At 37.7% G+C, this 64873-nt stretch overlaps 1 protein-coding gene across 1 annotated transcript; it reads left to right on the top strand.

Moving 5' to 3' along the window:
• The first annotated feature begins 9949 nt into the window (after positions 1-9949).
• Positions 9950-53203, top strand: LOC149799633 (uncharacterized). Its single transcript, XM_089958228.1, has 3 exons — positions 9950-12392; positions 39829-39941; positions 50643-53203. Exons 1-3 carry the CDS (start codon positions 10445-10447, stop codon positions 52599-52601), a joined length of 4020 nt encoding a protein of 1339 aa, XP_089814354.1. The 5' UTR covers positions 9950-10444; the 3' UTR covers positions 52602-53203.
• Positions 53204-64873: the final 11670 nt, after the last annotated feature.

Below are 64873 nucleotides of genomic sequence, written 5' to 3'. Positions count from 1 at the left end.
CAAACTTTGCTGATGGCTTGCATTTTGAGATAAGAAAGAAGCGTCTGGGTTTTGAGGTCAAAAGTTCACTGTAACTGATAGAATCAAGATGGTTTCTGCAGAATAAATTAAGTTTTCCACTTTCTACAGTTAGCAGACTTTGTGAATGTTGGAAGAAGAATAGTTTCTGCACAGTAACACTCATTCTAGATCATGTACCTTCACAAAATTTTTTAAAGGACTTGCACTAAGGGTATGGAAGAGGCCTGTTGATTTTGGGGTCAAAGGATGACAATTACTGTGTCTCAGAGAGAAATGGGTTTTGCAAAATAACTGCTGTTTTGAGTATGTTTCTTATCCATGCTTTGTTGGTACACTTACACTTAAGATATTAATGAAACCTAATGATTTTATGGTCAAAATGTAATAGGCCATGGTTGGAATATGTCTGATAGGAAAATAATGGTTTCTACACTGCAATTTCAGTTTAAGACTGCATACCTTGACCAAAGGTCCAGATCATTGAGACCTATGGGTCCATGCTCGTTAGAATCTAGCATGCTGTCGTAAAGCCTATGTAGAGTACTACTAAATTTCACCCACTGGCCAAGGAAGGAGACATTTTTGTTTGTGCTGTCTGCCTGTCCATCCATTACACTTTCTTGTAACCAACATAAAAAGCAATTGAGCCAAAATCAGACCAAATAGGATATTTCTATTCTTATTGGGTCCCAAGACCCGATTCGTTTCTGGAAACTAACCTTATTTTATGACACGCCTTTAAACTCTACAATTACTACCATCAGTTTCTTCTCCAAATAGATTAAGAGTACGTCTACTAACAAATCCAGTGATTCCTAGTGAAAACAAGATACAAGACAAAAGTGATCCAAATCGGAAGAGGGATTATTGCCAAGTCCTGTCTATATTAAGTTACTACTTACTTTTATGGTTAGAAGCATTTACTTTATCAAGGTCTTGCAAATACAGATTACTCTTGGGCTGTTCCATTAAAATCAAGGCAGTTTTGTATCTGGATAACAATACAGGGATGCAGTTATAGTCCTTTCTGGATCCACACATAGGATTTATTTGAGGTGAAAGTGACTCACTGATAATATTTTTATACCGGGCCATATATACCAAAACATTGCATTTGTTGGAATAACGGACATTTACATCCCATTGCTAACTTGATATTTCACATACAAGATGTCTATGATTATCCATTGCAGTTGTTTGATTTCAGGAGATACATATGTTTCCATCAAAAGGAAATAAGGTTTGTCAAGTTTCCTTTTAAAGAAATATGTAAACACCTAGTGGTATATCAAAGATGAAACATTTTATATATATATTAAAACACAAATTCAGATATAAAACAATCATGGCGTGGCTCCTGAAATTTCACATGCATGTATTTTTCTCTTATGCAAAAAAATATTTTTTCTTCTTAAAGTACAAAAAATAATGTGTAAAAGTTTACTATCATTTTGGAGAAGAGATTATGTATGAATCCTAATATAAGACAATTGTGTCATGGCTCCTGAAATTTTGTATACATGTATTTTACATATTTTTCTTGTACATGAAAAAATAGTTTTTTTTTAATTCTTAAAAGTATGAATAATTACATGTAAAATGTTTATTCAGGGATTGCACTGGGCTTTGCCAGTGTCGCAAATTGCAATTTGTTTCTCTTACTGGTGACAAAATATACCATCTGGCGATTTCTTTTCCAACAACATTGTTAGCTGTTTAAACTTATATATAGTCTTGGGTTTGGAGTGGAGAAATTCATATGTAGCGTGAAAGGTAGCCACAAACTTGGATATAAAATGCACTGGAATCTATTATTAATAAACAAATCCATTGTTGATATTGACAACCCATCTTAACAGCGCATTGTTATATCATAATCTGCTTATGCTGACAAAAGGCCTGAGTACTGTATGTTGTGATACACTCAAATAGTCATGCTACCAGACTAGCTACAATCAACCAACCTTTGAGGGCAGGAACAGGAATGGCTACAATCCACAAAATGATGGCTTAATGTTTTTTTTAAAAGTACTCAGAAAAATAGTTTTGCTGAAATTAGTTAGAAAATTGATTACCTTTGAAACACCAGTGGTTCTGTACAAATGCTAAGCATAAGAAAAACAAAATTTCAGTCTCAGTTTCTCTTTGACATCTATTTGATATTGCCTCCAGAAAAACAAACAGGCATTTGTTTGGTCTTCCAAAGTTGTTCTTTAGCAGCGATTTCTATAACACATGCACTTTTCTTCAAAGCAAGCTGACTACAGTCTTCAATAAAAAATAAAGCAGCTTTCATTAAATGACATCAGCACCAAATTTAAATAAATGCAATGGAATCTGATGGATTGTTGCATTTTCCAATGTGGCCAGAAGACGTTTATTGTGCAGCTGAAGTTTCCTTTTTGCAGGAAAAACATGCTTACGATTGCAACAGCGGCATAAAACGCAAATTAAATTTCCAGTCTTTAGAAACCATAAATATCTGGTGTCAAGTTACTTTTTAATTTGTTCACATTTCCATTTCTCTAACAATATCCACATCCTCTGGGTAATCTCACCAAGATGATAGCTGTCACCAGCTGACCAAAATCTAGGCCAGTACATGTAGTTTGTAAACAACTATGGCCAAGTGCTTCTGGCAACAATATCATAGTGAATTGTTTAGTGATGTGTGTTTGTTTACAGTGGAATATAGATGAAATGAGGACTATGTTATTTTTGTTTTCTAACTTGATGCAACTGTACATGAATTTTATAACACACGATCTGTGCTCGAATTTATGGATTTTACATACACATCTATGGTAATGAATGCATTGTGGACTGTACTACAGATTTATAATTTGTGAAAATGGAATTGTGTTTCAGACTAGTTTTGTCTTCATTTAATCAAAAGCACATAATTTTGCACCCACTTTTATTACCCCTTCCCCACCATTTTCTTTTGGGAACATGCATCATTTTTTTAAGCTAACTGGCTTGGTTGATTATGGCTCAGTCTGTAACATGGTCGGGTTCTATGGATTACACAACATACTAACATTTCCAATGGAGTTGAGGTTGATTACATAACACTATTAACAAAGGGCATGTACTCTTCACATACCATCCCAGTGTGTCTACTCCAATATGTAGTTTTGCAGCTATTCATAATCCTTTTTGGAAATTGTAATTTGCTCATTTTCTGAGTTTTTATTTTGATTAATATTGATTAAATGAATAAGAGATGCTCAGCAAATAAACATGAAAGTTGGTTTAAATGCAGAAGGTTGAGCACTACAACAATTGCATCAACAGCATGCTGAGCAGTGAAAGCATGTCTATTCAGTCACCAACAGGTTAAGCAAAATGATGCACCAACAAGATGCAATTCAAACATGTAAAGTTATATACAATTGACCTAAGTCATTAATAGTTGATCCAAGTGACTAATATACTTTATGGAGGCCAGCATGGTCAAAGGGTCTAAAGTGCTTGCCTTTCCCGATCACAGCCATCTCTCCTCAGTCCGATTGGGTTAGAATCTCATGATTGGCCAATGCATGTGTGAGAGAAAACTTACCAGTAGCTTTCTATTGGTTGGTGGTTTTTACTGAGGGTTTTGCGGGGGATCTTCTTCCACCAGTTATATTGGCCAACATGTTTAACCTGTCATGCACTAAGAAATGGCATTGTTCCCAATACAACAACTAATATGTTTTACTTACCATTACTAGTGACCATAAAATTGTTTTTATTCTCCATTGCTATGTTGGTCAGTTTGACTGCCAGATTTACCATTATAAACCCAGAGATATTGTCACATACCATGGGTGAAAACCCACTGTGCTTCTTTTTCATAGATTGTTACCAGTGGCTTGTGATGATGGCCCACAGAGAGAAAGAGAGAGATCTGCATCATGCTGGCTTTGCAACCAATAGAGAGGGAGAGTATAATGTGGAACTGACCATAAGATTGTTTTTTTCCTTACCCATGAGACTGCTCTGGTGGCCTAGTCGTTCGAGTGCCTACCTCGGATGCGGGAGGTCATGGGTTTGAACCCTGGCTGAGTCATACCAAAGGCCTATAAAAATGATACTAACAGCTGCCTCACTAGGCGCTCAGCATTAAGAGGTTAGTATTAAGACTGGTTAGCCTAGTGCTAGGATAATGTGACTGTGTGGGACATGATGCCACATGTATGAGGCATGATGCCCCAGTGCTAGACATCACTATAAGCTGTCCACACTATAGACATTGTAGTCATATGACTAAAAAAATTTAAAGCTATGTTAAAAATCCAGATCCCACACACACACACACTTATCCATATGACAGTGAAATCTATCAGTTGTGCTAACCTTTTCCTATCTCATTCTGGTTATGTCAGACCAGTCATCTTGGTCATGGTGTCCAAGTGCTAGGAACTACTTATGAAAAGAAGCTCTTGATATCTTCTATGCCTGATGGAGTTGTTATAAAATCTAACAACAACAAGAACAACAACAACAGATATATAACGAAAAGAAATTCACTCATAAAGCAACTTAAGGTCTCCAACTTTGATAACATCATGCAAAATATTTTGAGACACACACACAAGAGTTGAGCTATTTGATTCAGCTCCAGACACACTGGCAATACACATCAATGGCTACACATAACCCAACTCTCTCAAGTGCTACTGCAAAGGTGGCAAAAAAAACATAAATGTGTTATGTCAAACTGGTTTCTTCTAACTTTGTCAAACACCCACAATCTGTCCCAGTTGAATCAAATGCAATAATGTGACTGCAAATGAAAACTCTTGCACTTACCAACCAGAGTGGTTCATTCACCCCAGTCTACGTTATTCCACAAAAAGATTTCCATGTAGCATATCATTGCAGTAGTGATATCAACACTTGCCATATTTCCAGGACACAAAATATAAATTTCTAAGAAAGTCATGAATTAGAAATTTCCTGTTGTCACTACACACTTTGTTAGAACTGTACCCAGTTGGTATGTTGTAGTGCACAGTATTGTACTGTTGCCTACCATAGAACGTTTTCCAAATTAGAACTGATGAAAGTTAAAACTGAACAGTTTAAAAGATATTAATTATCGTCAATTTCATATGACTTCCATTTATTAAATGTGATAATACAGTAATATCAAATGATGTTTCTATTTTCTCATGTGTAGAACTTGTGTACTGAGGGTCGACAGGTCACCCCATTGCCTTAATTAGCATTCATCTTAATGCGTAGTTTGGAATAACAAAAGCAGGTGGCTGGAGATGCTCATTGCACAATACTTCCAACCCATAACAGTTGTTACTTTTTCTTGAGGTTTTTTCTTTCCTAAGAGCGACATATTTAGCTAGATTCTACTTAGCTCATTATTCAGATTTTTATAAAAGCATACAGAACCTGATGACCTTTATTGAATGAGAAGCAATAATAGTACCAGACAAATAATGTGTTTTGAATCTGCTAACTAAATTGCAAGGATGCAGGGTTATTTTAAGTATTAGTTGGAAAAGATTGGGTGAGAAAATCTGTGTCAGTGTTTGTACGAAGACAAGGAAATCCCAGTTGTGGGGTTACAGTATATATTATATTACTTAACATAATGACAAATAATACAACCCTTTCACTAGGATTTCCTTGTCTTGGTCCAAACCCCAGCATAGATTTTATGATTATTGTCCAATTCTGTTTCACTGTTGTTGAATTAGTCTGTAAGTATGACCAGCCTAGATCCAGAGAGAACATGATCAGTATCAGTTGAGGTAAAATTGACATGCTGACTGACCAACCAAAACAGTGACAGAGAAAGAGAGTGAAGCCTTCAGACATTTTAATATTTTAAAGTGATCTGTTTTAGAATCTCATTATTGGGAAGAATACAAAAATAAAATAAAGCATCAAGTACAGTGCAGTATGTGAGTATATTCTAGCCAAGGAATGTTCAGTACAGCCTTCACGTCTTGACAGACTATTGCACCTTTGTATTCTTGGTATTGTATAACACTAGAAAAATCCAGTGGAAAGTGTAAACATACTATTATAATCACTCTGACTTTCTCTAGGGTATTTTGTATTATTTCAGGTGCAAGGTTTTCATCTAGTTCAAATATTTTCATTTCTCTCTCACTTCAGATTCCCACATCTATTTTTTGTTTCTTGTGTCATGAGAGAGAGATAAAGGAATAGTGGAGGAGATTTCAGTGACATTTTGTAATATATTAAATTCATTTAGAAAATTGGTGATATTAATATTTTTTGTTATTTTCTTTTTTTATTCTTGATTAATTAAGTAGAAATTCACCATTGATCCAGAGATCAAAGAAGCATACGGGTGTCTGTTAGTGCCAAAACGAGATAGTTTATAAACATAAGATCAAGAATATTAGCACTAGCTAATTGAGTTTACTAAAGAAGTTTATTATTCAAAAGAAGTTTGGCAATCCAAGCAATCATGAACTTCTCACACAGCGCCAGGCCTGCCATTGCCCACATAAAGAATAGTTCTTCATTGCACCCTTGGCCAGTATCAACGTGGTACAGTGGCCCAACTACATCAAGGTGGATATATTGACAAAACAGACATGCCCACTTACTGGCTTTAATGATAAATTTCCAGGATGGCCAGTACCAGTCATCGGCAACATCCATGAACTGGCTACAGATCATACAAGACCTAGCACAACCTCAACCTGTAACTTATGTTTCCTGGACTAGTGATCAATTTTCCTGGCATATAGAGTCCTTGTTTCTTGACACAGCACCCAACATCTAGCCAAGACCATTCCGTTCTGAGCTCATATTAAAACCTCTAATATAACAGGAACAAGGATTTATGAAAAATCTCATGTTACTCAGTATCAGACCTGAGAAATATTAACCAGCATTGGACAGGTCTATCACTTGCCCTAGTTCCATCACAGCCTTGAACTAGCTATGGCAACACCCCATTCTCAGCAACTAGCAACTTGTGACAATTCATTAATCAAACAACGAGACAAATTACTTGAGCATGATCTAGTTATACATTTTTATTACCCTGTTTATGGAAGTAGGGTGATTTTATATTGCTAGCAGTGGCATGTTTCTGTCTATAGATGTTTTCTCTGGGAAGATAAGTACAACAATGTAATGATACTATAATGCCACATTCATGTTCTCTACATGTAATGGTATTTGCTAATTGTAATTTACGTGTTTGTTACCTGTCAATGTATTTTCCCTATATTTTTCTATCTATCCATCCTTTTTATTATGTTACTGAGTATTCTTTTAATCCATTTTTATGGTTAATTTAAAAGTAAAACATCCAATACCATCAAAACATGTGTGTTTTATTGTACCTGTGAACATTTTCCTATCCCAAATCACATGCTGTAGTATAGGACACATTCTGCTGCATGTTTACTTAACAACATAACATGAGGAAAATCTTGTTTTGAGTTATATGGCCCAAAGAATTAGTGTAGTATGAGACGTCCATTTGTCATAGATATTGTATTTGTCATCCGACACCAAGTCTTGAGGCTGAACAGAAGTGTGGCCGTAGTTTTGCTAAACATAATGCAGAATTCTGAAGTTGAGGTTTTTGAATATTTTTCGTATTGTTTTGTTGGTAAAAATGATTCTTTCATAGATGATTCATCAGACACCAGGGATCAGTTGAAACATAATTATTTGTCACTATGTATTGCAATATATATATATAGAGAGAGAGAGAGGAATCGTAATTTGTTTAATGAATTGAATTTGTCCGGTATCATTTATATATATTTGCACAAATGTTGTCAAATTCTATATTTTTCATTTGCTTGCACTTTCACCCAAAGCAATAAATCTAATCACCGGAGTCTGACGTTTTATAAATAAAGTACGATGAAATCTCTGACAACAAGAAACCACTTTATTGGTACTAATCTAACTGTAGGATATGGGATTAATCATCAGTTTTTTTTATCCCAACTTGTTGCTGACTATACTTGGGAGAGAACATGGAGAAATGTTGGGTGGTTTCCATGCTACCGCATAAGCAAATAGGGGTGTCAATGAGTTTATGTTTAAAATACAGTAATAAAATCTTGGATTTTCTTTCAAAGAATTTCTCTTATCTATGAGGAAATTTTAAGGATTTCCTCAAATATGAGTAATTCCTCAACTGTATTTTTCAACAATAAAAAGGTTTCTGTGTATTAGACTTTAATTAAAAAAAAAGTGTTTTGTATCCTTTCCACTATTTCTGTATTAAACACAAATACTCAGTTTACGCCAAAGATGCCATGATTCTGCAGTATTGGTCTCGCGATTTGTTTCTTATGGTGCAGCTGCCATTTTGGTTTGTAGCGATAGCGTAAACCTACTACACATATGTGTACTCTTAGAACAAAGTAACAAAGAGAAAAGTTATGAATTCGTTTATGACTGTAACGTTTGGAAGCCCAGAAACACTATTTAGAGGCTTCTTCAAATGAATAAGAAAAGCCTATAATTGAATTAAAGAGGTCTATACGATTCCTGTACGGTCTTCTTAAATTAATGCCAAATTAGAGAGGTCTCTAATTATATTAGAGAGCTCTGCAATTGAATTAAAGAGCTATCTTATTTATTTGTCAAGGTCTCCAACTGAATTAAAGAGGTGTGCAATTAAATTGTATATGTCAATAATTATTAATTAAGGTCTCTAATTGAATTAGAGACATCTCCAATTCAGTTAGGAAGGCCTATAATTGATATATAGTGCACTCTAATTAAATTGTAGAAGTCTCTAATTCAATCAGACTTCTCTTAAGGATCAGAGAGGTCTGTATTGAACTGAATATATGTAAAAACGTCCGCCCATACTGGAATGAATCAGCGAAAATTCATTATCGTTTTTAATTTTCACCACTATTCTAAATTATGGAAGACACAGATGAACATCGAATACAGCATTAATATCTAAGAAATTCTATGTGACCTACCTTATTATTATTATTAAGTCTCTTTTCAACATACATTTGAAATCTCTCTCACGGCACATTTAAAGTGAATCTCAATCCAGAATCAATATGCAACGAACGAATCGCAGTAATACATACACAGAATGGAAGTGAAAAGAATCAAAAGTATTTGCCGACATTATATTGTATATTTGCTTTAGTCTTTAATGATACAGTTTTTGATAAATAAATACGAATTAAACTGACTTACACTCTCTGTTCCGGAGATCACCTCCGTTCCGGAACGATCAGTCTTTAGGACACACGGTACTAATTATACGGAAGAACTGTGAACCAGTCTAGAAATGGGTTACAAATAATAGAGTATATATGGGTTTGGTGGTCCATAATTGGTTAATAATGAAAATTAAAATTTTAGTAAAAAATATCTTTTGAGAGCTTATCCTATATGTAATTTTAAAAAATTATAGACAAAATTCTACTGATGCAATTTTAATATTTTTACGGGCTTGACTCAGGAGTACTCAATAATGAAAGTAGCACTTGATTTATTTGGTGCAGAATCAATAACATGTGTTTCATGCACATATAGATAAACAAAATGCTGCGGCTCATATGGTGTTTTCCACACATAAGCTTGCACCAAGGTTAGTTGTGCATGGGGAATTATAGGTCTCATCAAAGCACCCAGAAATTTTAAGTTAATTTTGAATATGATAGTGTTTCCATATGTTTACTATTGGAGTTGAATTAGTACCGTGAGTCCTTTATCATACCACCTCCTTTCCTGAATGGTCAGCCGTTTATGATAACTGTCCAATAAAGTACGACCGATTGACGAGGCAAAAAGTAAATAATTCGTATCAAAATCGTTCCAAGCATATTTTATTTTGTTTTATATTATTATTCAAACAAAAACAAATAATTCCTGTGTGTACAACCATATATACACCGAAAAAATGTAAATACGTGTATCTTGGTGTTTCTAGTAACCTTTAATTTTTCTTTCCTTGTATCGTTACTTAACAGAAGAGAAAGAAGAAGAAAAAAACAATAAGCAGCATTCAGTTGTAGTGCTAAGGTCATATTCCAATAAAACGCTTTAACCGTAGGCAGTGAACTATAAGAACATTTCTGTTTAAAGTGTCGTATTACTGCGCTGCGATATCAATATTCCAGACCACGTGATTTTGTTTTGTACAGGGAACCATTCACTCGGTTTTATTTATTACCGTATCATTGAACTATGGACCTGTCTTTGTGACGGCAGATAGTCAGTACGTAAAAGACGGGGAGTATCAGAATATGAAGCAATGAGAAGACTTGTAGTAGACGGCTAATAATTGTCATTGGAATGTGCTGTTGAGCGTCTTTCAACATAGCAACAAGGAAGTGTTTTTAATTTCTACGTTTGCTTCCACATATACTTTGCTAGTAGACGTCCCGTCACACAAGCAGATTATGCGTGTAATAGCCGCCCGTATGTACATGTAACAATGGCAGAAACCCGGGAGGCTACATATAGACAGTTGAATTGCCCAATATGTTTGGAAATATTCGAATCACCAAAAGTTCTAACGTGCTTACATACGTTTTGTGAGAAGTGTATCTGCAGACATGCCCGAAGTCTCAAAGAGGCGGGGACACAGTCAGATTTAATTACATGTCCCATCTGCAGAAATCCCACCCCTGCACCAGCTAATGACCAGACAGAGGATGAGTGGGCTGCTAAACTTGCTACCAATTCCATCGTTTTGTTGCTTTTAGCGTCAACTCAGTCCGGCAAGGAAGAATCTGTTTATTGCCAGCCATGTTTAACACTTGGAAAACAGAATATGTCTGTGGCATATTGTGTCACGTGTTCGGAGTACCTCTGTAATCATTGTTATACTTGTCACAAAAGTTTTAAAATAAGCAAGGATCATTCAATCACCGTACATTCGGTGTCTGCACAGCAAAATTGGAATTCATCTCAGGACATGTATCGCTGTTCTGTGCATAGGAAGCAATACAAATATTTTTGTTCCAGTCACAATGAACTTTGCTGCAGTGACTGCGCCTTCAAAGATCACAGAAAATGCGATGAAGTGTTAATTGTAAAGGATTTATCTGAAAGAACCAAAGAAAGACAAGATTTCAAAGAAGTATCGGAACAATTAGATGAAGTGAAAAAAATGTTTATAACGTTGCTTGAAAGTACATCCAAAATTATTGATTCCATTGAGCAGCAAAAGATTGCAATAACCAAGTCAGTTCAAGATTGGACTATCACCATTAAAGAACTTATTGATAGACTAGAGACTGCAGCTCTTGAAGAATTGAACCAGATGTGTAAACAAGAAAGTATAAAAGCATCAGATCTAATTGTGGAATGTAAGAGTGCAATAGCTGCCATTGAAACTTCTGAAGAAATGCTAATGGGAAGTAAAAAATCAGAGGATAAAACGAAAATATTTATCACAACAACCAAAGTGTCGAGACAAGTTCTTAAGTACTTGGAAAAATGCAAGACAATGGAAAATAATACGGAAATTGTTGAATTAGAATTCCATTTTGACAACACTTGTGAAGGAATAATTCAAACCTTGTCATCCTTCGGTAAACTGACAAGAAGGGCGATCAAGGTTCCTAAACTATCGGCTGACTCGTCATTTGCAAAGACGAAAATACCAACAATTCAACCCAATTCAAAAATGGTCACATTTAGTGCCAAGATTCCCGATGATAAACAAATATGCAGTATATATTCGGGTGTGTTCCTGTTTGATGACCGACTTGTGCTTTGTGATGGGGCAAATTACAAATTAAAATTGTTTGATAGGTATTTTCAGTTTGTGTCACATCTTAAAGTGGAATTTTACCTTTGGTATATCTGTCTTGTTGATGAAAGTACTGTGGCTGTAACTGTATATAAAAATATTAAGCTTGTGTCTGTTACTAATAAACTGTCACCACTGAGGAATATATCCGTCAACGAATTGTGTTGTGGAATAGCTTCCTACCAACAGAACATTATTGTAGACGTTAGTGGAGATTCGTTGCTTACATATGATACTTCCGACAAAATCATCAGTAAGATTGAGTCATATGACACATTGGGGTTTCATAATACACACTGTGTCAGCCAGGATGGACAAAGAATATATTACACTAAAAAGAATGTTGTAGTAACTATGGATATGAAAGGAAATAAACTAAATACGTTTGAAAGCAATGATTTGAAAGGTGTTTCAGGGATCACTATAGACAAACAAGGCATCATTTACTGCTGTGGAACGGAGTCTAAAACTGTGATAATGGTTACTCCAGAAGGGAGACAACTCGGTGTACTACTATCACAGAATCATAGACTTGAGACACCTAGTTTCATATGTTTGAATGACAAGAACGACACGATTCTTGCATTTGAAGAAAAGACGGATGACGTGAAAGTGTTCAAAATATGTTAATGGAAAATGGGGATTTCCCAATTTCGGAAATTTCTGCAAATACCACCTTCCATTATTGCTAAAGTTAAATGTGATATTTTTTCTGATCCATTAGACGATATAACACCATCAACAGACGTGTTAAAACATCATTGAAATAGTCGTGCGTTTTCATTTCTTTAATGAATTGTTCTACGTATTTCTTTGAGAGTAGGCCAAAGCTATTGTTAGAGATGATGTCTTAAGGATTTTTCGCTCTTATGAAATTAGGAAAGTTTCAATCATTTTCAGTCCTTGTTTTGTCTTTATTCTTATATTCACATGTCTTAATTGATATACATCCGCGAATTGCACAATTAACGACTTGCCATCAATTTATTTCCACAGAGAGTAGGTAATTGAATTTATTTCCAAATGAGTAAATATTCTTAGATAACTGCTGTTTATTCTTCTGTTGGAATTCATCACGTGTTTCAAATAACACATATTGTAGATCTTACTAAACAAGGAAATTAAAATACCAAAAAGAAAATATATTTTTAAATCAATCAATTGATGTTGTCATTTAACATTATGTATTGGGAGACATAATGTTAGCTTTTATCCTTTTTAAATGCTTTAGCCAATGTCAACTGTGGGATAAAGTTTATTTTCGCTTGCTATATAATGAAAGCTGTTACTATCCCGAAATAAAGATTTGGATTTTTACCGTAGTTTTAACAATTATTCAGTCATATTGCTACGAAGTCTGCAGTGTGAAGTTTATACTGATGTCTAGCATTGGAGCATCATGATGCAGACATATAGCATCATGTCCCATCCAGTCACATTATCCTGACACCGGGCCGACCAGTTATCACATTAACCTCTTAATGCTGAGCGCCTAGCGAGACAGCTGTTAGTACCATTTTTATGTCTTTGGTATGAGTCGGCCGGGATTCGATCGATCGAGAGAGAAAGAGAGTCTAATTAAATGAGAGGAAATGAATTCATTGCTTACTAACGATACTTCAGACAAAATCATAAATAGAATTAAGTCAAATGACAATTTGGGCTGGCGTAACAAACACGGGATCAGTCAGGATGGACAACGGATATATTACACTGCATGAAATTCCATGGTAACCGTGGATATTAAGGGGAATAAATTGAATATTTCGGAAAGGAGCATAAGGGATTACCGTAGACAAACAGAGGATCCTTTATTGCTGTTGGAATGAATCTCAAACTGATACAGGTTACTCCGGCATGGAAACAACTTGGTGTATTACATGATCGTGGACTTCAGATTGTTCACGGTGTCTTTTTTAATGACATAAACACGATTATTGTATTTGAAGAAAGATCGAGTGCCATGAAAATAATCAAAATAATTTAATCCAAATCTTGGGCTGCCTACTTCGGACATTTTGCAAACATAACTTTTAAAACATTTTTATGTGATTCTTAACGTGATGAGTGGTAATGCAGTCTATTTATATCTGATAATTTAGAAAATAGGACATAATAGACAGCTAAATCACGATATTATTGAAGTAATCGTTAATTACTTTAATGAAAAGTTAGTCAGATCCTTTATGAATGTGGCTAATATGTTTTTCAAAATGGAAATTTGGAAAGTAAAGCCTTTTTAACTTGGTGATACTTTTTTGTTGGTACATTTGTTTTGTTCCGAGATGGCAGAAAGAATGAGTTTGTTACATATAAGTATGAGTAATTTTCATTGTGACATCACAGCAAGCGACATCCAACCCGGATTGTACTCGATCATTCCTTTAGGATGATCTCTTCTAAAAATGTCCACATACTTTAACATTGATTTTGCCGTATGTACTTCTGGGGGCGTGTCAATTAATGACCTCCCAAAGGAATATGGATGTATGAGGATCTAAATAATGTGAGTAATAAAGATGGTGATAAAAACTAATTAAACTTAATTTTTTTAAATTGCTCCTGAAGTAAAAGTTGTACTATTTTAAGATACAAAACAAAATGTATGGTAAAATATGAGTCAGTGGATATTTTTACTACCTTTCTCAAACTCGTCCGATATATTCTCTTATAACTTTTAAACAATGGAATGTAGTGTAAAAATTACTTTTTGTTGTTTCCACTGCTTTTTGCAGTTCATATTATAAAGACTCAAAAAGGTACTGTATACAGTGATACAAACTTGACTCTAGTTAATTCTATTTATGCCAGAATCAACAAAATCCTTTCAAATTTATGGTTTATGTAGCGGGGTCATAAATAAGACAATTACTATAATAACGCTTAAATGTATTTAAAATATTACTTACTCTTCGAAGTATTCAATAGATTGATAGCATGAAAGGCGCAATATTCTTTTGAGGCGTAATTAGCTAATATTTTGTAAATAAAATTAAATGATCAAAACCAATACAGCTATTACTTCGTCGATGACCAACGGACATTCTGTCTGACAGCTGAAGAACACAAACAAGTGGAGCTAAAATTTAATTTCCTACAACCTAACTGATTAGTGGCCATTTAAATATCTGTTATATAATAGTTTTTACAGCCGCCATTCTCGTCCAAAAAGTGAACTATTTTCCCTGAAAATCAGTTTTTTCATGGCCAAAAAACATCTGTGTTATTGTTTCCCCCCATCTGTCTATATGTCGATCAATTTCTCCATCTGTCTTCCTTGCATCCTTTGCCACATTTCCTAAACAGCTGAATGAAAATTCAGGAAAGGTTTTACTCATGTTGCCCCAGCCATAACCATCTGCGAGAGGGATGTTATCTTTGACTCAGATAATCTGGGTCTCCAGGGAAGGTGACAAGGGTACACAAATTTCAGTTGCAATGACATTTTCAAATATTTTGAGATCAAAGTTCATATCTATATGCAGTCATAGCTGTAATGGTCAGTCATTGCGGATGATTTAGTTCATGCACATTTGATGACAATAATATTGCTATGTCTAAACAGTGTTCTATATATGTAATCCATCCCATGTCAGTAATCTGTTCTGTGTCTGTATAATGATATGCCTGTTCTGTGATCTATGTCTGTATTTTATTAGTAATACAGTTTGTTAGTGACCATATACGATATTTATGGGGGTAGTGTGCAATTCGTAATGGACGATGCGGTCACGCCGAGTCCACTGCGAATTTCACACAAACCCTGTGAATATCGTATGCAGTCACTAGCAAACTATATAACAATTTAATTCCACCGAAGATGCATTGCACTTGACTGAATAAATGGCGACAAGAACAGTCAATGAAGTCTAAGAATCACAGCATGTCTACTAAAAGTTTTCAAGTCCATTCCATTTTCTTTGCATGACATTTCCGCACGGCATTCATAACATGATTGTCTTATTTAACAGTAATGTCAAAGTTTATTGTCATTTATTTGTCCGCAACTTCTGTCGCTTTTAAGCATCGGGTTTTCTTTCCAAAAAATAAATGAAGCAGAAATCTCAAGTCAATTTAGCAAAACCTGCTATGGCGGACTAGATACGAACTGACGCTGACCGTATGTTTGACGGTCAACTCGTGACCTAGCTCACCGAATGGTATCCAAAAAAAAAAATGTGTGTGAGATAGAATGATGCACTATGCATATTGAACTATCTATAAATACTGTGCTACCCAGTCAATAGTTCATCCTTGCAACAACTTTGCAGCAGCTTTGCACTAAGTTGTGGATACTTTTGAACATATATCGTTGTGGTAACGTGATGTCGTGAATTTGCTTCATATTCTGATACTTCGTTGTTTAACGGCATAATATACTATTCCAACAAGATCCTGGCAACATTTAAAAACTATACTGAAAACTGTGTAGAATGATAGCCACTTGTCTGCTGGCAGGCAATTCGAAACCAAGAATTAAACATTACACAAATCTCAATATGACCATATATATATATATATATATATATATATATATATATATATATATATATATATATATATATATATATATATATATAAATACCATGTTTTATACGTATACTTTGCTATGTCTATATATTTTGTTATGTCAGTAGTAAATGGGGTCACTTTAGCGTCAAGGGGAATTAGCATTAAAAAAGACCCTGGGTCACTTTGGCGTCAATGGGAAATTTAACATTACGAAAACCCCTGGGTCACTTTGGCGTCAAGGGAAATTTAACATGGGAATATATTTTGGGTCTGTTGAGCGACAAGGGGAAATTGAACATGGGAATCAATCGTGGGTCTGTTGAGCGACAAAATGGAACAGGGTCGGGACCCTATTTTAATAAGGTCCCGACCTGAGGGGTCTATGGAAAGGGAACAGGGGAGAGGGATAGAACACACACACACACACACACACACACACACATATTAAATAAAAAAAGGGGTAGGCAATTAAAAGTCGATCTCTTTTCGAGAAATGTGGGTGGCCCTGAAAAGGGCCTTTGGGTTTATATATGCCCTTAACATGAAGGGCATCTGTGACTTCTTCTTGTCCTTAGGCTTCGTCTCACTGTAGGACCGTAAATCAGGACTCTTTTGAGGCATCCTTGCCTCTCCACGTAAATCCTACGTATCCATACGTTGCTGGCGGTCCTATGGACAACTGTCCATTCGGATCGGACATACATCGGTATGTCCGTCCTAAACATCATTGTTGACACAAGGGTGGAAGATTCAACGTCAGTCCACATGCTGAGGCGACGAGAACAGGTAAATCAATGCAGTGAACTGCGCTTATTTATAGGTAGAGGAAGGATTGAAACGGATTGAGTTCATTGACCAATCCAAACACGCGTTACAAATTCAGTCAGCTCGCATCCAATCCGAAGAGAACAGTCTGTGACGTCACGTGGTCTATATAGATTCGCTACCGCCTGTGTGCAGTCAGTCGATGCGAGACAGTGATTCAACATGACGGAAACTCAGAAAACGATCCATTGGGGTGCACCAGCAGTGGAGACTACACAAGGGAACCCGGACTTACTTTCAGAAGAGGTACATTGGGATTTTGTGGATTTTCTTACTTCGCAAGAATTTGTTCCGGAACCTTCGTCACCTTCATTACCACACGTGGAGAATTTTAGACAGAGACAGAAAGAAGAATTGGAGAAATTTATACAACGACAAAAGGAAGCGGAACAAGCTTTTCTTTTACAGCAACACCAGCAAGAAGAGGTAAGAAAACAACAACAACAACAACAAGAAGCAGCAGCAAAGAAACAAGAGGGTGAAAATCAAACGGTCACGGTACTGTTAAATATTTTAGCGGAGTTAAGAAGTCTGAAACAAATGTATCAGATTTCTTTATCACGACCGAAGAGAATACTACCTTCCCGAGCTAAACACACCAACCCTGTGACTAAGCCTACCGTACCACCCTTAGTGATTTCAACCCAATCATCATCATCAGAAGTAGGCCTCGGCCGTGGCAAAGGCTTAAGGCAGTTAAAGTTTATTGCTTAAACTCACCCTTACACCAAAAACCAAAGGCCCTTTTCTGGGCCACCCACGTCTCTCGAAAAGAGATAGACTTTCAATTGCCAATAACTCAACCCCCCCCAAAAAAAACCCATTTTACCCCTATAGTACGTGTATATGAGTGCGTGAGTGTAGCTACTTATTTAAAATCAAAACTCAAAGACACTTACCTTTTTGTAAATAGTTACAATCCAATTCACAATTCACAACAGAGCACTTTAAAAAGTACATTCACTTCTTCTGTCTCACTGTTTAGTCTCTCTGTTTGTTAAATTTCTTCACCGTCACAGTCTTTTCCTCCTCTTCCTCCTCACTTTCTTCCCTTCTTTTCTTCTCCTGTTTCTTTTTCTTCACCTGTCTGCTATCTTCCTCTTCTTCTTCTGAAGAAGAATCCCTCTCTTCTTCTGACTCCTCTTGTTTCTTTTTTGGGCAATCTGGAGACCAATGTCCTTTTTCTTGACAATAATAACAGGTATCTTGACTTTTGTCTCTTTTAACCCCTGTTTTTCTTTTTTGACGGTCTGGACACTCTGAAGACCAATGCCCTTTCTTCTGACAGATATAGCAAGTATCTTCAATTTTATCTCGAAAGGAAGGAGAGTAGTCCGTCGGCTGGTCTGAAGAAAATTTTCTAATGACCCCTCGCAACGCTCTGATGAAACGTTCCATCTGGGTAGTCTCTTCCATCGTTGTGCTCGGTTTGAGAGTGAAATGAATAGTGAAAGGACAAGACACATACCCTTTATATACGCTGGTCTGCTAGGACTATAAATTAGTCCATGGTGTTTAAACTTGAGTCATTTGACGTTTTGCACTCAAGATGAAACGATCCAATTCATTTGAGAAGAAAGAAGAAGAAAGTAAGAGGCAGAAACGTGATCTATCGCCTCGTACCAGGGCTGAAGTCTTGGCACAAATTCATGCCAGTGATTTTGAAGAGGACATGAGTGAACCAGAATCCGAACCCTCTAAACAAAGTTCACCATCCTTAGTCAACCCTGAAAAGTACTATTCCATTCAAGAGACAGAAAAGCGCTCCTCTAGAAAATTTAGAAGCACGCTTACAATACACGGTGAAGTTTAAAGATTTCAAGTCCGAAGTACCGTTAGAGAAAGCAGAAGGGTTCGTCACCGGGGTGTGGGATTCTTTGCTCACCACACTCAAGCGACAATGTCAACCCAAAGAAGACGATCGCTTGAGACTTTCCATACAACACGACGGTTTGAAATCCCCTGTTTGGATCGAGTTTAGCAGCCCTGCAGAATTGACTGCTTCCAAAGTCATGGACAAGATTCAACACGTACAACAATCCAATGACCAGTTTGACATCACCGATGGAAAAGCCACACTGTCCATGACTCACGTCTCTCCTCCTCAAGGGACTGGCCGCAAAAAAGTCTTATTGGTGAACGACCTTCTCAGCACCAAAAAGAGTCTCGTCCGAATTCACAACCCTCAAGACCAGATGTGTTTAGCCAGGGCTATCGTGGTGGCACGAACCTATGCTAACAAGAATGACTCTGTAGAATGGAAAAGAGCCTGGAAAACTATTCAACAATCCGACCGAGCCAAACAACAAAATGAAGCAGAACTCCTGTTACAACAAGCCGGACTGTCCAAAGACTCACCCTGTGGCATTCCTGAGATGCAAAAATTGCAAGATGCCCTAGCTCCACGATACACCTTGAAAGTGCACCCTCAAGAAGTGCGCGGACCTCTGTTGTTTCGAGGGAAAGACTTTAAGGACGGAAAATACATTCATGTCTATTATCACGATGACCATTTCGATACCATTACCAGTATCACCGGATTCCTGGGATATGTTTATTACTGTGAGAAATGTGACCATGGTTATAACAATCGAGAGCAACACAAGCATTGCGGATTGAAATGCTCAGGATGTTTGGCCTCTCCACCCTGTCTGAGCGAAGGACCAGTGCATTGTTCAACTTGTGTGCGCACGTTTGTCAGCCCTACCTGTTACCAACAACATTTGAAGACGCAAGGTTCACAGCAGAAATGTACTTGTCAACTGCTGAGATTGTGCCCTACCTGTGGACAAGGCATACGTACCAACAGTGCCAAGGCACACGTATGTTCAGGAAAGAAAAAATGTCACATTTGTCACCACATCGTGGACTTGGAACATCAATGCTACGTGCAAAAATACCAACCCCAACCAGAGAAAGAGGATGGACACAAGAAGAAAGGCAATTTCATCTTTTTCGATTTCGAATGCATGCAAGAGACTGGCATTCTCGTTCCTAATTTCTGCGTGGCTCACCGAGCGTGCGAGAAGTGCATTCAAGAACCTATTTTCAGTCATTTCCCTCACTGCAGCAAGATTCCTGGAGGACGGGAAAAAATCTTTCGGGGACCGAACACGCTAGCTGATTTTGCCCAATGGGTCTTAGACCCCATCGACAAGACGTGGAGTCAAGAGGACATCGAACGTTACGGAGATTGTCATCGTCATGCCACGGTGATGGCTCACAATTTCTCCGGATACGATGGACAGTTTCTTCTCAGATACTATACGGAACAAGGCACCGAGCGTCCTAAAGTGACTTTGAACGGAGCCAAAATCATTTTCATGCAAGTGGGACAAGTACAGTTTAAAGATTCGATGAGTTACTTGGCCATGCCTTTGAGCCGAATGCCTAAAACGTTTGGAATGACAGAAATGGCTAAAGGGTACTTTCCACACTTTTTCAATACGGAAGCCAATCAACACGCCGTTCTACCCCATTTACCTGAGGCTCACTATTACGACCCTGACAACATGCGTACCGATCAACGAGAAGCTTTCTACGCTTGGTACCAGGCTCACGCCTCCGACCCTTTCGACTTTCAGGAAGAAATGTTAAAGTATTGTCGTTCCGACGTGGACATTTTACGATGTTCCTGTGGAAAATTTCGAGAACTGTTCATGGAACATGGAGGGGTCGATCCTTTGAAAGAAGCTTGCACCATTGCCAAAACGTGTTCCTTAGTGTACCGGCAACGATTCATGCCTGAAAACACCGTGGCTGTCATCAGTCCTCAAAAGACCAACTATGTCAAACGTCAATACTCGGTCAAAGCCCTACGCTGGTTACGTTACTTGTGCGAGAAGGAAGACAAATGGATTCAGCATGTCCGCAACGGAGGAGGCGAAAAGACCATCGGAACGCATTCGGTCGATGGCTGGGACTTAGAAAACCCAAAGATCGTGTACGAGTTTAACGGTTGCTTATTTCACGGATGTCCCGTCTGTTACCCTGACCGTGGCACTAAAAATCAGGTTTTACAACGAACCATGGAAGACTTGTACCAGGCCACTTGTCAGCGACGCCTAAAGTTAGAACAGGAAGGATACAAAGTCGTGGAAATGTGGGAACACGAGTACGATCACCGTTTGAAAACCGATCCCGAATTTAAACGCCTCGTGGAAAGTTACCAGTTCATGGCCCCCCTGAACCCGAGGGATAGTTTGTACGGAGGAAGGACCAATGCCACCAGTTTGCTGTACCAAGCCGACGAAGAGAAAGGAGAAGAAATCAAATACTTGGACGTGTGTTCGCTGTATCCTACGTGTGCAAATATTGTCGCTTTCCTGCAGGCCACCCGCAATTGTTCACGGAACACATCGACCTGAAAAACATTCGACAATACGAAGGCTTGATCAAGTGCAAAGTTTTGCCTCTCACTGACTTGTACCATCCCATCATACCTCACCATTGTCAAGGCAAACCGATGTTTCCTTTGTGTCGTACTTGTGCCGAAACGTGCAACCAAGATCAACCTTGCCAGCACACCCAGGAAGAACGCGCCTTGACGGGGACGTGGGTCAGCGTAGAATTGTTCAAAGCTCTGGACAGGGGATATCAACTGTTAGAAGTGTACGAAATTTGTCACTTTCCCAAGACACAACAATACCACAAGGGTGACCCCACGCAGAAAGGCATTTTCGCAGACTACGTGGATGCCTTTTTGAAACTGAAACAAAGCCAGTGGCTATCCTTCCTGGTGTCACACTCCCGACGACCAAAAGACATTCAAAGAGAAATACTGGGCACAAGAAAGCATTACTTTAGATCACATCGAGAAAAACGAAGGCAGGCGATCGTTTGCCAAAGTGATGTTAAATTGCATGTGGGGTAAAATGGCACAACGTCCGTGTTTACCCAAGACTGAGTATTTGACAGAACCTTCCCCCTACTTTCAGATGATTCACGAAAAAACCAAATTCGTGAAACACGTGGACGTCGTTCACGAGGATTTGATCTTGGTCAATTACGAAGAAGATCTGGACTTTGTACAAGACGACCCTTTTGGAAATGTCATCATTGCGGCTTACGTGACAGCTCATGCTCGCTTAAAATTGTACGAAGCTTTAGAACTGTTAGGGGAACGCGTCCTGTACTTTGACACGGACAGTTGCATTTAGATCCATCACCCGAGTCAACAGCACCCTGACATCAAAGGAGACCGTTTAGGAGCCTGGACAGACGAGCATCCCGACGACAAGATTCTAAGTTTCGCCAGTGGCGGTCCTAAAAATTACGGCTACGAATACCGGGACCCACAAGGAGAAGTGCACACGAAGTGTAAAGTGAAAGGATTGATTCTGAATTATCGTACCAGTCGTGTGGCGAACTTTGGGGTATTGAAAGAAGCCTTGCAATCTGGAGAAGATGAACACTTTAAAGTGACCACCTATCAACCGAACAAGATTGTACGTTTACCCACTCACCACATCGTCAGTCGACCCTTGGAAAAAGTCTATCAAATCGTGTACCAGAAGCGAGTGCGACTTCCCAATCATTTCACCTTTCCGTATGGGCACGTCGATATTGGTCTGTATATAAAAAGGAACCCAAGGCAAGATCGATAGTTCATGGTGACTACCAAGACCAAGCGAACAAGATGAATACTTTCAGAGAAACACAAAACAAGTTTAGGGCTTCTGAAGTGGAATGCGATTGTGAGCCTTGCGACTTTTCAACCTGTGTTAGTTATAGTACCAGAAGAACCCGTCACCCAGGACAGGGCTGTCGTGGACATCCCTGAAAGACCCTTTCGGGAGGACACTTGTGTGACATTACCCCCTATAGAACTGGTCTGAACATTACCCAAAACATGTTGTACAGACACTTGTGTTTATTCCACGTTGATGGTTATCATATGCCTTTTATCGTTGTACTTAAGCCTTTGGCTTTTATGCATTTTTGTCTTTCGTATTCGTGTTTAAAGCATTCAATAAACGTGTCCTGAAAAAAGTATATAAACTCTCGTCTTGTTCGTTTTCGTGTCACAAGTGACATTCCTCACACTATGGCTACTTCTGCTGTCTCTGCTCCCTCTTCCTCCACTGTCAAAGTCATCGACGAACACTTAGATCGTGCCAGTTGGGAGGCTTTGTATCTTCGCCATCCCTTTAACATGCTCATTGCTGGACCTAGCGGTTCAGGCAAAACCGAATTCGTCAAACGTTTGATCGAACATAAACATCATTTGATCGATCGTCCACCTCAACGCAACGTGTGGCGTTACAAAGAGTGGCAATCGGCGTACAGCCTCTTGCGAGAAAGTCAAGGCGATTCCATCGTGTTTGTGGAAGGCATTCCTAAAGAAGACGACGGCATCGTCTCTGACTCCCGTCAAACCCATTTGGTCATTTTTGACGACATGTTAGGAGAAGACGAAGAAGAAATTAAACTGTGGTTCACGCGCAAAGGGCATCATCGTAATGCCAGTGTCGTTTACATCACTCAAAATTTGTTTCAATAAAGTAAAGCCCGTCGCACCATCATTCTCAATGCGCATTACGTGGTCTTGTTTAAAAGCCCTCGAGATAAATCGCAAGTGCAAGTCTTAGCCAAACAGTTAGGGACACCTTGGCTGACTCAGGAGTACGACGATGCCACTCAAACTCCACACGCCTATTTACGCGTCGATTTGAAACCGACGACCCCCGATGATTTGCGATTTCGTACCCACTTGTTTCACCACTGGTGCCAAGAGGGAGGGCCTATCCTGTACACGTCTCCGTCCTCGACTTAACTTCATTCCACAAAAAAATCTATAAAAACCTCAGACCCTTTTTCGTCTGTCTCACACACATTTTGAACATGACGTCTCTTCAGTCGCATCTTCCCGTCAAATTGATTCGTGCCTTGCATGGCATCAGTCGAGAAAAAAATCCACAAACACGAGCTCGTGTCTTAGAAGCTAGTCTCAAAGAAGTCTTACGATGGTTCACGGTGACGGCATGTCAATTACTCCAAGGGATCATTCAGATTCCTCATCAAACCAAACGCTTTTTTGATCGAAACAAATTCGCTTTGACCCAACTGGCTGATCCCCGCATCGACACTCAAACCAAAAACCAAATCATTTTGACACCTGGAGGGAGCGGTACTCTAGGAGGGGTCATCATTCGCTCTCTCTTAAGATGGGATCCTAATGCCCACAAAGTTCTCCCCAAGAAAAAAGTCCAACGAAGCTCCAAGAAGAAGAAAAAGACCAGGTCCCCAAGGAGAACTTCTCCAGTGGCGGGACCCTCCTCTTACCAGACACCACCCCGGAAAAAGAAAAGAAGCCCCCAGAAAAAGAAACAGAGAAAAAGTCCCCAGAAAAAGAAAAGTCCACAGAAGAAAACTAGTCGCAAGAGAGGCATTTAGGCCAGGACGCAACCTTACACTCGCAAACCACGACCTGCCACGGCGGTGACCGCGTCTCCGGCAGCCTCAAGTTCATCCACTTCTCCGTTGATGACAACAAGAACTGAAGAGTACTTGGAGACGTTGATCACACCAAGAACTTCTCCGTTGATGACCCCAAGAACTTCCCCTGTGGCAGGACCCTCCAATTTAGCGGCAGTGGCTGCTGCTCACAAAGTACCTTCTCCCAAAATCAAAGTCTAAGAAAGATCGGGCATGTTACAAAGTTTACTGGATTTGTCCAAGCAAGAACTGGCTCGATTTAGTCCGTTGCGTACCCCTGCACGACGTGTCATGCCTGTCCTGAAGTTGATACGACGTAGAGACAATCAGTGGCGACGCGTTCCAGTATAAAAAAGGTGTGTGACCAAGTCGGGGTATCAGTGTTGTGGTGCTCCTGAAGATTCAAAGATGTCACCTTCCAAAAAACATCCCTCTTCTAAACAACCCCGAGGAAAGAAAATGAAAGGACTGCCACCACTTTTAGTCAAACATGGGGACATGTTATCTGTCCTGTCCAAAGCTTCTCCACCCCTACGAAAAAAACTCATTCAATCAGCTTCCAAAGAGGTCATCGATACCGTGTGCGAATGTTGTTTGAACGTCTTGAAAGGTACGATCCCTTTGTCCAAACACCAGAAACAATGCTTAGGCAAACATCGTCACGTTCTTCGCCAAATGGTTCCAAAGAAAATCCCCCTTCGTCAAAAGAAGAAGATGTTGGTCCAACGTGGAGGCATTTTATCGCTCTTGTTAGGCCCCTTGCTGAAAGGAGTCTTGGGAACCATGTTGGGATGACTGATGGGAGCAAGATAAAAAGGCCCTCGGAAGTCCCAAGATCTGAGAATCGACCCTTGACAACCCCATGGAAGGACGAAAACTAGCTTTAGTGCCTTACAAACGATGGATGGAATACCATCGTTGGCAAGAACAACGCACCCCGCATTTACCTCCTAGTCCCAATTTGAGCGAAATGTCCCAGTTACAACACGAATTGCAGTCCTTGATGGATCGCCAAGATTTGTCCGAAACAGAAAAATCGCAAAAGTATGGTCAACTCTTGCAACGACTACAACTCTTTCACCAGAAAGCTTTAGACGAAGCAGCTCTACCCACTCTGAAAGATTTTAAGATCTTGATGAAAGGTCCAGCACCATCACCAGTACCACCACCACCACTACCAGTGACCAAGACAGAAAAAGAGGAAGAAGAAGAAGGGTTTCAAACTCCACCAGAAAAAGTACGCAAGTTAACAACACCACCTACCTCCAGAATTGGATGGATTAAAAAGATGATGACCACCCCTTCTTCATCACATGAGAAAAAGAAAGTGAAGACAGAAGTGAAGACAGAAGTGAAACAAGAACCGATATCCCCTGTTCCGACATCCTCCTCTGCGACACCTATTGCTGGTCGCACACGCAAAGCATTGCAATCCAAGAAAGTACCCCAAGAGAAAAAGAGTAGCATCTTCCAAGAGTGGGTGCCTTATTAACACACAAACACAAAATGGAAAAAGTGTTAGCCAGCATTTAGTACGATCCCTCTCATCCTGCAGGTTATGCAGGTGTTCAAACATTGTATCGTGCTGCCAAAATGCGACTGAAAAGTCTCCGTTTACCTCAAGTGCAACGATGGTTACAAGAACAAGCTACCTACACTTTACACAAACCCATTCGACGCAAGTTTGCCAGAAGTCGCACCCGAGTGGAAGGCATCGATCATCAATGGCAAGCCGATTTAGCCGATGTCTCTCATTTGACCAGCTACAATCGTGGCTACAAATATTTGTTTTGTGTCATCGACGTCTTCTCCAAATTTGACTGGGTCGTACCCTTGACTTCCAAATCGAGCAGCGAGTTAGTGCGAGCCCTGCAACGAGTGTTGAAACAAAGCGGTCGTCACCCTCTTCGATGGCAAACGGACAAAGGCACCGAATTTCTGAACCAAGCTTTCCAAAAAGAATTAAAGAAACGTGACATTCATTTTTTTACCACCGAGAATCCCGAAACCAAAGCCAGCATCGTAGAACGTTTTCAACGCACTTTGAAAGAACGTATGTGGAAATATTTTACGCATCACCACACTCTGAAGTACATCGACATCTTACCGCACCTGGTGCAAGCGTACAACCAATCTTACCATCGAAGCATCGGACGTGCCCCGCAAGAAGTGACTCCCGAGAACGAAGTGCTGGTGTTTGAGCGTCTGTTTGGTACGTCCCCGACGAGGGCTGCCCCCAAGAAAAGTGGAGTGTTGACAGTAGGAGATTGGGTACGCATTGGCAAAACCAAACGCACTTTCGACAAAGGTTACTTACCTAACTGGACGACCGAATTGTTTCGTGTCACTGAACGAGTGCATGGCCGTCATCCTGCCGTCTATAAATTGGAAGACATGAACGGAGAAGTGCTCAAAGGAACGTTTTACTTACCCGAGTTACAACGTGTCACCAAAAAAGAAAACGACGTGTACGACATCGAAAGCATTCTCGAACGCAGAACCTGTAAAGTGGGCAAACGACGTGTCAAAGAAGTCAAAGTACGTTGGAAAGAATATCCACCCAGTTTTGACTCTTGGATCGACGCTTAGCAAGTCATCGACTATAAAAAGAAGTGACCATCATGCCCTTTCACACAGTCGCAGCTACGTCGACCACTCCTTCACCTAGTTCTTCTCTTCAAGATTTACAAAAGCAACCCTTGTGGGTGTGGTGTGGAGAACGTGTACCTAAAACGCAAATCGTCTTTTTCTGCCAAATCTTCGTGGTGTATTGTGTGATCGGGGCAGCCATCGCCAATTTGAGTTTGCAACAAGGAGACAAACAATTGTGGACCATTTTATTGAGCAGTTGCATCGGTTACCTGCTTCCCAATCCCTCCCTGAAATTCTCTTCCAACGGGAAACATGGGGAACCATGTGTCCAGTGCCAGTGTCAGTCACCACTCTAATAACAACAACAACAACCCTATTTTGGGCGGAGACACCCCTCTGACGTCCAGTAAACCCTCGGACAGCCACAGAACTCTGGAATTATGAGTCACCAAAACCAATTTTACTTAACCTTACCCAGTGACAGTTCCATGGAGGTGTTTCCCAAGAACACGTTGTGCTGTTACACGGCCAAATTACCTCAGACCATCCTATTAGATCACGAAGCCCATTGGGAAGTGGCTTTAGTAGAAATCATTCACCCGACCCAGGTCCTCAATGTCCTTCCCAATCAAAACTTTTTTGATGTGGAAGTTTCTGACGAACAATTGCAACAGTACTTGGATACCCATGGCAAATATGACAAGAAAACCCCTGGCACAAAAAATCAAAAGTACACTACCTATCACTTGTTCGTTCCCCCAGGCTATTATTTTAGTGGTCAACATTTGGTGAGCACCATAACCTCCAGGTTTAATGCCGTGTTTCTGAAAGCTTTGGAAAGTGTCAAAAAAGTGTCACCATGGAATACCACAAAGCAGCTCGTCGCTTCTTGATGAAATTTGACGGGAGTAAAATCCTGTCCATTTTATTTTGTCCTGAATTGTTTGACATGTTGGGCGGAGACATAGACATGAGAAAGGCCATGCTCAAGAAAAACGAATTACCAATCATTTACGACAACGAGTCTTTTAGCAAGTTATTTCGTGCCCCGGTAGAACTGAACCAAGGACTGAATTTGATGTTTGTGTACTCCGATGTGGTGGAGTATAACGTGGTGGGACACACCTCCGTACCGTTACTGCGTGTCATTCCTTTCAAAGTGGATTCTGCCACGGTCGCTGACGAGGAAGGTGGAAACACTTACCACGTTCACCGCGAATTTGTACATCCTCACTATTTGCCTGTCAGCAAGTCGTATTTGGACACGGTCAACATTGCTATAAAAGGAGATCTGGGACAAAATATTCCATTCACCAAAGGAAAAGTCACGGTGAAACTCCATTTTCGAAAACGGTTCTCTCACGACTCGTAAGTCATGTATCCAGTGTACCGAGGGGTTGCTCGACAGCGAGGACACGGATTAGGAGATATGTTAAAATCGGCCTTTCGTTCGGTGGCCCCGGTGTTGAAACCGATGGTGACACGCGGATTGCACGCCTTGAAAGATGCGGCACTGACACAAGGCAAAGAATTTCTCCAAAATGTCATCATCGACAAAAAAATCCTAAAGAAGCCTTCATGAGGGCAGGCAAAAATGTCTTGCTGCAAACGGGCAAAGACCTTTTGGGCCGACGAGACACACCTATAAATGCCCTGCACGCTACCGAGTCAAGCATTCAGCAAGGACAAGGCAGAAAGAGACGACGAAGAAAACACCCTTTCACCAGACTTCACACGTCTAAATCTAGAAAGGCAAAGAAAAGAAGAACCGTTCGAGACTTAGACGTTTTCGATTATTGAGAAAGAGAAAAAGATGATGCACCGAGAGTCTTGCGCCTGTTCCAAGTCGGAACTGGATCTGTTTGCCATGCCCCCCACCATGATGACCATGCAAGAATCCCAGTGGGTGGAATTTCATCCTGTCTCCTCTTTGACGGATTCCGCTCCCATCGAGTTTGAAATCAAAGGACAACCCGAAGATTACATCGATCTGAATAGCAGTTACTTGTATTTGAAGGTGAAAGTGATCAAAACGGACAACACCAATCCAGGAGGCGATGCTAGAGTAGCTCCTGTCAACAATTTCATGCATTCCTTGTTCAGCGAAGTGGACTTGTACTTGAATAACAAACTGATCAGCAGCAGCATGGATACTTACCCATATCGTGCCTACCTGGAAGATCTCTCGACGTACGGAAAAGAAGCCAAGAATACTCATCTGGATGCTTGCGTGGTATGGAAACCTGACACGGCAGGTGTAGGCACGTTTAGAGACACAGTCCTGACAGAAGATGACAATCCTCACAATGTGGGGTTTAACGACCGTAGTAAGAAAATTCTTCAAGGGCGAAGTTTAGAACTGATGGATCGTTTGCATTTGGACATGTGGTTACAAGAAAAGTATTTGCTGAACGGGGTGAATATCCGTCTGAGACTGAATCGTAGCAGTGCCGCTTTCCATTTGATGGCCCATGCCAATGAATACAAAACTAACATTCAAGAAGCCCGACTTTACGCGCGTCGTCTGGAAGTGTTACCTAAAGTGGGAAAATACGTCAGTCAGACGTTGAGCAGAACGACCGCCAAGTATCCGATACGACGCGTAGAAGTGAAAACGTTCACCATTCCCGCCGGACAGCGATCCATGATCGAAGATCATCTGTTCCAAGGACAGTTACCCAAGCGTTTGATTGGTGGTATCGTCAGGAATTCAGCCTTCAACGGAACCCACGATCAAAATCCTTTTGAATTTCAACATTACGGTGTGTCCAAGATCGAAGTCAGTCGCGACGGCAAGACCTTGTGTACCCAACCCCTTGAGCCCAACTTTCATGTCGCGAAGAATTATTTGAGATCGTACTTGTCCTTGTACGAAGCCACCGGACAGTTAGGAACCAACACCAGTCACGGTATTTCGTACGACGATTATGCAGGAGGCTATGCTTTGTGGGGTTTTGATTTCACTCCAGACCAAGGCAGCGACGAGGGACATTTCCACCCTATAAAATCAGGTCAGATTCGTGTGGAACTTCAGTTTGCACATTCACCTCCAGATCACACAGTGAACGTCCTCCTGTATGCAGAATTTGACAATACCATAGAAATCAACAGTTTGAGAGAAGTCATTCTAGACTATTAGAAGCCATGGAAGACTGTTATCCCTCTTTACCTAGTGGAGAAACTTTGAAAATGGAATGTGAGGAGACCTGGGAAGAAGAATCTCAAGACAAAGACGAAGAAGTTATCATGATGAAGTCAAGATGGCCAGAACAAGAAGCCCATTTAGTCTCCTGTTTTGCCAAACACTTGGTCGAAAAAATGACGGAACTGATCAAGAAAGATTGCTATGGATGTCACAACGATCATCCCAGTCAAATTGATCAAGAAAGATTGCTATGGATGTCACAACGATCATCCCAGTCAAATTCAACACGACAAATGTCTGATGTTAAGTCAAGAAGAAAAACTGAACGAGTATCTGGGCGAAGCTTGGAGTCTCATCTCGGACGAAGTCGTGTTGCTTCAGTGGTATAAAGACTTGCGTGAACATTCTTGTCCACCATTAACCACTCAAGAGATCCATCGTATCGAAGCTCTCCTGAATCAGAGTGGGGAGACGAAGCGAAGTAACGGTTATTTGTCAGACATTTTCAAGCAAAAAGTCAGGATCGAATTGATGACTTATTATTACCTGTGAAGAAGAAAAAAAACCCACACAAAACATGGATACCTCGGAACTTTATTACCTTTTGAACCACAGTTCGTACACGGCTTCTTGGAATCCTGTCGTCTGTGCTAAAGATGAACTCCCTCATCACAAACCTCAAGACCTCAAGTTTATGTGATCAACACGTACGACAGTCATCTCCCAGGAACCCACTGGGTAGCCGTCTACTTTCCTCAAGAAGGATGTGTGGAATATTTCGATTCGTATGGATTGCCTCCTTTGGAAGACGATATCGTTGACTCTATGAGAAGAAATGCTCAGACCACCCGATTCAATAATGTGAAATTACAAGGCACAGATTCCTTGGTGTGTGGACAATATTGTGTGTATTTTCTGCATCATCGCAGCCTGGGCTATTCCTTAGAACATTTAGTGACTCATTTTGATCCTCGTTCTTCTTCTAGAAACGATGTGAAAGTAGATCGATGGTTTTGTGACCATTATGCTTATCTTTTGTCTCAAGCTAGGAAACGTAGTGTCCACCAATGGCCTAATGACTTCCATCAGTGGAAATCACAATTTCATTCACAACGTTTTCAACCCTGTTTAAAGTAGAGTGTTAATTGAAAAAAATGTTTGTCATTAGAAAAAAAAGTTTGATGTTATATTGTTGAGTTATTGTTAAAAAATCTTAGAGCTGTTTGTTAGTGTTAAGTGATTTTGAATAAAAAATGTTGTGTTTTGAAAAAAATGCCTTTGTTTTTTGTTTGGCTATAGGAATGTTGATTCATGCTCTTTGACTTTTTACTATCCCTCTCATGACACTCATTGAACGTTCCGGCTCGAAAACCGTGGAGGGATGTTTTCCTTCACGTCCGCGCTTTGACTTTAAAGCCGGGGTAGCCTCCAGTCTAACCATCCATTGTCGACTCATCCTCCTACGAAGATGTGCTCCAAACTAGCTAAGCTAAACGAAGCCTACGTGAATTTGCATAGGGTCAGACACAGTCTGATACTGAAGCCAGAAGAGACAGAGAATGTGAGAATGCTAAAAGTCACTGAAGACCTGATAGAAGAGCTCTTCAGAGAAGAAGTGAACAGGGAGAAAGAAGAATGGACAGAGAAGTACAGACTTCAGAAACAGCAGAGAGAGCAGCAACAGCAGCAGCAACCTGAACCTGACAGAGGCTTTGTCGACTGTCGTATCGACACCAAAGAGTTCTTCTTCTCTTTCCGAAGAAGCAGACCTATGGTCAGAAAGTCTATCGTCAGAGGACGTCGCATTCTTAGAAACTAAAAGATTGCCATAGCAAACAAAAAAACAGCCCTTTTCAGGGCTACCCCAATACTCTAGAAAAGAATTAACAATCCATTTGCCAATGTGTGTAGGTAGAGTAGTGTGAATATAAACACTGACTCTTTTTTTTATAGTGTGAGTGTAATTGTTTGTGTATATGATTGTGTGTTTGTAAGTGCTCACGTACGTTTGTGTGGATAGGAGATTATGATGATGGCTCTTTTTTTTTTTGCTGTTTGACGTGTGGGGAGAGTAGATTTGGGGTTTGATTAGATTGCTTTGCGTATGTGGATAGTATATTATTTTTGTAATAAAATTTTTTTAGAATAGTGATGGGTAGTATAAAAAAGTGAGTGAGTGTTTCTTTTAAGTCCACGCGTTGTTTGGTCATGATCTAGGTAAGATCAATTTTGTTTTAGGGGATGTTTTCCTTCACGTCCGCGCTTTCACTATAAATTAAAAATCGTTCGGCAGTCTAGCTACCCTTGTTGATTGATCAAGAGAATGAACACCAGAATTGTAAAGCTTCTAGGACTCCATATGCACCTGGAATATGCCAGGCGCATATTAAATGAACTGGCCGTGGAGGCCATTGTCGAAGAGGGAAGGATGAAAGAGGAGGAGGAAAGAAGAAAAAAAGAAGAGGATGAAAAGGAGAGAGGAAATTTCAGAATCCCAGAGACAGAAAATTGGGATTCTGAAGCCACTTATCCCGCCTCTGCTCTCCCGCAAAAAAGAGTGAAAAGAGACTGGGGAAGAAGATGTGTGTGTGGTGCCAGGCCAGAAAGGCGCCAGCATTAGATAGGTGCATCTGGAGTTAAAAACAAACAGCTCTTTTCAGGGCTACCCAAACCTTTGGAAAAGAAATAGTAATCGATTTGCCAATGTGTGTATGTAGAGTAGTGTCAATATAAACACTGACTCTTTTTTTTTCCTTGTGTGTGTGTGTGTGTGTGTGTGTGTGTGTTTGTTTGTAAGCGCTCACGTACGTTTGTGTGGATAGTAGATTTGGGTTTCATTTTAATGCTTTGCGTGTGTGAATAGTAGATTAGGGGTTTGTTTATTGATGCTTCACGTATGTGGATAGTAGATCATATGAAATGAGAAAAGTAGGGGATGTTTTCCTTCACGTCCGCACGTTTTAAGTGATGATCTAGGTAATATAACTTTTGGGCTTTAGGGGGATGTTTTCCATCACGTCCGCTCTTTTCGTATAAGAACCCACAGTATTCGTCGTTCAAACCATTCTACAGAGAATAAAAAAGAAGATGGCTTCAAACCAACTTGATAAAATGAAAACATTGCAAGACGTCCTGGACAATTTGGGTATGATGGAGCAAATGTTAGTGAGGCTAAACGAGGATCACTATTCTTATAGTCCCCATCGAGTGAAGATGGAGATCAACAATTTAAGAAAAGTAAAGGACATGATCAGTGCTCTCATGAAAGAAATAAAGGAGGAGAAGGAGGATGAAGAGGAAAGGATAAGGATGAGAGAATGGAACGAAAAAATTGAAAAAGGAGAAGAAAATGAGAAGAGGAAGAAAGAAGAGGAGAAGAAGCAGAAAGAAGAGAAAAAGGAGGAAGAAAAGAAAGAAAAGAAGAGAAAAAGTTTAGGACAGAAAATAAGAAGCTGGTGGAGAAATAGAAGAAATTAGAAGAAGAAGAAACCCAAAGGCCCTTTTCAGGGTCACCCACATCTCTCGAAAAGAGATCGACTTTTAATTGCCTACCCCTTTTTTATTTAATATATGTGTGTGTGTGTGTTCTATCCTTCTCTCCTGTTCCCTTTCCCTAGACCCCTCAGGTCGGGACCTTATTAAAATAGGGTCCCGACCCTGTTCCATTTTGTCGCTCAACAGACCCACGGTTTATTCCCATGTTTAATTTCCCTTGTCTCTCAACAGACCCAAAATATATTGCCATGTTAAATTTCCCTTAACGCCAAAGTGACCCAGGGGTTTTCGTAATGTTAAACTTCCCACTGACGCCAAAGTGACCCAGGGTGTTTTTTAATGCTAATTCCCCTTGACGCTAAAGTGACCCCATTTACTACTTATGTCTCTATATTGTGTTATGTGTGCATAATCTGCTATGTTTATATATTATGCTATGTTTGTATATGGTGTTATGTGTGTATAATGAACTATGTCTGTACGCTGTGCTATATCCTTATGCTGTTTTTTAGTTTTACTTTTATAGCAATTATGGTAATAGAAACGATTGTCACGCTGAACATCAACTCTCCGTTTTAGTCTTTGCAAGTCCAAATAGTTTTTTGTCAGAAAATTACGAGTCACTGGCAAATAAATCATATCATGCTGCGTTGGTCACATACGCTGTAGGGACTATGAAAATGCCTGGTTTCTAATGTATTTGTGAAACATATAGTCTTTCCTCCTGCACCAATGACAATAAAGGAATGTTTTCAACAAAAGCAATACAACTAAATCCTCATAGTAGTGTCTGTGTGTGTGCTGTTGTTGTTGTTGTAGGGTTTAACGCCATTTTTCAGCACACGATAGGCTATACATGGCGGCCAGTGTTAATAGTGGAGGAAAAAAACCCCGGAAAGAACCACCGACCTACGAGAAGCTACTGGCAAGCTTTCTCACGTACCCACATATGCCGAATCCGAGACTCGAACCCACGCAGACAGAAGTAAGATGGCAGTGATCCGTAACGGCGAACGCTTTAGACCACTCGGGGCCCCGTGTGTGTGTGTGTGTGTGTGTGTGTGACGATTTTACATCTGGGATACGAGTTCAATAGCCTTTTCTTATTGGCTAAATCTTTGTTCTGATAATATTTGCTGACCATAACCGTTATTCCCTTGCCCTACGAGTGTGTCGGTTTACGCCGTCGATTTTTTAAAATCTTTTTGTGTGGTCTGAGAGTACAGTTATTGTTAATGACAATTTAGTTTCTCCGTTACTTCAGCAGAGCATCACTCTCCTTGCACCCATGCAAATTGCTATTAGGAAAATGTTGACTCTGTAGGAGCAAACAACTGCTTGTTTCTATTGAGTAGCATGTTTTTAATGTTTCAGACATTATTACTAATTATAGTATATAATTCTGTAGAATTAGACAATTTGAGTATAGACATTCTGAAGTTTGAATCACAGTTCTAAATACATGTCAGAATATTTATGGAGATAAAATCTTTATCAATAAAGTGTACTTAGAAGCAAACACAGGCTTCTGAAACTCTCATTGTAGTAAGAAAATATTAGAATATCTGAACTATAAGCAACTGTTAAACATACATTATAAGGAAAGGTTGGAAACCAATTTTCTACATGAATGGGGTGTGTGCAAAATAATAAGTTGTCATTTTATTGATGCCATACAAAATGCTTTAAAATAATTCATACTATATTTTAAATAACGTATGCTGATCATCCATCACATGGTAGCAGGAATGTCAGGACGGCGGTACCAATGCAATCCAGAAGGAACTTCTGCTAGAACTACATTAGAAAAGGTAGTGTGACTACATTTCAGAGGTCAGAGTCGATGCCGAATAGTCGCTTAGTACATTATTTAAGTCCGAAATGTTTTATCAAAGTTATAAACAATGGAAGTCTTTCTTTTCTTACAATTTGTATGATGTCTAGGTGGTGCTAAATTAAAATGGTGCGGAGCTCACATCCAATATGGTTACCACGACAGTCGTCTTGAGAATTTTGTGATCTTTAATTCTCAGTGGAAAGTCAGACAGGCTAGGGATTTAACTACAAAACAAACTTCATATAATGTATAGATGGTCCTAAACAAACATGGTGCCGATCTGACAGCCAATATCGCCAGCATGACAGCCATGTTGAAAACCTTTTAATCGTTGCTCCTCCAAAATGGAAGGTTGAGATGGGGTTTTCAGCAGAGGACTTCTTTTGATGTCCAAATTGTCGCAAAATGAAAATGGTACTGATCTGACCTTTAATATGATTAGCATCTATGTCATTTAAAAATCTTAATATCGCTACTCCTCTTAGATGGATGGTCACATGCATGCTAATGAGGCTATCTTGCATCATATTGACTGACCCTGGTACAAATGTGGCTACCATATTTATTTTAGTATTTTGATCGATCTTGGCACGTATACTTATATCATTATTGCCTTGGATAATTTCATTGGCTAGCAGGATCCACGCATATTAATTAAGTGATCTTGCATCTGATTGGCTGAACTTGTTGACACTCTGGAAGACATATATTTGATCTGATGTAGATCAAACTTCAAACATAGGGTTATATGATGGAGATGAATGATCCACATATGACAAAGGGTGAAAATCCATGTGATTTGCTACGTTTCTTACCACTCTATGATCCAGATTTAACACAAAGGCAAATAGGCTTAAATCACTAGAATCTTGAATTTAAAATGACCCATGCATGTTAATGAACTGAGCACGTATCCTATTGGTGTTGTTTGTCGACACTTTGACAATTTTATTTCCGATCATATCAAACTTGATAACTAGGCTTTTATCATCAAGCTTTGTAATGCTTCTTTTATTAGCTAGAAATAATATTAGTCGGTAGTAATCCATTTCTGTACAGAGTATACAGTAGGCAGATTCTTGCCGATTTTTCCTGGTCCGTTTATCTTCGGTCAGACTCTACCACGAAATTTGTTATCTGGGTATTGTTCAACCTGTATAAAATACATTCAGGTGTTTCCTAATCTACGTTTATTTAAGGACTTCTACGACAGATTATTCGTGTGAAGTCAAAATTTGGTGGTTCTTTCCGGGTTTTTTCCTCCACTATTAACACTAGCAGCCATGCATAGCCTATCGTGTGCTGAAAAATGGCGTTAAACCCTACAACAACAACGGTCGCATCGGATAAAACACTTTACTCCTAGCCAGTAAGAATAGTTATATTTAGCTGTAAGAACACTCATTCCTAATGTATCATATGACATTTTACAAAATTTAATCGGTGGACTCAAGCATTGTTAGAAAGCATCGTAGCTCCTCTTACATTATATATTCTGTTAAATATTGCTGCACATAACGACTGTAGAGGGCATACAAGATGATTAGTACAATTTGGCCTGAAAATGAAAGTGACTATATTACTGGAATGACAAAGGGTATTATTTGTTTGTTCGGACAATGGGTGTAGGGGTTAGTATTTAAGTAGCATAATCCGGCCTCCTTTTAATTTTGTAGTGTTAATAAAGTTTGCTTCTTTCGTCTAGATTGCAGACTTTTCCACCCAATTTCAAAATCAAGAGACTGTCTACTTGTGTATTTTTGAAGTCAGTTGACTTACTAATACCGATTCTAACGGTAGTTTTTCATGTTTTCTTTTGACTCTATAAACGAACATACTTTCCAAACAACAAAGGCATATTCCAAAACGGACAGAAGTTGCAGGGCCGTCCTTACGCCGATTGAACGGTTTGGCCCAATCAGGCCCCGCGCACAAAGGATCCGCGCGCGTTAGTAATTTTTTTGATAAAAATATGTCTATATAGAGAAAGTTATTTTAAAACGATGGAAGAAACGTTTAAGTTCAATATCATATAAAAGTTGTTGAAAAATTTATTTCCAAAACCTGTGCTCACAGGGGGCCCCGCTCGTAAATCCATGGGACCCAGCCAGAATCAGGCCCCGCGTTTGCTAAGGCTGTTACTGAGACGTTGCCTATTGTTTGGATCAAATTTACCTTCTAAGTGTATGATTAAAATACTGTAATACAATCTTGAGTTTTTTCAAAGAATATTCATTTATCTATGATGAAATTTTAAGGATTTCCTTATATTTGAGGAATTCCTAAACAATATTTATCAAACATCAATAGGTTTATGTGTGTTACATTTGAAATGTGTTTTTGTATCCTTTCCACTGTTTCTACATCAGACAAAAATACTGATATTGCTTTAAGTATCGTAAAGAAGAACAACATCTCAATCTGAGGAGACAAAATGAGAATTTTAGTGGAATTCTTATCTGCTCAATTATCTATTATATATTTGGGAGTTTTGAAGTTAGTTTGTAATTTATTATGCATGTAATGATACCTCTTTAAATTAATAATATATATCTATAATTTAATTAAATAGGTCTCTAATTCATTTAAAAACATCTAAGATTAATTTATGGGTTTGTTGGCATACGTTATTATTATTATTATTATTCTCTCTCACCATGAGCACACGTACATAGGAACAAGGGGGATGGCACTTACTCACCTTCTCCCCGGGATTTCACCTCTATGTTTTGGTCGACATCCATAAAATATAATGGCCAGGGGCGGATTAAGGCTCACTGGTGCCCTAAGCACTGACAAATTTTGGTGCCCCCTCCTTTCCACGCTGACCGACAGAGGTCAGAGTGCACTGCGCCAGCAGTGCTCCTTGTGGTACATCTGGGAAGATAACCCTAGGGTGCACCATGATCAAGAAACAGAACATTATGATCAATTTGCACTAGTTTTATCAATTTGTTTTACAAATCTTCATTCGTTTTTTTTTTTCTTTTCACCCTTTTCTCAACTTTGTGGTGCCCCCTTTGGCCCTGGTGCCCTAAGCACGTGCTTAGTCTGCTTAATGGTTAATACGCCCCTGATAATGGCTGACCACTCCATCTTTGTGCACCCCCCCCCAAAAAAAAAAATCAAAGCAATCTGCGGGCGCCTTTGTCTCTCACAATACGTTTAAACTGAATCTCACTCCAGGAACGATATAAAAGGAACGTTGTATTTCTGTTTTTCTTTCCTTGTATGGTCATTTGGAGAGATGGGACATCCTATAAATATTCTTCAACTGTAGCGCGAAGGTCAAATTCCGGTGCAAGGGTTCAACCATTGGCAATGAAGCATTTCTATCAAATGTGTAACATAACTGCACAACGATATCGATATTCCAGACCACGTGATTTTGTTTTTGTACAGATCGCTACGCACTCGATTTATCTGTTACGTGGTCTGTCAAGAGGGCAGACGTTTACACTATGGACTGTCTTTAAGTACACTATCAGAATATGAAGCATTGAGAAGACTTGTACGGCACTGTGAATAATTGTCATTCCAAGGTATTATTACGCATTCCTTTAATACAGCAACAAGAAAGTGTTTTTAATTTCTAGTTTTGCCTCCATATACCCCGTGCTAGGGAATGTTCCGTCATACAAGCAGCTTATGTATTGGCAAACACCCATGTGTACAAGTTATAATAGCAGAAACCCGGGAGGCCACATATAGACAGCTGAATTGCCCAATATGTTTGGAAATATTCGAATCACCGAAAGTTCTAAGGTGTTTACATACGTTTTGTGAGAAGTGTATATGTAAACATGCCCGCAGTCTCAAAAGATGAGGGGTCACAGCCAAATATAATTACTTATCCTGTCTGCAGAAATCCCATCCCTGCTCTCTTTGGCGATCAGTCACAAGATGATTGGGCTGCTAGACTTCCTACTAATTCCATCGTTTTGTAGCTTTTGACGTCAACTCAGTCCAACCAAAGTGACTGTGTTTATTGTCAGAAATGTTTAACTCTTGGAAAACAGTATATCCCTGTGACACATTGTGTCACGTGTTCAGAGTATCTCTGTAATATTTGTTACAGTTGTCAAAAAAGTTTAAAATGAGCAAGGATCATTCAATCATTGTAGAGTCAGTGTCTGCACAGCAACATTGGAATTCATCTCAGGAGAACGTGTTTTGCTGTTCTATGCATCGGAAACAATACAAATACTTTTGTTACAGTCACAATGAATTTTGCTGCAGTGACTACACCTCCAAAAATCATAGAAAAGGGTGAAATATTACTTGTAAAGGATTTATCTGAAAGAACCAAAGAAAGACAAGATTTCAAACAAGTATCGTAACAACTAGATGGAGCGAAAAAATGTTTATGACGTTGCTTGAAAGTACATCCCAAACTATAGATTCCATTGAGCAGCAAAATAATGCAATAACCAAGTCAATTCAAGATTGGATCATCCCCATCAAAGAGCTTATTGACAGACTAGAGACTGCAGCTCTTGATGAATTGAATCAGATGTGTAAACAGGATTGTGGAATGTAGGAGTGCAATATCTGCTATTGAAACTTCTGAAAAAATGCTAATGGGGAGTAGAAAATCTGAGGATGATACCAAAATATTTATAACAAAGACTAAAGCGTCCAGACAAGTTCTTAAGTGCTTAAAAAAATACAAGACAATGGAAAATAATAATGGATTTGTTGAATTAGAATTTCATTTGGACAGGACATGTGAAGGAATCATTCAAACCTCGTCATCCATCGGTAAACTGAAAAGAAAGTGATCTGGATTCCTGAAATATCGCTGACTCTTTATTTTCAAAGACGAAGATACCAAAAATTCAACCGGATTTAATGGTAGCTTTTAGTGCGATGATTCCGAGTGATGTAAACATATGCAGTATATTATCGGGTGTTTTCCATTTTGATGAATAACTTGTGCTCTGTGATCGGGCAAATGAAAAATTAAAACTGTTTGATAGGTATTTTCAGTTTGTGTTTGTCACGGAATTGTATAAATCTCTTTATTTATTAAATACATGTATTCGGGTTTCGTTTTTTGTATTCAATGATACCCGAGGGTAATTTATGTTCATTGTACAATTTTGCAATAGAGCGAGTTCGGTTCATCCTATGCCGCACGTGCGAAGTGCTTTTGATGGAAATAAACCGATTTTCAGCGCACCGACGATGTATGGCTGCATCGTCTGTGTATAAATGCCTCACCGTAAGACTAAATCTTCACATTACGGAACGTCTTGTCAGTAAGCGGTTTACTTAAGGACTTGCACATCTTCAGCTGTAAAGGTATGTGAGTTATTTTTTAATTTCTTGTGCATAAATTACAACTATTGTACTACTACGTTTATTTTTGTATATTTTCTATGTAGCTTCGGCTTACGTAGTATAATGCAAATATTTTCTATTCTTGTTTCTGACTTAGCGAAAGATTTATTTTAGCAATATAAAGTTGCATTTTTAAGAAACGTTTATTACCGTAGGATTCTTATCGGGCATGGGAATGTTCACTTCTGAACCTGGTTATTATATTGTAATTATTGTGCCGATAATGTAATCTGTAAAGCTTACCGTATATAAGGTCATTACTTTTTTCGTATATGCCCGTGTCATGCATAATACACGGTGTCAGATGTATTTTCAGCTGATCGGAGTCAATGTGGTACCAGCTGTAGAGCTAACCATAGAAGTTGACCAAAGCAGCAGTAAAGCTGAACCACAGCAGCCGTAGAGCTGAGTGAAAACTGTTCCTGGTCGAGTAGCATGTGATCGGGCGTTGCTGACCGATTGGTTGGCGCTGATTACTTGATTGATCTAGGAGTTGAATAGTGGTCGGTGACTACCTGGAATACTGGAATACTGACTGCTTGATTGACCAGTGTGACTGGTTGTCAAGTGTGCTGGTGACGTAGTGTCTAACTCCACACATGTAATCTTTTAGCCGTGGGCTAATTTTGTGGTTTTTAATGCTCAGTGTTTTGGGATTGTAAAGATATTTTGTATATCTGTCCCTATGTTTTCATCATTTTATTATTTGAGTAAAATACCTAATTTCTCACTATTTGAGTGAATTCATTTTTGCAATTTGAGTAAAACTCATCATTTATTTTCGTCGTGTGAAATTAGCGAATCATTCACCCTTGTCCTTGTACTGTTTAAGGTCATTTATTAGTATTTTCATTTGTTGCATTATGAAGTTCGTGCACATTATGTTAATTTGTCTCATATTTGGATCTTATAAACGCACGTATTAATCAAAATTCTTTTCTCAATCAAGTCATTCATGATTAAACATTGTATTTGTATGACCATCAAAAGTGTTCTGTTATAAATCCGAAATCCAACCGGTTCTTTTCTTACAGTGTTACGTCTAAAGGTGAGCTATGTATATCTGTCTGTGGCTGTAACTATATATACAACTATTAAGCTTGCATCTGTTACTAATAATCTGACGCCACTGAAGAGTATATATGTTGGACATTCATATTATGGAATAGCCTCCTACCAGCAGAACATTATTATAGACCTAAGTGGAGGATCGTTGCTTTCATATGATACTTAAGACAAGATCATCAATAGAAATATGAAATATGACATATTGGAATACGATGCTACACACTGTGTCAGCCAGGATGGGGAGAGAATATGTTACATTAAATATAATGCAGTGGTAACCATGGATATGAAATGAATCAATTATACATATTAGGAGAGATAATGTTAGCTTTTATCCTTTCTCACATGCTTTAACCAATGTCAACTGTGGGAGAAAGATTTAGTTTATTTAGATAATTAATGAACTTGAGACAAAATCATCAATAGAATTAAGTCAAAAGACAATTTTGTATTTGGTAATACACTCTGTATCTGTCTGGATAGACAACAATATATTACACTGCTCGAAACACCATTGATACCGTGGATATTAAGAGGAATAAATTTAATACATCTAAAAGCAATAGTCTGAAAGGCGTATTATGGATCACGGTAGAGAAACAGAGCATTTTTGTTTTTTGGGGGGAGGGGGAGGAATCTTAAAAAATGATGCAGTTTTCTCCAGAGGGAGACCAGTCAGTGTATTAGTAAACTAAAATTTATTTCCAAGTGTGTATGTATTCTAAAATAGTTGCTAGTTATGATGTTGGTAAAATTCATATTCTTGAAAATTAAAATACGAAATAGTTTGGAGAGCATATTGAGATTAAACTTTCTTATTCAACACGATTATACAGAAACCTTTGGCAGATGGAGAGCGATTTTCCTTCGATATGGATATTATTTTTTTGTACCTCAGTAGAATTTATAGGTTTCAAGTGATATAATGGATATAATAGTGGTTTATCATGCTAAAAACCAGGGCAAGAATATATTCAAAACATTGCTAGACCCGCCCCCCCCCCCCCCCCCCAAGAAAATAAAAACACTAAACGGTGGCTCCTTTCTGTTGTCATGTGAAAATTAAAAGTAAATGTATCTAAAGACATACTGTTGGCGCATATCCTTTTTATCATACCTTCGTCGAATCCAGTCAAAGGTACATTTATGAGAGAGAGAGAGAGAGAGAGAGAGAGAGAGAGAGAGAGAGGGAGAGAGAGATCCATTCTGTCGCACTTAAAGTATCTATGTATCAGTCACGCGGTTGATTAGTGTCTATCGCGTTTTCAAAGATTTTGTCAGCAGTTTGAGAGTTTGAGAAATTCGCTTTGACTTGAAACAAATCTTGCATCTTAATGCAACATTCAGAGACCAGACTATAATGTATCTTTCTTGATCTGACGCAGATGAATTTTGTGATAAGTGTATCTCACTGTGATCTCCTTATGAGCATAGCACATTTATTATTAGATGACATCGATTTTAGTAATTAAAAATTTATAATTTTTTTCTTTTTCCATTGCGAAATTTACTGAATATCTGCCAATGTCACAATGATTGACTATTTCGATTTTAACTTAGATGAAAACCTACACAATTTGCTTTCTTGTTGCTAGGTATCCAAGAAAATATTTACTGTACAGTGTAGGCAAAATTCATACGTTATTTTGAAAACCGTGAATCAGATGCTTTCATGCGCATACATGTTTCTGTAGCTTTTAATAAACTTGAAAAATGAAGTATGAAAGAAAACAGTTTAAGTATGACGTGGAGTTAAAAATTTATTGTTTTTACTCACGACCTTTTGTACGATATTGTGTGAAGGAAAAGTGTGACCCTTAATTTTTAACTGTTGTTAAGATACATTATTGATAAAATATCTTTAACGTTAATTAATTGTTATTTCTCCTCAGCTCCTGTATTACTCGCCTTATTTGGGTCATACTGAGTTATGGAGAGATGGAGTAATTTTGATTTGTGGCAGCCATACTGTAGATCTTTTCTGGAAACGGCAAAATAAATATTACTGTTACTATTTTCAACCACGGTAAATACAGAAGATTCTGTCATCATTGCAAGTTGGTTTTAACAAATACCATTAGTTAATAGATTATTGACACTAGAAAAAAGTGGTGTTTATTTATTCTTTGGGTAAAAAACTTGTATCTACGTGTATGTATGTGCAGAGTAGTAATATGAAACCAAGCAAATCTATTATATAAGATGTCTATAAAATGACATTCGGCATAAACAACAAACATTGTTTCTCACTTGTGACTTCCTACCTATTAAAGAAATGCAGCATAAGAGTACTTCTGGAAGACAGTGACAAGTATAAGACAAGTCTGACGCACGTTCTTGGGTGTGTATTTTGGTGCATACGTACGTGCTGAATAATAACTTCTTTCTGTACGGATATATTTATTAGGGCCCTACATCGAGATGCAGAAGCTGTATTTCATCCACATCTTCTGTCATCATTTTGAAGAATCGAGTATCCTGACTGACATTGTTCTTTTAACATTGGTTTCCACCATCACAAGTTCCTCTGCTTTAGGCACTACAACTGCAATAAACGATACCTTTGTTGTGTACTCTTCGCTGATAATTCAAGTTAAAACCGAAATTATGTTTCATTCTTTGTGATAGCTACTAACCTAAAAATCAGAAGACAAGATGGTGTAATATACTAAGCTTCGAAAATTTAATTGCTGATAAAGTAAGAGATGTAATATATGAGATATAATATATTAAGATACAGACCGAAAGTCAAGGTAAAACTTGATTCAGTGTATATGTTTACTACATTTCTTAAATTCCTCCTGTATATTCCCTTATAACTTTTAATTACTGGAATGTTGTGTAAGAATAACTTTTCGTTGTTTTAACTGCGTTTCAGAAATAATATCATAAAGGTTAAACTATGTAATGTATACAGTGATAAAGACTTGACTTAATGTAATTTTATTTATCTTGGATTCAACAAATTCCGTTTCAATTTATGGCTTATGTAACAGGGTCATAAATAAGACAGTTACTATAATAACGATTATGTGTATTTAAAACATTAATCTTCAATGTATTAAAGAGGTTGGTAACACGAAGGCACAATATTCTTTTGAAGAGTATTTAGCTAGTATTTTGTAAATAAAACTAAATGATTAAATCAGATACATCTATTACTTCAGTAAATAGATGACAGTTTGTTAAAGCTTTCATGAAAATTGGACTTGAGATTTTTTAAACTGAATATATTATGTGGTTTAAGTCTTTCCGTCCTGTCTGGTGTATATTTATAATTTTATATAATTAATTCTATATGCCTTGATTTCTTTCATAGGAATCAGGAATAACTGTGAAGATACATTAGAATTAATTACTAGGTGTCGTCATGCGAGTGTCTGCTACGCACGAGTGCATATAACACCGATTGAGTAACATCATTTATTGGTGATGTGTACTTAGTTGTGAGGGAATGAGGACTCGTGTGTGCAGGCAAGGCGATGGGTGCCGCTTACCCGCGGACCTGGGTTCAAATCTCCGTAGAATATATATATATATATATATATATATATATATATATATATATATAGTCATAGCTGGGGTTAGGGGTGAGTTCCTGGGTTGTTTATTTGTTGGAAAATACAGTCAAATGTTTAGGGATTTGCAAAGGTGATCCATTGTTGTTGATTTAGTCATACAAATTTTCTGACCCTTAAGATTGCTATGTTTAAACAGTGTTCTATCTCTGCACTCAGTGATGTGTCAGTACTTAATGCTAGGTCTGTATAATGCGATGTATGTGTTCTGTTTTATGTCTGTATTATATTAGATATATAGTTTGTTAGTGACCATATACTAGATTTATGCGGTCAGTGTGCAATTCGTATTGGATATGCACTTGCGCGAAGTCCACGGCAATTTTCACACAAACCCTGTGAATCTCGTATGTAGTCACTAGCAAACTATATAAACCGTTTATCCCAATGAAGATCCTGCATAAATAGCGAAAAAATATAGACATCACAGCTTATCTGCTAAACGGTCCTCGTTTAAAGTTTCCAAGCCCGTATCTTGATTCTTTCAGGTAAACTATTCCCCCAAGACATTCATAAACACGATTACTTGCCGGAATGTTGCTACAACTTTGTTGTTTAACGGCATAATATAATAATACTATAAAGCCACTTGCATTTCTGAGACACAATTGCCCCTCCGCTGGCAAGAAATTCCAAACATCGTATTAAACATTACAAAATGGCATTATGAACATCATTCTGTTGTGAGTATCCTTTCTAAGGCAGGAGATTTGCCCATTCAAAAGATATTTGCCGATCTAGGCAATCATGAGCTTGTCACACAGCGCCAGCCCTGCCATTTTCCATAGACAGAACAGCTCTTCACTGTATCCTTACCCAATACTGACATGGCACAGTGGCCCACCTACAATAAGGGAGTATATACTGACAAAACGGACACCAACATAATGACTGTAAGGATAAAATTCATATGATGGTCAGTACTAGTCAACGGCAACAGCCACTAAGTGGCTACAGACCATACTAGACCTGGCACTAACTCAACCTGTAACTTATGTTTCATGATCTATTTTCCTGGCATACACAGTCCTTGTTTCTTGAAAAAGCTCCCAACCTCCAGACGTGACCATCACATTTTGAGCTCAGACTCAAATATCTAGTATAAATGGATACCGAATTTATGAAAACTCTAATGTCACTCAGTATCCGACTTGGTTGAAATAATGCCCAGTATTTAACAAGTATATCACTTACCTTGGTTTGATCGCAACCTAGTAGTAGCTATGGCTGCAGTCTTTTCTCAGACCCTCAGTAACAGACCTAGATTGTCAGTGATAAACATGTAGCAGAATGTGGCCTACACTTCAGAACATGCTTGGGTTTCGGGCAAGAATTTTCTCAGGACAGGGAAGCACACATGGTTTCGGGGTTTTGGATGTTTTATTTTAATTTAAATTAACTCTGAAAATGGAATAAAAGATCATTCATTGCCCTAATTATTTGAATACTTGTGAAATCACAATGTCACCATTCTATAAAGATGAAGTATTCTACTGTCATTTGAAAAGAAGAAAGAACTTACACACTTAAATTATATAGAATATAGCAAATTTCATTACATGTAGAAAGCATGTAACAAAACAAACATCAAATATTCAATCCTTACAAATGAACATATCTATCTATTTTGAAAGCCTTGTTACTTCTTGATTTTACGAAATAAGGTTCATCTTGCGAACTGAGCAAGTTGTGACCATTCTTTAATCCAGCTACGTGAAAAAATAATTGATCATGTTCTAGTCATACAATTTTGTTACCCTAGATATGGAACCAAGATAAATTTTTATATTGCTAGGATTGGAATGCTTCTGGCTTCTGATGCATATATATATATATATATATATATATATATATAGCGAGAGAAAGAGAGAGACAGAGAGCAATGAACCTTGATCGCCAAACCATGAGCAAACCATTCAACCAAATGCACAGACACACAGATAAACAACGAAACAAAGAAACTAGCAACATTTGTAATATACCAATAATCAGTTATTTATTGTATCCCATGTATTCGAAATGCAGATATATACAAATTTTATCCAGGACTTCAGACAATAAAGCATTGCAGTGAACTGCAATCTCCTAATCTACCCAATTGCAAAAACCAGTACTACCCGTGTTAGTTTGCAATTGAATTTCAAGATGATATATAGTAAATAATTACTAAAGTGTTGGGTCTCTTATTGGCTTAACTATTTTAATAAAATATGAAATTCTATTCTCAAAGAACTCATAGACGTCTATAATCATGAACCTAAATTCCTTAAATAAAGTTTAAAGCAATTTACGCACTGTCATGTCTTCTTAATATCCAATGATGTTCAGTTGTTCTGTATAGGACTAGAGTAACTGAGTACGCACGGACAGAGTTAACCCCTGTCCCTATTAAACAAATTTGTGTTTTGTACTCACTATTTTCAGTAAAATCAAGGCAATAATGGTGTATCAACATTTAATTTATAAAATACTATCAGACACAGTGGAAACTTAGAGATGACTGTGTTCCATTCTGGTAAGGACCCCAGCCATGTTCACCAGCTGACGGAACCTGCTTCACATAATTGTTGTTGCACGCATCACATGAGGATTCTGTATCACACCATTCTTCTGTGTTTCAATAATCATGCTCAGATGTACAATCTCCCTTTCTAGAAGCAAGATAGCACAGATTTCCATCTAGGCTTTCCAGCTTTTGCCACTAGAGTTTGTCCTCCTTCAGCTGCTCCATCCTTATAAAGTTGTCACTTTTATCGGTCAATTAGAGATCTCCGTAGCCATCATTTAGACAACTAACCCGGTGTGGTCAAGTTGCTGATATACTATATTGCTTTGAAAGGCAGATGCAGGACTGAAGTGAAAATGGTCTTTTGGCAACCAAGACTTCCATCAAACTTTAACCCATCGTTCTATGTGACATGTATACCATTTTTCCACATTGAAGTCCCAATTGTTAACACTGACATTGCGGGCCTACAATGTCAGAACCTTCCTCTTTATGCATGAACTGGAAGTTCCTAGTGGATGTTGGAATGTTGTAGTGATATGTTGTATGTTCAAATAGGTTTGAGGGGCTTTTTGTCAACAATCTGAACACAACCTTAATTCTTCTGTCAAGAGCCCCACTAGCTGTCATGCTTCTGAGTCCATCTCTTATATGGCACATTTGCTTAATAATACAGATCATGATTCACTTTACAATGACATATATATGTCCCTTAATGTACAGCGTGCAGAATGAGAGTCATTTTGCCCTATAAACTTACCTAACAGATGAACAAAAATGCAATTGTTAGATTGCACCTGTTTTCTTCAATCTTCAGCTTTTATATATATATATATATATATATATATATATATATATATATATATATATATATATATAGAGAGAGAGAGAGAGAGAGAGAGAGAGAATGACAGCAATCATGATTTGCTTCATCAAATGAATTCGTCCGGTATCATTTATATATTTGCACAAATGTTGTAAAATTCTATATTTTTCATTTGCTCTCACTTTCCCCCAAAGTAGTAAATCTAATCTAACTGTTGGATATGGCATTAATCTTCAGTATTTTTATCATCAACTTGTTGCTGACAATAATTGGGAGAGAACATGGAGAAATGTTAGATGGTTTCCATGCTACCACAGAAATAAATATTGGTGTCGACTAGTTTATGTTTAAAATACAATAATACAATCTTGAATTTTCTTTCAGAGAATATTCTCTTGTCTATGAGGAAATTTGAAAGGATTTCCTTAAATTTGAGTAATTCCTCAACTGTATTTTTCAACAATAAAAAGGTTTCTGTGTATTAGATTTTAATAAAAAGCGTTTTGTATCCTTTCCCCTATTTCTTGTTCAGACACAAATACTCAATTTACGCCGAAGATGACATGATTCGGAAGTATTTGTTTCGCGATTTGTTTGATGTAATGCAGCCGCCATGATTAAACTTGAATACAGCATTAATATCTGACAAATCCTATGTGACCTACCTTATTATTATTATTATTATTATTAAAGTTTATTTGAACATACACTTTAAGTCTCGCTCAGGATACATTTAAAGTGAATCTCAATCCAGAATCGATATGCAACGAACGAATCGTAGTAATACATAGTAGTACACAGAATGAAAGTGAAAAGAATCGCCGACATTATATTATATATTTACTTAACTTTTAATGATACAGTTTTTGATAAATAAATATGAATTAAACCGATTTACACCGTCCGTTCCGGAGATTACCTCCGTTCTGGAACGATCTGTCTTTATCATACCACCTCCGTTCTGGAACAGAATGATCAGCCTTTTATGAGAACTGTCAAATAAAGTACGACCGATTGACGAGTGTTATAACGAGGAAAAGAGTAAATAATTCGTATCAAAATCGCTCCAATCATATTTTTTTTTTGTTTTATATATTATTCAACTAAATTAAATCATAATTCCTGTGTGTACGCCCATATATACATGCTAATACGTGTATTTCGGTTTTTCAGTGTATTTCGGTGTTACTAGTAATCTTTTATCTTTCTTTCCTTGTATCGTCACGTGACAGATGGGACACAATAAGTAGCATTCAGCTGTAGTGCGAAGGTCATATTCCAATAAAATGCTTTAACCGTAGGCAGTGAACTAAAGAACATTTCTATTTAAAGTGTCGTATTACTGCGCTGCGATATCAATATTCCAGACCACGTGATTTTATTTTGTACAGGGAACTATGCACTCAGTTTTATTTATTACCGTGGTCTACCAAGAGGGCAGACTTTGACACAATTTATCATTGAACTATAGACCTGTCTTTGTGACGGCAGATAGTCAGTACGTAAAGGACGGGGAGTATCAGAATATGAAGCACTGAGAAGACTTGTAGTAGACGGCTAATAATTGTCATTGGAATGTGCTGTTGAGCGTCTTTCAATATAGCAACAAGTAAGTGTTTTTAATTTCTACGTTTGCTTCCACATGTACTTTGCTAGTAGACGTCCCGTCACACAAGCAGATTATGCGTGTAATAGCCGCCCATGTGTATAGGTTATAATGGCAGAAACTCGGGAGGCTACATATAGACAGCTGAATTGCCCAATATGTTTGGAAATATTCGAATCACCGAAAGTTCTAACGTGCTTACATACGTTTTGTGAGAAGTGTATCTGTAGACATGCCCGAAGTCTCAAAGAGGCGGGGACACAGTCAGATATAATTACGTGTCCCATCTGCAGAAATCCCACCCCTGCACCAGCTACTGACCAGACAGAGGATGAGTGGGCTGCTAAACTTGCTACCAATTCCATCGTTTTGTCGCTTTTGGCGTCAACTCCGTCCGGCAAGGAAGAGTCTGTTTATTGCCAGCCATGTTTGACACTTGGAAAACAGAATACCTCTGTGGCATACTGTGTCACGTGTTCTGAGTATCTCTGTAATATTTGTTACAGTTGTCACAAAAGTTTTAAAATGAGCAAGGATCATTCAATCACTGATCGTTCAGTGTCTGCACAGCAAAATTGGAATTCATCTCAGGACATGTATCGCTGTTCTGTGCATAGGAAACAATACAAATATTTTTGTTCCAGTCACAATGAACTTTGCTGCAGCGACTGCGCCTTCAAAGATCACAGAAAATGCGATGAAGTGTTACTTGTAAAGGATTCATCTGAAAGAACCAAAGAAAGACAAGATTTCAAAGAAGTATCGGAACAATTAGATGAAGCGAAAAAAATGTTTATAACGTTGCTTGAAAGTACATCCAAAATTATAGATTCCATTGAGCAGCAAAAGATTGCAATAACCAAGTCAGTTCAAGATTGGACTATCGCCATTAAAGAACTTATTGATAGACTAGAGACTGCAGCTCTTGACGAATTGAATCAGATGTGTAAACAAGAAAATATAAAAGCATCAGATCAAATTGTTGAATGTAAGAGTGCAATAGCTGCCATTGAAACTTCTGAAGAAATGCTAATGGGAAGTAAAAAATCAGGGGATAAAACGAAAATATTTATCACAACAACCAAAGTGTCGAGACAAGTTCTCAAGTACTTGGAAAAATGCAAGACAATGGAAAGTAATACGGAAATTGTTGAATTAGAATTCCATTTTGACAACACTTGTGAAGGAATCATTCGAACCTTGTCATCCTTCGGTAAACTGACAAGAAGGGCGATCAAGGTTCCTAAACTATCGGCTGACTCGTCATTTACAAAGACGAAAATACCAACAATTCAACCCAATTCAAAAATGGTCACATTTAGTGCCAAGATTCCCGATGATAAACAAATATGCAGTATATATTCGGGTGTGTTCCTGTTTGATGAACGACTTGTGCTTTGTGATTGGGCAAATAAGAAACTAAAACTGTATGATAGGTATTTTCAGTTTGTGTCACATCTTGAAATGGGCAAGGGAACTAGGTATATCTGTCTTGTTGATGAAGGTACTGTGGCTGTAACTGTAGATCAAGATATTAAGTTTGTGTCTGTTACAAATACATTAACACCGCTGAGGAGTATATCCGTCGGCCAAGCGTGCTATGGAATAGCCTCCTACCAACAGAACATTATTGTAGACATTGATGGAGATTCGTTGCTTACTTATGACACTTCAAACATAATCATCAATAGGATTGAGTCATATGACAGATTGGATTGGAATAATACACACTGTGTCAGCCAGGATGGACAAAGAATATATTACACTAAAAAGAATGCTGTAGTAACTATGGATATGAAAGGAAATAAACTAAATACGTTTGAAAGCAATGATCTGAAAAGTGTTTCAGGGATCGCTATAGACAAACAAGGCATCATTTATTGCTGTGGAATGAAGTCTAAAACTGTGATAATGGTTACTCCAGAAGGGAGACAACTCGGTGTACTACTATCACAGAATCATAGACTTGAGACACCTCGTTTCATATGTTTGAATGACAAGAACGACACGATTCTTGTATTTGAAGAAAACACGAATGACGTGAAAGTGTTCAAAATATGTTAATACAAAATGGGGATTTCCCTATTTCGGAAATTTCTGCAAATAGTACCTTTCATGAGTGTTAAAGCTAAATGTGCATTGTAGTAAAGCAATATACATTTTTCTGATCCATTAGACGATATAACATTATCAACAGACGTGTTAAAACATCATTGAAATAGTCGTGCTTTTCATTTCTTTAATGAATTGTTCTTCGTATTTCTTCTAGAGTATTCCAACATTATTGTTAGAGATGACGTCTTAAGGATTTTTCGCTCTTATGAAATTAGGAAAGTTCCAATCCTTTTCAGTCCTTGTTTTGTCTTTATTCTTATCTTCACATGTCTTAATTGACATACATCCGCGAATTGCACAATTAACGACTTGCCATAACATAAATCAGACTGAAATATAAAACTTGAACATTTTTTGAAAGTGTATTTTTCAATTTATTTCCACAGAGAGTAGGTAATTGAATTTATTTCCAAATGAGTAAATATTCTAAGATGACAGCTGTTTATTCTTCTCTTGGAATTCATCCCATGTTTCAAATAATACATATTGCAGATCTTACTATACAAGGAAATTAAAATACCAAAGAGAAAATACATTTTTTAATCAATCAATTAATGTTGTCATTTAACATTATGTATTGGGAGACATAATGTTAGCTTTTATCCTTTTTAAATACTTTAGCCAATGTCAACTGTGCGAAAAGGTTTATTTTCGCTAGCTATATAATGAAAGCTGTTACTATCCACCGAAAGAAAGATTTGGATTTTGACCGTAATTTTAATAATTTTTCAGTCATATCGCTAAGAAGTCTGCAGTATGGCAGTTTATACTGATGTCTAGCACTGGAGCATCATCATGCAGACATATAGCATCATGTCCCACCCAGTCACATTATCCTCACACCGGGCCGACCAGTTATCACATTAACCTCTTAATGCTGAGCGCCTAGCGAGGCGGCTGTTAGTACCATTTTTACGACTTTGGTATGAGTCGGCCGGGATTCGATCAGTTGAGAGAGAGAGAGAGAGAGAGAGAGAGTGTCTAATTAAATAAGAGGAAATATATTCATTGCTTACTAACGATATTTCAGACAAAATCATCAATAGATTTAAATCAAATGACAATTTGGCTGGCGTAACACGCACTGTATCTGTCATGATGGACAATGGATATGTTACACTACACGAAACACCATAGTAAACGTGGATATTAATGGAGATAAATTTAATACATCCGAGTATAATAAACCTGAAAGGGGCATTAGAGAGCATTGTAAACAAACAGAACCATTTATTGCTGCGGGAAGGAATCTAAAAATGATGCAGGTTACTCAAGAATGGGAGAAAACTTGGTGTATTACTGTCACGCGATCGTAGACTTCAAAATGTTGAAGGTATCTGTTTTACTTGACAGGAACACGATTCTCGCGTGTTGAAAAAAAGATCGAGTGAATGAAAATATTCAAAACAATTTAATCTAAAACGTCTTGGCTCCACTACTTTGGACACCTTGCAAATGTCACTTTAAAAATATATTTTTGATTCTTAATGTGATGAGTGGTAGTGCAATCTAGCAACATCTGATCATTTAGAAAATAGGACACAATCCCCAGATAATTCGCGACACATGTAAGCATTGATTTAATTTCTTTAATGAAAAGTTGATCGTATTCTTTATGAATGTGGCTAAGATGTTTTTAAATGAAATTTGGAAAGTAAAGTCTTTTTCACCCGTTGATACTTTCTTGTTGGTACATTAAAACGTTCCAGTTGGATATATAGACCAAACTACATATGTGTTTTGATCCAATCGGACGTAAAGAACGAGTGTGATACGGGATAGGAATGTCGAGGACGTCAGACCCAGACCATGTTCCTACACCATATAAAACAAGTTCTTTCTCCGACTCAGAACAGAACACTCGTATGGTTTATTTTTTATGTATTTATTCTTTTAAAGTATACTTTTAACAAGTAAATTGGGCATTTTGGTGTGCTATTAAAAAGATTGCGCAGCTCTCAACATGTACATGTACATTGCTTGGCTCAATTAAAAGTTAAATAGGCCATGTGTGCATGCAATGCCTGATTATGGTCTTTCAAGCACTGAACATATTAAGATGACACCACCACCACCCTACAAAATGTGAAACTCAAAACAATATTAAAAACTATCTGAACAATAAAATTAATAATCCAAATACACGTTCAAGCAGATCGAAAAGGTCATATATAATTCATTCAATTTTGTCATCAACAGTTAGTATCATTTTTATGTCTTTGGTATGAGTCGGCTGGGAATCGATCGATCGATCGAGAGAGTCTAATTAAATGAGAGGAGATAGATTCATTGCTTACTAACGATACTTCAGACAAAATCATCAATAGATTTAAGTCAAATGACAATTTGGCTGGCGTAACAGACACTGTATGTGTCATGATGGACAATGGATGTTACACTCTACACGAAACACCATAGTAAACATAGTAAACATAGTAAACGTGGATATTAATAGAAATAAATTTAATACATCTGAGTATAATAAACTAAAAGGTGCATTAGAGAGCATTGTAAACAAACAGAGAATCATTTATTGCTGCGGGAAGGAATCTAAAAATGATGCAGGTTACTCAAGAATGGGAGACAACTTGGTGTATTACTGTCACGCGATCGTAGACTTCAAACTGTTGAAGGTATCTGTTTTACTTGAGAGGAACACGATTCTTGTATGTTGAAAAAAGATCGAGTGAATGAAAATATTCAAAACAATTTAATTTAAAACTTCTTGGCCTACCTACTTCGGACACCTTGCAAACGTCACTTAAAAAATATATGTTTGATTCTTAATGTGATGAGTATTAGTGCAATCTAACAATATCAGATCATTTAGAAAATAGGACATAATCCCCAGATAATTCGCGAAATTTGTGAAGTAAGCACTGATTTAATTTCTGTAATGAAAAGTTAGCCGGTTTCTTTATGAATGTGGCTAAGATGTTTTTAAATGGAATTTGGAAAGTAAAGTCTTTTTTCACCCGTTGATACTTTCTTGCTGGTTGTTGTTGTTGTTGTAGGGTTTAACGCCATCTTTCAGCACACGATAGGCTATTCATAGCGACCAGTATTAATGGTGGAGGAAGAACCCGGGATATCCCCGGAAAGAACCACCGACCCTCGAGAAGCTACTGGCAAGCGTTCTCACATACCCACATTAGCCGAATCCGAGACTCGAACCCACGCAGACAGGTGAGATGGCAGTGATCCGTAACGGAAAGCGCTTTAGACCACTCGGCCACTCGGGGCCCCTTCTTGTTGGTACATTAAAACGTTCCAGATGGATATATAGAACAAACGGGATACGGGATAGGAATGTAGAGGCCGTCAGACCCAGACCATGTTCCTACACCATATAAAACGAGTTCTTTCCCCGACTCAGAACAAAACACTCGTATGGTTTATTTATTTATGTATTTATTGCATTTCCCCTTTTTATTAAAACATTCTTTTAAAGTATACTTTTAACAAGTCTATTGGGCATTTGGTGTGCTATTAAAGAGATTGCGCAGTTCTCAACATGTACATGTACATTGCTTGGGTTAATTCATTCAACTGTATCATCAACAGTTAATTTGAATCTCTTCTGGTGCCCCTGTTGGGCTGGTGGGTCAACAAAAGATCACGTCGAGTCTAATCATCAGACGATAGAGTCATACGAATTTGTTTTTATCAACGTGCGCAACTTTCATTGTGATATCGCACCGTAATATTCAACCCGGATTGTACTGGATAATACCTTTAGGTTGATCTCCTCCAAAAAATTTAACATACATTTTGCCGTACGTAGATGTATGAGGATCCGCATAAAGTGAATAATTGCCATTCAAATGGATGTAAAATTAAATTTTAGAACGTGACAACAATTACTGAAATGGTCGGTACTGAACGCCTATATGACCTGTATGACTTATTTTATAAGAGAAGTCCCTGGCGCGTGGACATCACGACTGAGACAACTAGACTGGGATAAGAAATGTAAGGTTAAGAAAACAGCTAGATTTCTCTGTCGCATGGGTGAGAAACATTATTTCCAAGCAAAGTTCTGGTAAATTTTTACAGACACTAGGTAGTTAAATACATTCAAGTTTAAACAGAAATCTCCTTCATTCGAACTAATTCTTTATGTTTTCCATTAATGCAAGAAATTATTGATGTATTCAACTTAAAGTGATAACGTAAGCATAAAATGAATTCAAACATTCGGTCTCTTTCTAACATGCTGACTAGATCTTTAATATTCATTTGAATATATTCTAACACGAAAATTCTAATCAATATTGGAGTACTGATCAGTTTTCTCTTTATTTTCGACTTGAACAGTCGCAAGAATTAAAAATGTCAAGATACACTTCTCTTATTGTGACCCAGGAATATATCTAATACTGTAAATAACTATGATAATAATTCTAATTGGGTCAAAATCAAAACAGTTGCTGCTCTCTCTGACATGTGTGCATTTATGCTTCAATTATTTGTCAGATTTATCCTCAAATTTATTAAACAGATTTGATTCCTCGTTAATTTTAATAAACAAATTCTAAGTCCCTCCACGTAAACTTGCTCCTTTAAAAAAATTATAATTCAGCAGGCCATATTTTTGAAACTATGAAGTTGAAATATATTTTAACTGTTTGGTAGTTTAGATGATTTAATTGTGGAATTTTTGTAGGGAATTAAACACAGGGTATAGATTTGCACAAAACGTCGGCCATTTCTAACCAAGTCTTGAATCCTTAGATTACTAAAGGAGTCTTTCTGTCAATTAAAAAGTTCGGCGGCAAAGCAATCTCTCTGTCTCTGTCTCTCTATCTCTCTCTCGTGTTTAATGTCACTTTGTACACTAGGTTTATATGAGAACTCATTGTAAAACATTCTGTCCAATATATTGTTTTCCATCTCAACAAACTCAAATATTTCTGCCTAGATACAGTGAAATATATATATATATATATATATATATATATATATATATATATATATATATATATATATATGTGTGTATGTGTGTGTGTGTGTGTGTGTGTGTATGAGCTGCAAAATTAATGGGGGCCGCGAGTGGCCGAGTGGTCTAAAGCGCTCACCGTTCCGGATCACTGCCATCTAACCTCTTTCTGCGTGGGTTCGAGTCCAAGGCTCGGCTGGCTTGGGCATGTGGGAAAGCCAGCCAGTAGCTTATCGTGGGTCGGTGGTTCTTCCCTGGGTTTTCCAGGGTTCTTCCTCCACCAGTTATACTGGCCGCCATGTATAGCCTATCTTGTGCTTAAAAATGGCGTTAAACCCTACTACAACAAGAACAACAAAATTAATGATGTGCTATATTTGAAATTAGACGGAAGTGTAAACATTTTACAATATATTGCACAGGCGGTACTAAAATTTAAATCCAGATGTGTAGATAATCTGAAATAGCTGCTGGTTATTTTATGTTGGTAATATTCATACACTTGAAAAATAAAATACGAAATAGTTTGTGATCGTTTTGTACTGAAAATGTGTTCTTTCGTCACGATGATATAGAAACCTTTCTTGAATGATAAGCGATTCCCAAGCAGTAAACTTATGCACCTACCATAAGTTTACTTTTTTGTTTGTTTTTTCCTGGTATGGGCACGAGATTTTCCTTTGATATAGTAAATGTTTTTTTGTACCTCAGGATACTTTATATTTTTCATGTGATATAATGGGTATAATATCATTATTTTGATGTAAACCAAAGAAAGAAGACATCTTCAAGCTCTTCGAGAGCCGCGTTGGTTTCATAGGCAGCTGTTCATTAAATATAGTTTCGGCCAACTCAGTGGAAATGACTTACATTTCTGAGAGAGAGAGAGAGAGAGAGAGAGTCACTTAAAGTAGCAAATTTTATACGCCATTTCTAAAACCGCGAAGCAAATATTTTAGATATAATTGTAGAGTTAAAATTATTCTCTTTACTCACTACCTTTTTATAAATTATTGTGTGAAGGAAAAGTGTGACCCTTTACAGCTACTACTTTTTATATAAAAAAAAGCAATGTAGTGTTCAAACTTTCATAAAATATGACTTGATATGCTGTTTTTTTTTAAATTAAAAATTGAATATATGGTTAAAGCATAACCATCTACAAGATGGGTATCATCTTTGTCTCAACTAATCTGGGTTTCGAGAGAGGGTGTCAAATGTACACAAATTTTGCAATGACATTTTCAAATATTTTGAAACCAAATTTCATAAATTTGCTGTCATAGCTGTAACAAGCGTCATATTTGTGATGACTTGTTTAATGACCCCTGGGGTAAGTTCATACATTTTGATGAACCGTGTCGCAGAATTGCAACCGAGCGGGTTTTTGGACTAAATGAACAAGACAAACACAAAGTGAGAAAGATGGAAATTCATGAATGAATTAATAATGATAAATATATGATGTAAAAATACAACGATTCTCTCACGCTCTCAACATACGATTTACTCAAATCACTCTCCACAACATTCACACATCGAAAATAAACAAAATAAAATATTAAATCAAAATGAAGAACAGATCCAAGAACTCTCATGGACTGCACATACACCTCAAACAGTACTTTACACAATAAGAGATTCACATAATCTCGAACACAAATTATATTAAGATTCACATAATCTCGAACACAAATTATATTAAGATTCACATAATCTCGAACACAACTAAGATTCACAATAACCTTAACACAACTAAGATTCACAATAATCTTACCACAACTAAAAGATTCACAATAATCTTACCACAACTAAAAGATTCACAATAATCTTACCACAACTAAAAGATTCACAATAATCTTACCACAACTAAGATTCACAATAATCTTACAACTAAGATTCACGATAATCTTACAACTAAGACTCACGATAATCTTACAACTAAGACTCACGATAATCTTATGAATATAAACAACAACAAAAAATGCAATGGAACAACAATTGATCCAATCGTATGCTGCTAGACCCCTGGTGCAGTCGCGCGATTCCTTGGGTTCGTCCACACTCTTATCGACCGCTCGCACCCTTTATGAATCCACTACGAGTACAGTCATACGTTACACGTACAGACAGCATACAGCACTTTTTCAATTTGGCTACGTCTACGTCCGTGGCACAGACATACGTACATACATACATACGTATCGACAGCACGTAGCATTAATTGTTCTGGAAACTCCAGATAGCTCCAAGCAACTTTAGACGGCTCCGGACAGCTTCAGACCGCTCTAGTCATATTCACAATCACATTTCATAGACACAATCACAGCTACAAACACGGTCAGCTACCATAACAGTCAGCTACAAGCACAGTCAGCTACGAACACAGTCAGAATCAGCTACAATAAAACCAAATTGGACATAATAGTTTCTGTATAATCTCTAGATATATGATAATACTTTAAATCTGCGTTGTAATAAACACATTATTACGCGATAAGGCATTACAATCCGAATAAGCTTCGCATATCAAATGAAAATGTAAATTTAACACTTACCCCTATGTCCGGAGAACAATGGAGAGTGCATACTCCTTGACGTGATCCAAAAACGACCAGTGTGGTTTTTAGATATTGGTCTTACTTAAATCCATAGGAGAGTGAGTACAAGTCAGGGTAGAATACCCGTGCATATCATGTTAGTCATAATACCTGTCACAAGTAATCTGTGGCTAGGTACATGTTAATACAGTCGCTTACCTGGAAAAACACATTCACCCTAGATAACGTTGTACGCATGTACAACGAGAAATAGTGGAATTGTTTTAAGACAAAACCAAGTTATTTCTTTGCCTAATTCTGTGACAAACCGTAAGATTGTTAAACAATGTTCTATATCTGTACTAGGTGCGATGTTAGTACTTAGTGCTATGCATGTATAGTGCTATGTATGTGTTTTGTTATACGTCTGTATTGTAGTAGTTATATATTTTCTTAGTGATAATATACTAGATATATGCGGTGAGTGTGCAACTCGTATTGTACTATGTGCTCGCTCCGAGTCCACTGCGAATTTCACAGAAATTCTGTTAATCTTGTATGCAGTCACTAGCAAACTACATAAAGAATTTATCCCACGAAAATCCATTGCACTTTGACTGAAAATATAGCAGAAAAAAAACGTCAACGAAGTCAAGGTTATCTGCTAAACGGGTCTCGTTAAATGTTTCCAAGCCAATATCTTGCTTCTGTTGGCAAAGTATTCCTGCATGGCATTCATAACACGATAACTTAATTTATGAGTTTGTTATAGATTATTGTCTTTTATTTGTCTGCAACATCTATCGTTTTAAAGCACTTGATTTTCTTTCCGAAGAATAAATGAGAGACAAGTTAATTTGGCAAATTCTACTATAGCGGACATACACTTGATACGAACTAACGACGATAACATACGTGATTTATACTCTCTACACGTGACATGTCTTACCGAATGAGTTTCAAAGAAATGTACGTGAGATGGGTTACTGCACAATGTATATTGAGCTCTATATAAATACAGTGCTACCCAGTCAACAATTCAACTTACAACAACCTTGCGACAACTTAGCAGTAAAGTTATGGGAACGTTGTTATATAACGTTGCAAAAGTTGAAAGATTCTAAGTATAGACAGTCAGTGTATTGTGGGAGAAGGTAACACGCCAGTGTAAACTAAGTTATATGTAATCCACAAAATATGGAAAAGTAAAACTATTCATTTGTGTACAGGTTTTCAACAAAGGAAGAAAGTATTGGTTAATTCTGAAAAAAACATGCAAAATATATTTGGACAGTTTGGTGCTCAACCAAGTCATATGGTTTCCTCGAGTTATGCAGTCACCTTCATCCCAAGGCAAAACTAATACATGGGATGTCTTAATACCATATTTAGAAAAAAATATTTGCATTGATAAATTTTAGTGAATTTACAATTTGTATATGTCCAACGTAAAGTGGAGTGTTTTATGTTATGATGTCCATCCATTTGTTGCCAAATTCATTTCGTACAGTGACTTGAATTGTCAGACTTTGTAGATATAGCTTGTAGTTGGGGTAGGGAAGAAATCCTCTCGATTTTGGGGTGATAGCTCAAAGTTCAATTGTCACTGAAACACTAAAATTGGTTAGCACATAACATTAATTCCACATCATATACTTGGCACCGAATTTTGCTGATGGCTTGCACTTGGGATAAGAAAGAAGCGTCTGGGTTATGGGGTTCACTGTAACTGATAGAATCAAGATGGTTTCTGCAGAATAAATTAAGTTTTCCACTTTCTACATTTAGCAAACGTTGTGAATGTAGGAAAAAAAATAGTTTCTGCACAGTAACATTCATTCTAGATCATGTACCATCACGAAAGTTTGTAGGGGACTTGCACTAACAGTATGGAAGAGGCCTGTTGATTTTGGGATCAGAGGGTGACGATTACTGTGTCTCAGAGAGCAATGGGTTTTGCAAAATAACTGCTGTTTTGAGTAAGTTTCTTAACCAAACTTTGTTGGTACACTTACACTTAAGATATTAATGAAACCTAATGATTTTATGGTCAAAATGTAATAGGCCATGGTTGGAATATGTCTGATAGGAAAATAATATTTTATACACAGCAATTTCAGTTTAAGACTGCATATCTTGACCAAAGGTCGAGCATGCTGTCCTATTGCTTATGTAGCGTACTATTAAATTACATCCTCTGGCCAAAGAAGGAGACATATTTGTTTGTGCTGTCTGCCTGTCCATCCATCACACTTTCTTGTAACCAACATAACAAGTTATTGAGCATAAATCAGACCAAATAGGATATTTCTATTCTTATTGGGTCCCAAGACCTGACTTGTTTCGGGAGACTAGCCTTATTTTATGACATGCCTTTAAACCCTTCAATTACTACCATCAATTTCTTCTCCAAATACATTAAGAGTACGTCTACTAACAAATCCAGTGATTCCTAGTGAAAACAAGATGCAAGACAAAAGTGATCCGAATCGGAAGAGGGATTATTGCCAAGTCCTGTCTATATTAAGTTACTACTTACTTTCATGGTTAGAAGGATGTACTTTATCAAGGCCTTGCAAATACAGATTTCTCTTGGGCTGTTCCATTAAAATCAAGGCAGTTTTGTATCTGGACAACAAGACAGGAATGCAGTTATAGTCCTCTCTGGATCCACCTATAGGATTTATTTGAGGTGAAAGTTACTCATTGATAATATTTTTTTATACAAGGCCATATATACCAAAACACTGCATTTGTTGGAACTGTGCGTGTGACGCAAAGTTCAAACATTTTGATTTATTACTACATATAGGGTCAAAATTTGATTTCAATTTACTGCAATATTGTATCGACAACTGTTCCAGAAATGTAAAACGCAATTGAACATTTGTACGAAAATTACATGAAAGCAATCCAGCGTCTCTCCATTGTGGGTCCAAAAACTATAATGTGAGATCTATGAATATTGCACATTCATATATTTTCTCTTTTTTAAACACAATGACAATGAATTCATTATATCAGTACGTAATCCAAGGTCAGTAGCTGCAAAATCTTAATCGTTAGATAAAGACACAGTAATTTTGAAAGATACATAAATTATTCATGTTGAAGATATTGAAAATATCAGAAAACGTAAAATAAGGAAAGTTCACTAAAAGATATATGTAATGGAAAAAAGTATAAATGACGATAAATAAAATGTTATGAGCGAAGAGACGAAAGAGACACAAGTACCATACACCTGAAGTTTATGGATAATCGCCTGGGTAGTTCAGTCAGGAGTGTCTCACTAATCGCTACAAAAACTGTTAAAATCGTATGACACATCAAGCTCTGTTGAGATTGGAGGCATGGGAAAGAGTTGTGATTGTAGAGACTTGTATTCGCGTCTTAAATGCGATTATCAAAGATTCCTAACATATTAAATAAATCTGAGATAGAAAACAAGTAAAGGAAGTGTGAAAAGTACAATGCGATCGTGATTCTTCCCTGGTACTACAATCTGTTTAATCTGTAAATGTCTGATGTTTGCTATCAGTGCTTTATTTCAGTCTTGGTGTTCATCATCACTGACCAGTGCTTTAGCTTTTGCAGCTCAGTGTTTTAGCAATATATGTAAAAATGCCATTGACTTAGAAGTGAATAGACATGTGTATTGTAGAAAAGCTGTCTCCTTCTTCTTCTTCTTATTTTTATTATTAATATTTTTATTATTAATCAATCTTTTAAATGGTCCCTTTTGACCCTGGCCTTTTACGTCCAGGTCCTTAAATTTGAGTAATTCCTCAACTGTATTTTTCAACAATTAAAAGTTTTCTGTGTATTGGACTTTAATTAAAAAAGTGTTTTGTATCCTTTCCACTATTTCTATATTAAACACAAATACTCAGTTTACGCCACAGATGCCATGATTCTGCAGTATTGGTTTGACGATTTGTTTCTTGTGGTGCAGCTGCCATTTTGGTTTGTAGCGATAGCGTAAACCTACTACACATATGTGTACTCTTAGAACAAATTAACAAAGAGAAAAGTTATGAATTCGTTTAAGACTGTAACATCTGGAAGCCCGGAAACACTATTAAGAGGCTTCTTCAAATGAATAAGAGAAGTCTATAATTGAATTAAAGAGGTCTATACGATTCCTGTATGGTCTTGTTGAATTAATGCCAAATTAGAGAGGTCTCTACTTATATTAGAGAGCTCTGCAATTGAATTAAAGAGCTATCTTATTCATTTGTCAAGGTCTCCAACTGAATTAAAGAGGTGTGCAATTAAATTATACATGTCAATAATTATTAATTAAGGTCTCTAATTGAATTAGAGACATCTCCAATTCAGTTAGGAAGGCCAATAATTGATATATAGTGCACTCTGATTAAATTGTAGAAGTCTCTAATTCAATCAGACTTCTCTTAAGGATCAGAGAGGTCTGTATTGTATTGAATATATGTAAAAACGTCCGCCCATACTGGAATGAATCAGCGAAAATTCATTATCGTTTTTAATTTTCACCTCGATTCTAAATTATGGAAGACACAGATGAACATCGAATACAGCATTAATATCTAATATATTCTATGTGACCTACCTTATTATTATTATTATTAAGACTGTTTTCAACATACATTTGAAATCTCTCGCACGACATGTTTAAAGTGAATCTCAATCCAGAATTGATATGCAACGAACGAATCGTAGTAATACATACACAGAATGAAAGTGAAAAGAATCAAACTTAT

This window comes from Sinohyriopsis cumingii, chromosome 5 (genome assembly GCF_028554795.1).
Source record: "Sinohyriopsis cumingii isolate HCF-2022 chromosome 5, ASM2855479v2, whole genome shotgun sequence".
Taxonomy (NCBI): Eukaryota; Metazoa; Mollusca; class Bivalvia; order Unionida; family Unionidae; genus Sinohyriopsis; species Sinohyriopsis cumingii.
This window is presented reverse-complemented; position numbering and strand designations above follow the sequence as displayed.

What these genes read in the sequence shown, in the direction of transcription:
- LOC149799633 (XM_089958228.1), top strand. Translation starts at nt 10,445, where the DNA reads ATGGCAGAAACCCGGGAGGCTACATATAGACAGTTGAATTGCCCAATA. An exon ending in CGTGAAAGTGTTCAAAATAT is followed by an intron (nt 12,393 to 39,828) that starts GTTAATGGAAAA and finishes CTTTTGTTACAG; the next exon opens with TCACAATGAATTTTGCTGCA. An exon ending in AAAGACAAGATTTCAAACAA is followed by an intron (nt 39,942 to 50,642) that starts GTATCGTAACAA and finishes CCATGTGTATAG; the next exon opens with GTTATAATGGCAGAAACTCG.